The 61,312-nt window shown below is 40.0% G+C and overlaps 3 protein-coding genes across 3 annotated transcripts; all 3 read right to left on the reverse strand.

The window, feature by feature from the left end:
• Positions 1–6,518: 6,518 nt before the first annotated feature.
• LOC143172984 (teratocarcinoma-derived growth factor-like) lies at positions 6,519–14,186 on the reverse strand. The gene is given in 4 exon segments (XM_076362917.1): positions 6,519–6,651; positions 7,508–7,681; positions 7,799–7,913; positions 14,156–14,186. Coding segments are annotated over 4 exon segments (453 nt in total).
• A 14,335-nt stretch (positions 14,187–28,521) lies between these two features.
• Positions 28,522–37,125, reverse strand: LOC143172886 (protein FAM240B-like). Its single transcript, XM_076362736.1, has 3 exons — positions 37,044–37,125; positions 30,141–30,285; positions 28,522–28,829 (listed from the first exon to the last, which is right to left on the reverse strand). Exons 2-3 carry the CDS (start codon positions 30,278–30,280, stop codon positions 28,751–28,753), a joined length of 219 nt encoding a protein of 72 aa, XP_076218851.1. The 5' UTR covers positions 30,281–30,285; positions 37,044–37,125; the 3' UTR covers positions 28,522–28,750.
• Positions 37,126–56,432: 19,307 nt separating this feature from the next.
• Positions 56,433–60,720, reverse strand: LOC143172983 (cryptic protein-like). The gene is made up of 6 exons (XM_076362916.1): positions 60,608–60,720; positions 60,061–60,110; positions 59,770–59,943; positions 58,757–58,871; positions 58,539–58,648; positions 56,433–56,557 (listed from the first exon to the last, which is right to left on the reverse strand). The coding sequence occupies exons 1-6, from the start codon at positions 60,718–60,720 to the stop codon at positions 56,433–56,435; spliced, it is 687 nt and encodes a 228-aa protein (XP_076219031.1).
• Positions 60,721–61,312: the final 592 nt, after the last annotated feature.

Genomic DNA, 61,312 nt, shown 5'->3' on the forward strand with positions numbered 1-61,312 from the left:
TTTGGAAACAAGGATAGAAAGCTGTACATGCTGGAAGGTATCTGAGCAGTGGGGATGGAAGAGAATGGGAAGAAGGAGATGGAGAAAAACAAAACCATGAAAGTGGAAAAAGTGAAGTGAGTGTTTTATTTATATACCCTTAGTAGCCCATGTGTAGCTTGGAAAGTCTACGTTCCCTGCTCCTCTGTTTCGAGCTGGTTTTCAGACTTACTATAAATGACCGAACAGGCAGTTTTAATTATAGTAAAACATGACAACAGAAATGAATCCTCATGGTTAGCAGGTCATAAGACTGCATCGCAGTCCTCAGGGACTGAGACGGCGAGGACTCAAATGCTTGTAAATAGTGCAGGTGTTGAAAACCAATATGAGGTTATATAATGTCTTGACCAGAGAAATGCCAACACATGTCTTGCAGCATTGTGGTGTGTGACAGTAGATTTCTGGTGGCAATCTATGGGCAGGGAAAAAGGCCTTTGATCTCACTACAGTTGGCAAAACTTTACATTTTGTATTCACTCATCACCATCTCAGGATGTGCTAGTTTTCAGACAGATGTGATAAGACTGAGAAAAAGTGGCCAACTGTGCTGCTAGTTTTTTAAGAAGAGATCCACACAGTTTATGTGAATAAATTTTAGCCCATTATATGTGAAATATTACTGTTATTAGTTTCAATTTTTTAATTATTCTTGTGTGACTAGAGATCTAAGTCCCACCACTCTGTACCTACTGTTTAACTGTGTGACCAAAGCTTGACAGGAGAGCAGAAAAAATGATGAATGGCTAATGATAAAGACCATCAGTCAAAGATAATTGGTATAAATATAGTGGCATTTCTGTGATTGAGAAGTAATCCATTGTCATATGTCCATGAAGACAAAAGATGGGTGTCAAAAAACTGTGACATAGGTTAATACCATTTCTCTGAACAGATTTTTGTACTACATTTTGTAATTTCTGTTCACTGTTGACATCTATGTTTAAAGCTGGATTTGTTCTCTTGTCTAGTCAAACTTGCTGTATTATGTAAGGTGGTCCTCGGGACTCAATTTGGGCATAAGAAATAGCAGATTTTATGAGGTGTTTGAAAAGATATGCAACTCTTTCAGGGCAAGATTTTCAGGAACATTTTTCTGTTTTGTTTCTGGTTTACTTTTCTGAAAGAATTTGTGTTTCTGTAGTGCTACAGAAATATTACTTTTATAATTTCTCACTCAAGCCTCCAAAATGTTACAATAATGTAATTTCAAGTCAAATGATAAAACATTCCATTTAAACCGCACTGTTGCTGTGAGCTGTACTCAGGTTCCTCTGTAATCCAGATTTATTGCCCTCCTTATTCTCAGCAAGTGTGAGCAAACATGAAATAGTTTTCTGTAATTATATAAAAAAGAAATATAAGCAATGTTTCAAAACCTTCTATGAGATGGCAAGGTCAGCCATATGCCACTGAATAATTTCCTAAGCATCTGTTCATTCTGGCTATCGCAGTGTCCAACAGTGCAGATATGGTATAAATAACGACGACAGTACCATTTACTGGGGTCTAAACCTGCAACTGTACATTTTGCGAAAGTCCTGCTGAAGGACATGGAGTTTTGAACATGCAATTTTGTTGGCCTGGGCTGTGATTTTAGGCCGATCATAAAAATCAGTATCCTGCTTGACCTTCACTACAACAATGTGCAAGTACAGCCTGAAATCAGACATGTAGCTACACAAAGGGAAACACAAAGAGTTCGTATGTCCCGGCACAGGGAATTAGCTGTCCTCTTCATAGTTGGACTTTGCAGAAGACGGGGGTTTGAAATGTGATGGGCTGCAACACTTGACAGCTGTTAACTGGTGCACAATAAAAATCTGATAGGAGACCTCACTTCTAAGTGTGGCTTCTCAAATGACTTTCACAGGTTGCTTTTAATGTTAAGTTCATGAAGGACATCAAGAAACCAAAGACCTGTTAGTTCGCAACGCCTATTCACAGAAGAAAGCGTCACAGATTGTATCCCATGGTGACACTATTTTTTTTTTAAATTTCTGCTGTTTCGTGGTACGTCAGGTGGGAGACATTATCTTGATAGCTTTTTTGGTGACAGCGCCAATGTATGTTCTCATACAAATACACATTTTTATAACTTTGTGAGAAGGGCCTGAGTTGGCCAGAAAGACTTGGTCCCTATTCAGGTTGTTCGTGGCTTCCTTAGGCTTCCTAGCAGCTGTTCCTATGTCCCTCCAGGAGAGGGAAACTCTCTACATACAACAACAGCACACAGACCTTGTGTACAGCTGTCAACACTGCCTTCCTAACCAGAGACTGTGTCCCTGAAGCTGTCTCAGCAGATAAGACTCAGAGCAGGGCTAGTTAACGTCTCCCGAAGGCTGTAATTTTACCAAGGTCAATTTAGCGGTGTGTCTGTTCCAGATTCACTGAGCAAACCAGGTGCTTCGGGATACCTCTCTGGCCAAAAATTATGGTAATGTGCTGCAACAGCTCCTCTAGAGAACACAGGAGCCTGCACAGGTCTGGGTTGTTGGCAAGGCACACACAGATGTATTTGTGGTCCAAATCCAGATCTGAGCCTGTCGTTTTTCTAGTCCTGTGCTGGAGCATGACAAGCTGCACAGGCAAAATGGGCTCAGTGCTTCTCTGAGAGAGAAGGAGGATAGGGCCTATTGTTTCCAGCTGAGGAGACAAGCCTTTAATTATGTTGTGGTGAAATTTGCCTTTTCTCTCAGTTTCATAAAGAAGTGCAGAGAGAAAAAAATTAAGAATAAGAGAAATTGAAAAGTCCTCTGTATTTCAATATAACTAATACTTAAAGTAAGGTAATGAATAGAAAAAAGCTGTGTTTTGAAAGAATAAGAAAAGTCACCTGGGTAATTGAATTGTTAATAAGTACCAGTTGTAATGAATAGATTTCTTCAGAAAAGCAGAAGTACAGATATTTGCTGTCTTTTGACTGATACTTCCCAATCTTGTGCACTCCTGTCCCATCCCCTTCTGTTGCCTAATAAAAACTAACAATCACTTCCATGATGGGATAATGTGTACAGTAGGATAATGTGTTTAATTTAGTTTAATTGTGACTAAGGTAAGTAGCATTTTTTCTCTCTGGCAGCTCTGATTCTCCTTTTGTGATGAGAGAGATATCAGAATTAAACTGGACTCCACTGAACCGCTCTTCCCACATTTACATCTAATGAACACTGAGTAGAGAATTAGTGTTCTAGTTGCTTTCTCATTTTCATTTATTTGTACACGGATAAGAAAAAATGTACATGAAATATATACCCTTAAGTCCTTAAACCTTACTAGGAAAAAAAAAATTGGGTGTTAAAGAGGATTAACACAACTTTCTGTTATCTTAACTACACGTCAGTGTAGTTACCTATCCTACAACAAGGTAAGACACGGATGGCCAGCTAGAGTTTTACGGGATGCCTTATGGGTTGGTTTTTTTAGCCTGGCACAATGCCAATTAGGTCAATCAGATTGGGGATCTTGCTACATGTTTGTGTAGGTGGGGACAGGAAGTGTAGAGCCAGGTATTGTCAGCAGAGTTAATTGAGTGCAGCTCAATTGCTTCTGAAAAGTTTGCTGAAAACAGAACTTGTCCCACGTACACATAGAACTTATTTGTCCCAGATTAGGCTGGGTGGGAAAAAAATCCATTTCTGAACTCTTGATGACTTCTTTGTCTTTTCTTGAATGAATGAAAGTATTTTAATCAGGTTGCCCTAATGGAGGAAAAGACAAAAACTCTTAGGGACTATGAGAACCAGACAATCTTTGAAGAAAATGTTGGTTAAGATATTTTTAACCTCCTTCCATTACATAAGCTCCATCATGATCAGCTAACATGTTTTTAAGCAAAATTTCTGTAGTCCACATCAGGAGTAAAATGCCTACTGTTGTGCTAGATAGAACTGTACCTGAACCCATTTTCCCTGCTGTAGGCAATGGCTAAGTTACTGGTGGTCTGTACAAGAGCAGTTATGTGACTAGAATTCCCAACATAGGAAAGAGTTATGAAAGAGCAACTATTGCTTGTGCAACAGATCCCACCTGGGTATGAACATATGTTGTTTCTCATACACGGACCTCACTGATTGTATACAGGCTGGCAAACACGGAGCTCTTTTGTGTGTAGAAGTGTATTGTGAGATACGGTACCATGTAAGGTTACCTTGAACTTCCTGTGTTAGGATAGGCAAAGACCTCTTATTATTCCTTTGATTCCCCTCTGGGGAAAAAAAAAAAAACAAACAACAAACCAAAATCTGCTCTTGGGAATAAAGAAATCAGTTACTGAATATGATGAGAATTAATGAAACTAACCAGGACCCAAGGATGTTGTGTGTATTATATATAATAAATATTAATATTATGAATCCTACTGCAGTGATCTATGTATCGTAGGCAGTTTCCTAAGATTGACAGAAAGATCATTTTTTAATTCAATTGGTGCTAGTTTTAAAGACATCAGGCTTAATAAATAAATGACAATAAACCATCATTGAACATGTATTTTAGCATTTGGCTTCAATGATGTGCTAGCTCTGTCGTGATGGGCATAGGTATAAATCTGCTCAACAACAGTCCCAGACTCTTCCCTAGAGGAAGAAAACATGAAAAGTGGAAATGAGATTGAATTTTGTGATTCTTTCTGCCTCATTTTTAGTTTCAAACAATACTCTTTAAAGTAGAAAATAAACAATTTGCTCAGTTAGTTACTTATCAGAACTGAAAAGGCCCTGAGTGTGCACACTGAAAATAAAGACATCTTTATTTTAAGGTGTTAATACTTCTCGTGAATTTTCCAGCTCTGCTGAAATAAAAAAGTATAACTGAGAAGAGGCCCCAAGATAAAAATGTTAAAGGAAAGAAAATCAATAATGCTATTTTTGTTTTTGAAAGGAAGTTTTGATTTCTCAAAATTTCGCTACTCTCTATTACGTGGTTAAACAAGTTGTTTCCTACATAAATTACATGTTGGAAATTCAGTTTCAAAATTCTGACAAGCATTACTACCGTATGCTTATCGTTTTTAAGAAATGGAACAAGCTAAATGCTTGAATTAGTTCTGAAATAAGAATGTATTTACACATGGCAATAGTAACTAGAAAGGTGAAATGCACACCTAAAATCCCAATAAATATTTAAGACGCAAACTTTAAAAAACATGATTCAAAAGAAAACTTTCTCTTGAAAAAAACCTGAAACCAAAAAAGTCACAAAACCAACAAAAAACCACCACTCCCAAACAACTTTAGACATAACACTATGAAAATGGTTTTAAGTTTATCTTTTCAGTAGCTGAAATAGGCAATTAACAATAAGTTATAAAGATAACAAGTATATGAAGAAGTTTTTTTCTTCCACTGGAATAACTGATCTTTCAGTACTAAACAATATGTCAATTGTTAGATGTAATAAGCCTATTTCAAGATGCAGAAAAGTGGGTTTTTTTGCATCTTTCTTTCAGTTTCCAGGAAACGTGCCATCCCTCCAGTGCTGTAGCCCTTCCATTCATGCAGCTGTGGGGAAGGCGGACAGGGAGGTGCCCTGCAATCCTCCCACCACAGGCAGACAGTCAGGTCTGGAGCTGCCAGCTACCTGAAGCTCCATATTCGAACTGTTTTGTCAGTCAGGCTACCACTGTTTTCCTTAGAGAAGCTGCCAAAGCAGTGGGAACAGGGTCGGCACAGTAAGGAGGTAGGCTTTATGCTGAAGGCTCAGTCCTTCAGACCTGGGTCCAACCTGCATCCAGTCAGGCGGATTTTCTTTTGTAAGACCTGAACAAACAAAAACCTTCCGTTTAAATAGCTTTAAATTAAGCAGAAACAAGAATGATTTGCCTGGGTTGTTTCAAGTTCTTCATTGCTCTAAACTACTTCCTTTCAGCCTTCCCAGAAGCTACTTCAGCTGAACAGGCTGTGATGGAGGGTCCTTAAAGACAGTGTTCACAGTTTTGAAAGAGCAGCAAACAGCAGCACTCGGAACGTTTAAGAAATGACTGATGAGACTTTATGGTGCTTAGGAGAGAAAATATCTGAGTATTCATATGTAAATCTCAGATATTCACCAGAATGTTGCCTTTTAAGTGCTGCCATATTTTTCTTTGCAAGTGCATATAGAGTAAGTAGCTGGAGGTAATGTTCCCTCTAGAGACTCAGAAATTTGTTTTAATGTGAAACAAAAATGTCAGAGTACTAAAGCTCTCAGGCTTTTTCTTCCTTTGCAAGGAAAGTCCTCAAGGGAACACGGATAGAAAAATTCATTCTGAAGAGATTAACAAAATCCAATTAACCTGGTAAAACCATTAGCAAATTTGGTAATCAGAATGTTGTCCTTTTTTGTTTGCTTAATTCTAGCATTAATAGCTTAATGTGATAAATGTTTAACACAGAAAAGCCCTCTTTTTTTTGACACACACAAACATAGATAAGTTCATGCATTTAGAAGACTTTTGTTTAAATTGAAGACCCTCTGAAAGAAGTTCACCACATAGTTGCTCATGAATCAAATTTGATCAACATCACCTCGTTTGGATATAGAAAGCCAATGTTTTTGTATTTTAGTATGTTGTGTGTATATATACACACTATGTACAACGGTAAATATAAATATAACTGTGTATTCATATCTCTGCATGTGTACATATTTTTTTTCATATGTATATGTGTATGCATGCACACACACGTACTCATCAGATCTATTCTTAAGTTTCTGGTAGGTCAGATAAATTAGAATCACTCACCACTGAAAGTAGGAAAATTGAAGCGGTGTTCTCCATTTACTTTCCCACAAATGGTAAGTTTCACACTTGGACAAACCTACAAACTCCAGATATTATTTATCCAAACCTTTCAAGCTTCACATAGAATTTAAGGTGGAAAAAACCCCAAAACAATCCACTAACAAACCCCCAAACAGCTACTTCTTTCTGAAGCTAACACTGTAAATAGAAACTATAAAAGCAGTGTCCTGCCTGTGCCTCAAGTCTGGATCTAAAGGAGTCATTGTAGGGCAGAAAAGACTGCACTTGTTTTTCAAGACTCTCTCTACTACTGTGATGGGTCAAATGTCATTGTTCCTAATGTAGAAAAGATTTGGCAACTGGTAAAACCTAAGGTAACTAGTGACAGGCTGGTCTCTAATGGGACTGTTGCTGCCTAGCAGAGCCTGTCCTTGCATCCCCGAGAAGCTTTCTACCAGCCATACCCAACAACCCCCAACCCCATCTGTCCCCCTCTAAGTTGCCCCAAGCCACATCCACACTCTTTTCTGTGGAGAGAGGTAAGTGCCATTTTTGTAGCAATTATGATTTTCCATCACATTGGTGATCAAGGTCATGAGAACCTGGTTATGGTCAAGGGGGGGAAGTATCACTAGATGCCTAAGCACATTTAACACTTTGATGCAGCTGAAAGGGATCGCCACGAAGTTTGCCATTGTTTTAGGCAGCTGAATTGACTCAGCGATACTCAGAGGCATGAATTACAAGAATGGACAGCTGGGTGCTGGTTTAAGGACTCCCATCATACAGGGCATCCTGTGTCTCTTACCACAGCCATCTCTCAGGCCATGAGGAAAACAGTGAAGGACCCTATGGACACACTGGCAGAGCAGGCAGCCATCCTTGGTCTACTCCCCATGCCTCACCGTGCCACAGAATCTGTGATGTTAGGAAATAACAGCAATAATAAAAAAAGCCTAGGAAGTGGAATTACATGTCTTGAAAGTAAGCTTGTTACTATTTCTGGGAAAAAATTCCACTCCACATTTTGCTCACCCAATACGTTTATCACGTTCACAGTGTTTACCAGTAAAATACTTTGGACATATGCAGAAAGTCCCCAGGAAACAGATTCCTTCATTTTGGCAGCAGTTCCTGTTCAGCCCATGGGCTACAGTCAGAAATAAGAAGTTGTTGCAGGAAATTTGCTGAGCAATTAAGGCACCTACTTTAGCTGCAGACAGCCGGGCCACCAGTTTAAGCCTGATGCCTTTAAAATTTGCTTTGTTTGCCTATTGCAAAGACTCTGCACAGTTATCCTGACCTGTTAGGAGATTCAAAAGGTCAAAGACTAAATTAAGCAGCATCCTCATAAGTTCCAATTACTCTTTCAGTAATAGATACAATTGCCTTCAGGCTTTTGTTTTTGTTTCTGTGCTTAATCAGAGATTAAAGTTTGTGGAGGCACTCAGCTGAGGACATGACCTTTCATATGTTCTTTAAAAACATAGCGAGTTATTTTCTTTGATCCAGTTTTCTGGCTACGAAGTCTGGAAAAGACATGCAAACCCTGGTGTCCAAACAGGCGACTACAACTCTCAATTAGACTATTTCTGGGCTAGACGGGTCTGGATTCTTAATAAAAGGGAGTGGGTAGGAAGGTGGCACCAAGAAGAAAACTCTCTTTACTAGTGTGTATTTTCAGAGATGTTTTGGAAGACATTTCCGGATAACGAAGGGAGGGAAGTGTCATATGTATCTAGTGAACAGGCACTGCACATACAGCTGCAGCTGAAGCTGGTAACACACCTCTTACATCAAGTATAAAAGTGTCAGTTCTTTATACCCTCCATGGGAGCTGGGGGGAAATGTTAGGAAACATAAAAGGAAATAGCTCTCTCTGAATCAGGGCAATAGCTTTCAGCATGGATCTCTTCGTATTCCCATGGCAAATAAAGTGCTTCAACTTTGTTAATAGCACTGAGAGCAGGTGAAGGGAGGCAGCTCTATTACTGCCATTTTCTTTTTTCCTCTAGAAATTTAGAATTAAAAATTTGGAATTTTAAAAATTCTCTTCTCCCCAAGTGAGGGGAAGAAGATAATTTATAGGCGGTGATAACCAGTGCTGCTGATACATATCCCAAGGCACTGACCGGGGGGGTCTGAGATTGGCCTTCTGGGCCAATGAAACACAGGGAGTTGTTCTTTACGTGCTGGCTTCTTGAGCTTGAAACTGCCCTCACATCTCAAAATCGGGAGCATGAGGCGAAACTTGTTTTTCTGATCACATACTATCCAGTGTTTAACTGGCGTACAACCTGAAGTTGTTGCATCACCTCTGAAGGGGGGAGGATTTGGCACAAGCTTCTGAACTTACCTCTACATATGCTTCCTTTTTTCTAAAGGAAATCATCAGTCCTTTATAGCTTTCTGCACCAATTAACAAAAGTAATGAAATGATGATGCGTCACTTCCCATTTCTCCATAGGACCAACATATTTCAAGTATTTCGATGGATATTTTAGCAGGCATTTGTGATGTCTTCAGGAGCCCAGAAGAGTGCATTTGTGTTCATGAAAGGGCCTGCTAACTGTGTTGCCGATGGCTGCCTGCATACTTACCAGGCCTCACAGCTTCGAGGACTCCCTGCTATTTGCTAAAGAAACCGCACTGTGATGTAAAGGTCCTTTGCACGAAGTTTGCATGTTTTCATTAACATGTAGGGCTTTTGTTTGTCTGTTTGTTTTTAACTAATATAGATATCAGTATGTACCAACACCTTTTGTGCATTTGATTGTGCATTTAAAAGATGGTAACATAAAGTATCCTCTGAAAAGCAGACTATTATGTGACCTTCATGCCCTTTTTCCCCCTCTAGAAATATCTTCACAGCGGACATGAAAATCGATTATATCCTCGTGTGATGAACAACTTACCATGTGTTAACCCAATGAAAGTTAAGACATCAGAAGGGTTTCTTCTTTTCCTCTTGGAAATGAGATTATTAATTTCCTTAAAAGAGTTTAAAGACGTGCTCTGATTTTCCTGGTTTGGGAAGTTGTTACAGTTTTCCCCTTCGCACCCGTTAAACATATAAATTAAAAAAAGGACAGTGACTTTCTTGGGAACAACTAAAACACAGAATTAACATATGACACTACTTAGAAAAATTGACAGCATAAAATTATTTCTTATATAAGTAATGAGCATAAAAGCTGTAATTTTAGAAAGTGATAGAGAAGCTGATGTGTCTTTTATATCCTATATTAGCTATTTCTCTCTCTGCTTCACAGTTCAATCCAGTGTTATTAGATGGGTTCAGGAGGTGGTGGAATGGTAAAATAAAAAACACTGGAATGTTTGAAATGTTAATTTTGTTATTTACATGAAGAGTAACAAGGGATCAGGGCACATACTGTGCGTCCTGAACAGGCAACAGATAGACCCTATAACCAGATCCTGCTCACTCTGAAACTCCATGTGGATGTCCTGCATCCTTCATCATGCAACAGAGCTTGGCTCACTGAAGAAGCCAAAGAGAGCAACACTGCAGAAAATCCTAAACCTACAAACATAAGGGTAATGTCACTCATAAGAGCAACCCCATTCATGCATGAAGAGGTCTGAAAGCTGAGACTGTAAGACAGTAGTTATTTTAATGCTAGTTATTTACAGGAGGGGGAGGGAACAGTCTTTAGTATTTTCTTTGCTTGATAGAACCGCCATCTATTAAAAAACCCTCAAGAAATAAAGGTTGTGTCTTGCCAGTTTCAGACTGGAGCACTTGTAAAGGTAGTGACACACTTAAAAGAAATCTGCAATGCAAAGATAAAGATACGTGAATAATGCATGCACAAAAAACTTACTAAATTATAGCATGAAGTTAGTGAAATGTAATAATAACTATAATTTTGGAATGTATAAGGGGACGGGAAGTAAGCCATTGTCCAGGTACAACACAAGTATTATGGGAGAAGCGATGCCACCCAGTTTTAAGTAACTACTAGAAAAAGAAGTGTGAAAAGTACAAAATACAAGAATTTACTAAACAAAATTGATAGATTTTTTTTCTTCTGTAAGCAGTAGCAGCATTTTAAAGACTGCACTTTTATTATTAAAAAATATATATTTTCTTACCTAAAAAGCTTCACATTTTTTCTCTCTGGTCTGCCTGTATTTCACTCCTTTCTTTGCACATGAAATTCCTCTGCTATAACTTTACACTGCTAGGTACACAAAAGGAATTATTTTGACAGGGAAGTTTTGGTGAAATATAGAAATGAAAGTAAAGCCAATCCTGTGCTTATCATCCAAGAAAAAATTGGTGTACTTCACTCTCTGAGCTTTAAGTGTACTCCCTGCAGCAAGTCATTTACAGATGATCAACACCTTTCTATTCTCTCCTCCCATTTCCCTACTTGACCCCTCTTCATTAACCCAGCAATTTGCAATGGCATTGGGTAGTGGATTAATCACAGGACCTGCTCTAAAGTGCTCTCTGGGGGCAACAGAACTAAAGATAAATTCAACTTCCTACGTGAAGGCCTCTTTTTCTTTTTTCTCTTTTTTGTTTTCTCTTGTCTTAAAAAGTAATATTGCCATGACTCAGGTCTGATTAATGATATAAATATAGAGCTATATGGTCAACATACCATAATCCCTAGAATAAATCAGGAATTGATCTGAAAAGTAATATTTTAAACTTGATTCCATTTTAATAAATTATATTTTATATATAGCTTTTTGGTTTATAGTATATTTTTTATGTTACATACAGTATTTTAAAAATTGGTTTATTTTAGCTTTACAATATTAGGGTCTCAATGTTACTGTCCTGGGAGGTGAGAAAAGGAACTTTGAACGTAGGCTGTTGTGACCCAATCTAAACCAAAAATACATTATGTGCCAGAATTTGCCTTGCTTTAACTAAACAAAAGCCACTAAACTGGTGCAAGTCTGAGTGGAAACAGTTGCAATGAAACCTGTTACCCTCCCGGACATTTGCACGCCTCAAAGAGCATGTCTTTCATATATCAATTTGCAGTAATGTCAAATCTCTGCCTTTTTGAAATAACTGGTTGACCTCACCACCCAACTTTCTTCAAACACCCGAGTTAGGCCTGAGCCTTTCAGCTTCACTTGGTTTGCATTCTGTTTCTTGGTATTGCTTTTACTTTCTGGCTTCACTTTTCCAAAGCTTGCTCTGCACTCACAAACAGACCAGTCACTGAATTTCTACTAAATGAAGACCATGCGACTGTGTGGTACCAGGAGTTTAGATTAACAGTAGATTGACATGCCAGGAAGAAGGCACGTGGGCTTACGTACAGGAAATACTTTTCAGGTTTATTTGCTGACTCTTAAAATTTGATCAGAGATGGAGCCAGTGTAACAGTCCTGTTGCTTGTTTGGTTTTGCCCTTGGAGTTCAATCGGGGAAAAAGTGCCTATTTAAGAGGCATAATGAGCAAGGAGTAGCTTTGCTCTGTTGGACTAATCTCCCAGGGCAATTCACTGCTCCTCTAATGATTTACTCCCCAAAACTGATGCTATCTCTTCCCACCATACTGACCGCATACACACATACAAACGACTTTGAAACAATTACCATCCTCAGCATCCTGGGACTATTTAAGGAGAATGAGACTTGCAGATTGAAGTGGTGGTCATTTCTATCAACTTTGATTTAGGTTAATGATTGTAAATAATAATTAGTAGTTGATATTTGAACACCTTGTCGTTGAAAGCTCCCCAGTGATTACAGCACATCTAGGTCATTTAGATGAACAGTTCCACTCATTCCAAGGCAAATGACCAGGATTTGTGGCTGAAATCTAGGGCCTTAAGCATGGCTTAAACTTTTGCATGCCTTGAATAATCCCACTGGAAGTGATTCAGTGCACTCTATCACATTTGTCTTGTGTGAATTACTGTTTCACTATTTCACCTCTCGAGATGAAAATTCTGGCAGCACACGATAGGTGAATAATTTTAAAACCTAACATTTCCTTTATGATTCTTTACAACATCTATCTATTTTTAAAATTATATTTAAAATTAGGATAAATATGCAGTTGCTGTGGTGAGCCCTGAGGAGTCTAGGATTACCACAGCAATACTGAGTGCGAAATGAGCTTGCTTAGTTACCAACCATTACTAGGCAGTTCAAAGTCCTTGCTACACTATTTGAATCAAAGCCTACTTATTTTCTCTACTACTCTGTCATTTCTTTAAAGTCTGATTTTTGCTAAGGTTTATTAGTAGGAAATGTTATTTTGACTGAACATTTTCTTAGAAATCTTCATGTAAAATCAGCTTATTGAAGATTGTGTTGAAATACTAACCACTGTTTTAAACTTTTTTTTAATAAACAAAAAGTAGCAGTAAACTTCAGAGATAAACTCAGTTTTGATGCTTTCTTGTTAAAATAAAAATAACGATTTCCTGCTTTCTCTTTTGTTTTCTTTTTGTTTTTTTCTGCAAGTCAAAATTGAAAGTCAGTGCTTTTGGGTAAGTGCAATAAAATTTAGCAGCTTTTTAAAACCTAATGGCTCTTGGAGCAGGAGTGTGTCTATGTGCCAGGGTGGAAGGGAGTGAAATAGCAAGGCGGTTAACACAAAGACTGTTCAAGTTTGTCATTGTTGGATCTTATCATCATGTTGCCCTTTGCCTGACTCTGTGAAACCGGTGTTGTTTCTCAGAAGCACAGATTAAATCTTAAGAACATTATAACATAATAGTAAACTCATTAATTTTTTTTTTCAGTTCTATCAATATAAATTACAGATTTCCTTACTTGCTTACTTCTTGCATGATTTTTGCAGTTTCTCTCCTGTTGGTGTGTATTTATGCTGAGAGTATGATCAAATTCAGTATTCCTATAACACAGTAGTGATTGAAACCCCTTAGCTGCATTCTAACCATAACTTAGTATGAGTAAGGTGAGTAAAGCTGGTAAATTACACCTCTTCCAAAGGCATCATCCAGAAAGTGCTAACGTTCCCTTACCTGTGTGTTGTTTCATATCTCTGTGGTTCAGTTCCACATTTATAAAACACAGATGAAAATATTCCCTTCATCAGAAAAGCGTTATGAGCCTATATTCATTCATAAATGTGATGAGTTACATAAAGATGTTCATAAACATATTGCTGAGAAAGTAGTGTTATAAATGGCTTCACGATAATGGGCCTGCCTATCTAACGGTTAAAACCATTTTCAAAACAGTTACTAAGATTATGGTTTTCATCTTTTTGATACACATATTATACCAGGAAAATGCAGCTGTCTGAATCTTGTAAAGATGATGCATAACTCTCTTCTCCATGAGCTCATAGAAATTTTACCCTGGGTCACCGTTGTCAAATATCAGTTCCATATTCTACATTTGGCTAGAGATAATTTACAGACTCACCTGCACATTTTGTGCAGCCCAGTGGCACCATTATGTAGGCATTTCTGCATGTGTTTTTTGAAGGAAATGAAGGCTTCTAGGATGCTCGAGGCATTCAGGGTTAAAAAGCAGGAGAAGAGGGAATTTTAAGAAGTTGAAGTTGCCTAAATGCAGGTTCTTTGTGCAAGGTAAGTCCATGGTCAAGGTAAGCAAAACAAAACAAACAAACAAAAAATAGATGTTAAGTTTAAAATTGACAGGCAAAATTGTATATGAGAATTATGCTAATACTTTAAATATATCCTTACGATTCTTCCTGTTGTCAAAACTTGTAAGGGAACCGAAAAAGTCTCCCTTCAGTGGGGTTAATTAGGGAGAGATTCTCTGTGTGCATACTTAGGAATCTCACTTTTTTTTCAGGTTTGGTTCATACTGCAAATGTCTGTCGACGCTGCTCAGACATTGTGATTCTTTGAACCAACAGGATTTTCTTTGCAATGAGAACAAACAAGTCATCCAATGAAAAGAACTGGTATATTCAATCTGTACAAGGCCTCACTTTATAAAACTGAGCATGGGTGCTAACATGTTTTCTCCTTGGAGTATGTCTGTTTTAAATGCAGGTAAACCCTGCATGTTTTGTTACGGTGTATCACATTATCATAGTAGATGTGTCTTGATCTGTTATTGGCATTGTCCAGTAAGACAAATATAAATTGAAACTTACTAATTGGTGTTTAGAAAAATCCATTTCCCAGTCAAGTTCAAAATGAGAATATAATGCCCTGTTTTTCAAGAGCTGTCTATTTCAAGGAGAGGTCATGCATGGTACTGACACAAATAAAGTGAGAGTTAATTTCTTGTTAATGAGTTAAAGATGTCAAAAGGACAATAGCTTTAGGGCTCAATTATGTCTCTGCAGAAGCAGATGAGAGTAGAGAAGAGCACATCAGTTTAGTTTTTTTCCTACCCAGTCATGTTTTATCACAGAAATGTCAATGAGTTCCTCTTTTTAAAGTCCTTTGCGCTCACATGCGCTGTTTCTGAAATAAATCATTTGGTATTTGAAAGTGTAGATATAAGGACTTTTTTGAGTTGTTTTAACACAGATTATTTCTGTGATCTGTGTTACAGTTTGACCCACAAACGTTTGTATTGGTAATCTGAAGGTGCATAGAGCTTTGACACAGGGCTAAGAGCCAAGATATGGTGTTAACTTCATCCTGAAGTTGCACCGATCATCTTCAGGACAAGAATATTTCCCAAAGGAGTTTATTTGTTGAAAGATGCTGTTGAAGGATTCACAAAAGGTCCGGACACCACCCCACACTCTGCAGCTCCACACTTGGAGTGACCCCTCCCAGTACCTCTGTGCATAGCCTTTGTCACCCTAGAGCAGTGTCTTGTCTCACAAATCAACAGGGAGCCCAGGAGAAGGCAGAAGAGTATCCACATGTCTATTATAAGCCGCTGCCTTCACCTGTACATGTGAGGCTGACTGGGGGAAATGTGTAAATGCATCTCTCCAGGGTTGTAGGACGTGATATGCTGGCCATGCACAAAAATCTTCTACATAGTCTGAGTGAAAACAGTGTGGAGGAGAGCTTGCTAACAGCCAGCGTGAAAATGTTACAGAGGGAACTTTTTTCTCCAAGTGCTTTGTGCAATGTTACAGTACAACTATAATTGAGGTTTTCAGCTATTTCCTTCAGGGATTAATTATACACTGCTGTAAGAGAGATAGGTAAGAACATTCATCTGAATACTCACTGTTTAAACCTCAATGATGAACACGGTATCTCCACCATTGGCATAAAGGTTTATACCTATTTCCCTAGTATATCAGCTTCACCTTGTTTATACTTATGGCCTTCGCTTGCTCTCTCTTGTCTTGCCTGCTCTAGCGCCTCCAGCCCATGCACTGCATCCCTGCCCACATGTGTTCAGCAAATGGGTATTAATGGGTCTGACAATGAAATATATCTCTTGCCATTATGTTTAAAGAATAAGCAGACATAGAAAAAGATCTTAAAATAAATTAAAAAAAAAAATTAAAAGTACCTTGGCCCCAAATATCACTAATGCACAGAAACTTTACAGCAGCTGAGATGCCATGAAAAACATTTCTCCAGTCAGTATCTTTACAAAGATTTTCAACTTGGAACAATAATCAAGGAACTCTGCTTATTAGTGCTGAAATTACTGATAATGGCCTGTATTTCCAGAACTGTGCAAGGAAAAACATTTTCTTTGGGACTGGTCATGCAGCCACTCTTTCTTTTGCTCCTCTTACCCATACTGAGGGCACATGATCTTGTTCTAGGCCAGTCTTATCTGTCTTCAGGCTTTTTCAGTGATTGGACAAGATGCCTGTAGATTTGGCTCTTTCTACTTTAAAATTTTCCAACATTGTCCCCAAAGACTTTGTATCTCCAGATACTCCCACACTATTCTCATGCCTTACCCAGGGCATGCAAAGACACCACCTCTGCCAAGCGAAGAAAACTTCCCTCCAATTGGCTGCAAACCGGCTCTCACATTAACAGAGAAACCAGGAGCTTAATCCCTGCCTCCTGTCCCCACCTCACAAAAATTATTATGTCTTAAGGCCATCAGTACATGACAAGGGGCTAAGCCCTCTATAGTGCAGCTGCAGCCAGTCTGTACAACTTCGGCTCACAGGCAGAGAGTTGTCCTTGTCTCTGTTTCATTTAAGGAGAGATTTCATGAGTAGTGTTCTGCTGCAACATCTCCAGGCTGAGCCTGGTGTAAGTTTCCATTTGGCCTTTGTGACCTAGAAGTTCTTCTATTTCTGCAGGTCTTTCGGCTCTACATCACTACCCTTTCCTGTAAATCAGTTTTAGATGACAACATCCTGAAGCGGCATTTCCCAAGTCAGATTGGTCCAGATATATAGTTTGCCAAAATAAACATTAAATTTAAATCCCCTGCTCCTCCTCTTGTTCCATTAGTTGAGTCAGAGTAGCATCTGCATCCCTATGAAACAGCGGAGTCAAATCCAGCCACCTGCATCACTGCAAATACACGTGCCATCTGTTTCTTATTAAGAACTGTCAAATTCACATCATTCAGAATGGGGGTTTTGCTGCCAGAGAAGCTGTTCAGAAGTGGCACTGGAAAAATAATGAATGCCAAGAAGATAATCAGAGGAATGTGTTAGTTTTACTTCTCATATAATTTTTATAGTTTCTCGTAGATATGCTACAATCATGAGGAGAAAAATGGCAAGAGACAGCTTTCCCATCCTGAGACATCTGCCCATAGTACAAAGCAGTTAATATGAACAAAGGTAAAACTGCAAAGAGGCAAATGATTTACCAGGAAAACTGTATGGTAAGATAAGGTGTAGTGGATGCTGCTATGTTTAACCATTCTGTTCTTTCCTGTAAATGAGGAAAGTAAATTAATGTAATATTGCCATGGAGACATGGCCTTAGTGACACTGTCTTGGTATCAAACAGATTTGTAAATCATCATGCTGTCCCCACACAGTAGAAACATTCAGAAGCATAAAGGAGGAAGGACCCTCATAACCAGCAAAAGACTGAGGCAGGGTGAACTTGACCTTGATAAGGAGTTCAGCTAAGTTACCGGTGCCTGACTTTCCTCCCAAATTCAGAAGGTCGTAGTTCAGAGACCTGCTGCAAAGTGGGAGTGTGTCAGTGACCCCTGATGAAGATCAGAAGAGAGGGACTGTAATTTGGTGAGGAGACCACAAGTAGTCGCCTGCTAAAACTGAACTAGGGAAATGGCTTGGAGTCCAGGAGGGAGACAACTGTACAGGGACTCGCAGAAAGAGCAACATTCATTGCCTTCCACAGAAATGGTGTAACAAGCTCAATGACTGAAACGCATGAATGAGCTACAATTACTCTTCTCTGTCTTGCTCTTGCACTAATCAGGATCATGTTCAGTTTAGCCAGTTCCTTTTCAATGTACATCAGAAAGTGGATGGAGGTGTAGCAGATCCTCTTTCAGAGACTGACAGCCGGGGGTGGTGAAATTTGGGTTGTAATACTAGGAAGCTTCTAGTTATTAATTGTGGTGTGCTTTACTAATTGCCTCCTAGAGTAAGTTCTGAGTCATGTTTAACATGGCAATTAATGAGGATTAGAGTCTTCTAAGGAGACAGATTATGTCAGAACATTATACTGTGTCACCATCCTTATTACTAAACTATCATGGGGAGTAGTACATTCATTATTTGATTAAAAGTTGCTGTTTACCCATTAATGAAAATCAACTGTTATAGGTGAACTGACAGCTTTTATGAAGAGGGGATAAAATGAAAGTGAGGAAAACAGCCACTGAAACCTGAAACACTACAGTCATAAATTGTTAATACTCATACTTTGTGATCTCAGCCTGGATCTCTCGAACAGCTTGAGCCTCTGTTTGGGCTTTTATCACATCACAATCAGCAGGGTTGTTCTTGGAAGGGAAGATGAGTAGGGTGGCTTCTTGCCTGTAAGGGATGTAAAGCTGCTGTGCCCCATTTCAAAATGAAGCTGTGAGACTTGTGGGAGATCCTGGAAGTCCCCTTCCATCAGCTTCCTAGGATATATATTATACTGATGCGAAGATTTTGTATGCAACTTGTAGGTTCAGGAAAGCTGGTTTCCTTTCACATATTGCTTATATATACAAATGCTTAGCTTCATGCCAGTGAATTTGTTTTTTCACAACTGAGTTCAAATACCAGAAAACAGTTGAGTTTTTTTCACAGAGATGCAGTCAGGAATTTGCTGGGGCTGTGGAGAGTCTGTATCTCCTCCTTGCTGGGAACATGCCCTAACTGCTAGGCAGAGTACCTCAGCTAATGAAATGGAAACAATATTTTTTATCCATTTGTTCTGTGTCCCTTCTGTACAAGCTAGTATCCTGTCTCTGCTATGTTCTCCAGGAGAGATGCTCTTCTTGGCACATGTGAGAAATATGCCAACTACACTGTCCCTGTCAGAGGCCTTGTTTGCTGCCTTGCCTATTTTCATGCATGAATGGGGTGTGAGTGAAGTGCCTACTGGTTCAGGCTGGGACAGCTCTGGGCAGTCCAGCAGCAGAGCTGTGGGCATGCGGGGGAACATTTAGGCTAAAATAGCAGAGGTTTTGGAAATAGCTCCTTTAGAGCTATGCAGATGCTGTGTTTTGATCTCACATGTCTTAACCTGGTGTTTTTGGTTCAGCATGCTAAGTCTCCTGAGTCTTTGGAAGAAAAAGATCAAATTAAATAAGAAACTGGTCCAAGATGAGTTTTAACATTTGATGTTCTGAAAGAAAAACTAGTAGCACCTTAGCTAAATCATTTTTCAAGCTCAGCTATGTGTTTTCTCATTCTTTCCGGGGTATGAAAGTAGAGAAACTTACATCAATATTACACTAGGAGGCAGTCTTTTGCTCCTGAAAGCCACTCTGTTCAGGTAAAGCAAAGTCTCTTTCAGGTCATTTGTACTGTGAAGTTGAGGAGCTTTATTTCCATTTTCTTGAAAAAATATTGCTCTTGAGCTGAAAGAAATTATAAAAGAAGAGATCAAGGTCATCATAATAATAAAAATAATTTGTGATGTTCATAACATGTGTAAAGAAGGATTATTTGGTTGAATATAATAGTCCCCGACCTGAGATGGCTACTTTCTTGAATAACCCATTTTAATGTGAGCATATCTTGGATGAATAAATGCTTTGTACAGAAGATGCCTGAAACTAAGAGCTTCTGTGCAAGCAGTTCCATAGACAGTCTTCAAAAAATTCAGCCTTGATCAATTTTTATAAAGGATTGTTGATCTCCATGTTGTATACATTCTGATTTTTTATTTTTAAGTTGCTTTGCCCAAAAATGCTGAAGGGGTTAGACTGCAAAACAACAACGGAGAAAGGGTGTTTCTCCCCCACCTAAGCATGGGAATGAAACATGGCTTTAAAGAGAACTGAAGAACTTGTCCAGGACAGGTTTGCTATTTGTGTGATTATGATAGAGAGTACTGTTTTCTGGAAAACAATGAATGGAGTAAATCATAGTACTGAGACATGTAGTTTATGAATGAGCCAAAGCCATACACACAAAAAGTTTGCAATATTTTGGCCAGTTTGGATGCATTTTGATTGTTTGGCAAACAGGCAGTGTTTCCTGGCAGATAGGGGGCTGGACTGGTGGACAGAGCTGGGATGATAACCAAGCTCCAGCACTGGCCAGTTATGTGCCCTAAAACACAACAGTTCCCCGCCTTATTTTCCCTATCAGTGAAGGAATGAGGTAATAAGTCTCATTTTTAAATGCTCTGAGACCTATTAATAAAAATCACTATCTAAATTTTAGGTGTATGTTACTGTTTAGTGGCTTAGATTTTTTTTTTTTTTTTTTTTTTTTTACCATTTAGAACAGTTATTAATGAAATGCTTTTGCATTCAAACAGACTGGGGAGGTAGCATGTTAAATAGCTTGGACATGGGCAGAATGGAGTCTGTCTTAGGATGACAGCCAGGATGAGTGGTGTGCTGCACAGCTCTGCTCTCCATCAGCCATGCTGCTGGCACCCCTCTATCTCCTGTACAATTACGTGATCAGGGAAAGAATAAGCTCAGGGAGCAGATCTAGCCGAAAACCACCCAAGCAAAAATATGTGTATATCTGTTTATTTCGGCTGGATGGGTTCTCTGACTTGCTTCACTGTGCAGCCTCCCCAGCAGCTCTGTGAGCACAAGGAGGGAGGTGGGGAGGCTAGCGGGGAGGGCACAGCTCATGGCCAGGAGTGGGGCTATGAACTGCTAGTGTTTGTCTGCTCACTTATTTGTTAAATTGCAGGCCGTGGATCACCCTGTGAGCTTGTGTTGAGGAATCTTCAGGAAAGGCTGGTCTCCTGGCCCTTCAAGATTTCTATTCAGTGGGGTGAAACCTTAAGGATCAGAGCAAAACTCTCCTTGAGAATCCTGCAATATACAAAAGATGGGGAGGCTGAGAGATGGGCACGGAGCAAGCAGGCTCTCTTGTGTGTTGAGGGCCTGGGCTGTGCTGCAGAGCTCCTCTCTTGAGCTCAGCTGCTCCTGTGCATCATCTGGGCTAAAGGGTCTCTGTATTCCCACAGGTCAGTAGGTCCCCAAGGGCTGTAAAAAAAGCCTTGGTATTTCTGACTTTCTGGTTCTTGTTAATGTGACTGCTTTTGGGCTGTTGTGTTATATGATGAGGGCCGAATAAGGATGCCTAGGGTTTTTGGTACCATTTCAGTATGCAAATCTATGCATGTGTAGCTCTAGTAACCACTGAGGAACCATTTGCAGAGCTCCTTTTGGGGTGGCAGCTGATACCATTCATGGGACCATTCAGCAACCCACAGAATCCCACTGCTCTTGCTTTTGGTACAACTGATCCTCAGCTTTGAAGCTGCTCTCTGCGGGTAAAAAGGCTATCCCAGGATTTGGCTTGCAGTGTAACATTGCCTATTAATAACCTGCAAACAATACAAGGATTATATGAGCTGATTTCTGTTTGCTTTTCTTTTTCAGTAGACTACCTGATAATTTCCCATACCTTCCCTTAAAAGCACAACCTAAATCATGAAATACTGCTTAGATATTCTGACAGCATTTATTATAGGTAAATCAAGTCAAACAGAGAAAATTTTTTTTTTCCAGTTGGTTTCTGCTCTAACTTTTCTAATTACAATAATCTTAAATGCCACATGAAGTTTCATTCACATTGCTTGGACATTAAATGAACTATTAGGTAGTGTAGGATTAGAGCAACATCAAAGCCCTCATAGATTTTCAGCATTATGCAAAGCCTCTCATTTTCCTTTTGACTTAGAGCACCATGAAGATTATAGGTTGTATTCAATAATTATACTGGCACTGTTCTTTCCTGTCCATGAGTAAGGCTGTGTCAGCATTTCTATTATAATCCCCTAGTTTCAAAGGACTTTATTACTTGTCCATAAAAATTTGTTCTGGGATAGAATTTGGTATTAAACTCTCATCCTGGGATAAGGAGAAGAAAAACTATTTAAACACTTGGTGACTGCTCCCTGGTTTTAGAGATAGTATGTGCATTTTTAAGCAGTTGGAGTCAGTGCCTGAAAATTCTCTACCAGTTTTACAATTCAAAACTAGCTCTATTTTCTACAGTGAATGTTGGCAGGTTGCTATTAGACTGCTTGGTGGATTTGTTCTTTCTCCTTCCTGAAGCAGAGAAAGGGCAAAGGGTCACAAATACAAAGCACTCAAATCTCAGAGTAAACTTCACCAGTGACCTCTGACACCAGGGCTACTGCACTGAATCCTCTGGGGCAGAAGAGTGGTGCGATTATAAAAAGGAATATGTGCAAGGAGTGAGGTGGGAATAAAAACAAGCCTCGGCGAAAGGCTCAGTGCTTTTATAGCAGCTGCAACCAAGATCTTGCACACTGTGCTCACTAATAAGAAGATGGTTGCAAAGGAGGTTGAAGAGCTGAGGGAGTTTTTCCTTTGTGAGGAACGCTCTGGGGGTGCTTGCATTTGTAATATGTATCCTAAAAGTAGGATGAATTGTAGAAGTGTAGGATAGGTTGAGGATGTCATATTTACTCATTAGCAAAAAGCAGGTTGTGTTGGTAGATGAGTGAGTTAAGAGATGTAAGTAGGGTATTATCCTGTGACAGCACTTTATAAACTGTCCCTGTACTGGGCTGACTCTCCAAATGGCTACCAGTAGCTACAGACAGCAGGTTACCATCAGAGAAGTGCCCTGCAAATGTAAGGCATCAACCTAAAGATCTGTGAGCTAGGTGTATCACAGCTGTCTTCTCTGGAGACTCTCAGACAGAACATGTCTTTGGGCACTCTGGTTTGACTTCCCCTTCTTACTGCAGGCACTGTGCTGTCCTTGCTCTAATTATAGAATCAGAAAATCAAAGAATCATAGAATTACAGAACGGTTTGGATTGGACAAGACCTTTAAAGATCATCTAGTCCAACCCCCCTGCTGTGGGCAGGGACATCTTTCACTAGATCAGGTTGCTCAAAGCCCCATCCAAACTGACCTTGAACACTTCCAATGATGGGGCATCCACAACTTCTCTGTGAAACCTGTTCCAGTATCTCACCACACTCGTCGTAAAACATTTAATCTTCATGTCCAATCTAAATCTACCCTCTTTCCGTTTAAAACAATTACCTCTTGTCCTGTCACTTGCAGGCCCTGGTAGAAAGTCTCCCTCCATCTTCCCTAAAAGCTCCCTTTATATATTGAAAAGCTGCAATAAGGTCTCCCCGGAGCCTTCTCTTCTCCAGGCTGAACAACCCCAACTCTCTCAGCCTTTCCTCATAGGAGAGGTGTTCCAGCCCTCTGACTGTTTTTGTGGCCCTCCTCTGGACCCGCTCTAACAGGTCCATGTCTTTCTTGTGCTGGGAACCCCAGATTTGGATGCAGGACTCCAGGTGGGATCTCATGAGAGTGGAGTAGAGAGGGAGAATCACCGTCCTTGACCTGCTGGCCCTGCTCCTTTTTATGGAACCCAGGATACAATTGACTTTATGGACTGCAAGTGCACATTGCCAGCTCATGTCCAATTTTTCTTCCCCTACTACCCCCAAGTCCTTCTCCACAGGGTTACTCTCAATCCATTCATCCCCCAGTCTGAACTGATACTGGGGATTGCCCCAACCCACAGGGCCACTCTCAGAACGGAATTCTCATCCTAAGGGGGATAAATTCAGACCTGTAAGTTCAGAGGCCATTCAAAAAGCTATCTGCATTTTGACATACTTTGTAATGGATATGAGCATTCCTCGTCAACCTTGAAACTTCAGGACTCTCTTGCCAGTCCTGCTTGTAGGATGTAAGTGAGTTTTACCCAAACTGAGTCCTCTTTATGCAAGAAGAGGTTGGCTGCAGCTTTTAGCGTGGGGAAATGTCTTATCTGAGTATAGAAAGGCTCACACACCACCATGACTTAGGGTCCAGATCTATCTCTAATGTAACTTCCACTCAGCAGTTCCTGCAGATCATGTGTGGTTAACGTGCATGTGGCTGAGCTAACACCAGTAGCGATGTCTGAGAGGGGCTCCATGTGTAACACGGAAAGGTGAGAGGATGAGTTCAAAACAGTAGAACCTACAATCAACATTAAGCCTTCAGCTGAATCTCTTCAAAACTCTTTCAGTTTAAGACATTACATCTTCTTCATCTTCTTTAGCTTCCCTCCCCAAAGATATCTGTCCTGCTTCTGCAGACTCAATGATCTCCCAGTTCTCTTAATGAATCTGGCATCCCAACAGCATTGGACTATTCATTTTCCTCAAACTTTTATGGTGAGAATCCAGTTACACGAGTAGCGATTCCCTTGACATGCAGTGTATTTTTGCCACAGCTATGGCACCTTTCATGGATTTGTTCAGGATATTTTTAGTTTTCAGACCTGTTTATTAGAAGAAACTATTTATGGATTTCAGTTCCAGCTGGAGCACTGGCTACTGGGTACATGGATCACATTATCCATGTGGAGCAATTGGACCTTGACTTCGTACCCGACCCAGGTACCATGGCTCTTCCCTGACCTCTGGCTCTGGCCCATCTTTCCACTCCCCCTCCACTGTTTCTGTCCTGTTTACACAGTGAGCTCTGTGTGGCTGGGATTATCTCTCACATTGCTTGTGTATCATGGGATCGAAATCTCAGAGGTAGGCTGTAGGCCTTTCTATAGTGCAAAATAACTCATCTGTACCTAATGCTACACTAAACACACAATATGGTAGGTGAACTTGATATTGTATGGTGGGTGTATTTCAGTGCTGACAACTTCAGGCACCTCAGAATTGGCCAATAGATCAGTCTCCTCTTCAGTGAATGTGGTCAGAACCCCAAAAAGGCATAGCTGCACGGACATGAAGTGGTTGTGCAGTAGGGAACACATGATCTTTGGGTGTTACGCTAAAGAAAGTCTGCTGGGTGATCCCACGCTGGGCTGCAGGACAGGCTTCATTGCCGAAACTCTGCTGTGGCAGGGCTGGGGAGCCTCAGTTGGGCATAGCTCAACCATCTCCCTGATTTGTCTCTACCATCTTACCAGAAAGACATCTTGCCTTTTGCCTGACTTGCATCAGTTGTTCAAATTCAGAATCTGGCTGCAGTGGCTGAGTTATGCTTATTTGCTCCTTAATTAGAGAGCTCCACAGAGGAGCTCTTTGATTAGGGAAGGACATTGGTCAGGAAGTAGTACTGAGCAAAGAACTGTATTTAAGCTGTCTCAGTTTGGGCTAAACTGCTAAGAATTCTGTTAAGTTACTGACAGAATCATTCTTCACAGCTGTCAGCCCTTATCCATACACTAGGAGGATCATTAATACAGCTAAAATGGAGTGTCAGTCATTCTTTTGCTAACACGGAGCATACTTCCCATAAATACTATTTAAAAGGACTTAGGTCCACATTGTTTAGTGTTTGCCTCAGAGGACGGTAAAACTTTACTACATTTGATTTTTGTCACCGTTACAAGCTTTTTCAAAAAGTTCTGTACCATGCATTCATAATGAGAAAGTGACGTGTTTTCTTGCTACTCAGTGCCAGGATGAAGCAAAGGAATGGTAAAATAATGAAATCTAGGAAAATAAGCAAGTATCTACCACTAATAAAGCTAATAAAATTAGACTGGCATAACTCAAAATCTCTTGCTGTTACACTCAAAAGCAATGTGAAAATATGGATAGAAAAAAATCAAGAGAAATGAAGTGTTTCTTCAAGGAGCTATTTTATAAACATTTGAGTTATTAAGTTTAACCTGTTTAACTGAATACTGCACTCCTCTGAAACTGCATATTGGTGAAAAATAGTCTGAAGAGCATTTAAGCATCCTCTTTAACCATAATGATTTTATAAAACCCAGCTGATTTTATCAGTTTTTAGCTGACGACTTTTCCAGTCCTACAGTCAGGTTTCTCTACTCCTTTTTATAACATTATGGCTCATTTCTGAGTCTCACAGAAATTGCAGCTTGCTTTTTTTTTGCCTCCTTTTAATTTCTCTTATGACCTTCAAGGTAAATTAAAGATTTATATTTTTCTGTTTTCAAATTGCCGGAACCATTTTCATCTTGGAGTCTGCTCCAGCTTCTGATTAAGATTGTTTCTTGACATTTAGATTTGAATTTTAATGCTATCACACTTCTTTATTTTTGCTGATTGACTGTAGATTATATTTATTTCTCTGGATATGTATTCTTTTTTTGGTGGTAATTTACAAAACTCCTAGGTAGATTACCCCTGCAAAAGTGGTGACCTTTATATCAAAACATGTTGCTAGCACTTAGATAAATAAAGATGACATGGCCCAAAGTCCTGAATCTAATGCCATGGAACCTGAGCCTGAAAGAATTCATTTAGACACTAAAGGTGAAATTGCAAAGCTCAGAAGAAAAGTGGCTTAATTCTGGAAATACGTTTTCAGAACTCCTCTTGGCCTTGGGCTGGAATAGATGCAGTCTGTAAAAAATAAGTTCCTGTTTATCATTTTAAAGAGATGATTTTGGGGTATCCTAGCTTGACAGGGACATATTCCAAAGCATTCTTAAGTGCCATAACCATATGAGATGTGCAATGAGGCACTCAGATGGGAGTCACTTCCTGGCATGTCTTTTCCTGGCTCTCCATGGATTTTCCTCATTCTGACTTACTTTATGAGAAGAGGAGAAGAAGGACCTCAACTATGTGAGATGCAAAGAAAAGCTTATTCCAAGGGTACCTCTTTCTTTTTTAAAATATGCCAACTCTGATTCCCTCTGTTTTGCACCTTGTGCAGTCACTTACACAATGAATGAGGGGATGCAAAATGTTTCCCTTAGCTCAGTTCAAGCTCTAATTTCAGCCAAAATGGTATAAAAATCACTGCTGTTTCACAATGGAGTGCAGGTAGAGCTTCTGTAAGCACAAGGCACAGACAGATGATGTGAGAATTAAAGTGTGTGAACTGGCATTTTCAAAGAAATCTGATTTTTACTAAACCCCAATATTAAGTTGTATGTCTACCTAGTGATTGTTTATTAAAGCACAGCTATATTGTAATTATACTGTTATCCTGCATATTCCCAGTTGATGTTACTTTAAAAATTGCTTAAGAAAAAGACTCAACTGAAGAACATGAGTTTAGCAACTTTTTTCAGCTGGCAGGCAAACTCTGCTCTCAAGTTTGGTGACATACCTGCTGATATCTTGATTTCTGTTTACGTGTTCCAAGGTCATCTTTTTTTCATGCTTTCATGGATTTCTCAGGCTTCTCAAACATTATTTACGTGTTTAAATTCCCATAATAGATTTGGTTTGACCTTGGGACACATAAGAGTGAGTTTAAAAGGTGATGGATAAAGAGAGAAAAAATAGCATTTCAAATTTTTGTTTTGCTTTAAAAGAACAGATGTTGTAAATATTTTTAAACCCCAAACTCTTTGCTGTTCTCTTCTTGCCCCACTGGCAATTCAAATCTTCTGTACTCTGAAACAATATGAATTAACAGAGAAGTAGTGAAACAGTCTTATAAAAGGGGACTAAAAGTTTAAGCAATTGAGGGAGGAGATTTTTAGCATGCTCAAAACAACTCATTTTGCAGTACATTGTCCCAAGCATTCTGGTGGCAACAAAGCAGTCACCCTAAAAAGGAAGCATTTTTATTACACCAGCCTATTGAAATGTTTTGATACTGTTGGAGGAAATGCCACATTTCCTGATGAAGCATTAAGAAGGGAACTAGAACATTTTTGACTCATGACGAATGTGGGAGAGGAAACCTGCCATGTTTCTGAAGGTACTGGTTGTTAAGGAATATATACTAGGTCTTAGAGGGAAAAAGTGTTAGAGGAAAAACTGTACTCATCACTCATGATGACAGACAGCTGTGAAAATGCATCAAGCTGCTTTGTGAAACAGAGATATCAGTCCAGCTCTAGACAAGCCAGGTCAGGTACCAGAAGCAGCCTTAAATTCCAAGTTGTTTTGTCTTTGCTGATATAGTGTCTCAAGTTAGCTAATGTGCGTTAACTAATTAACCAACTCTTGCTGGTGTCTCACAGAGCCTATTTCTCAGGATACATATTAATAGCTTCACAGACTTTTAGTATGGCACCTAGGATCTGTAACTCCCACCAAGTTTCGCTCCACTGGTGATCTGGGATGTGGTGGCATGTTTTGTGCATGTTCCCTCTTCCTTAGTCTGAGTTGGGCTCTGCTGTGTTAAAAAAACAATGCCTCAACTATTCATTAAAAAATCTTGAAAGAAAATAACTTCATTAGATTACAATCGGTCTATACAGAAACGTAAAATGTCGAGGAAACGCTTTTGTTGAGCACTAACTGTATAACTAAACTCTTTTTCCAGGCATTTACAGCTCAGTGAACCATGATTTATTAGTCTTGAAGACTTCACAGTACTTCAATCTCCGTTTATCAAATGAAGGGATGGATGCATAATCTTAAAAGCAGCAATAGACATTCCACATATGAAGCTTCTAACAATGACAGCTAATTAATTATAACTCATTTAAGCCACAAAGTAAAATTGACTTGAGCTTTTGCATCACACCATCATGCTTTCCTACAAAACAATTTTCTTTTTCCCCCAAACATGTAATGAGTGTGGGTTCTTCAGCTAGATGGGTCTTCAGGTTGGGTCCTCAACATCTTTATCCGTTTTTCCAGCCTCTCCATCCATTCATTTCTGAGCCTAAGGACAGAAACATGGATCAGCTTGTCCCCATATTTTTACAGGGAACACAGTTACACCTTTCATGTTTCCCACCAGTGCTATCCTTTGGTGATTTTTCCCAGTTGTCATGCAAACTATCCTGCCCCTTTAGAGTGCTTTGCTGGATGGCACTTCAGGACTAGCTCTTAAATCCCGATGAGGGCTCACCTGAGCTTTGTGGTTCATCTTCATCTCCATTGTGCCCTCTCTCAAGTGCCTCTGTGTGCCGGAGTGACTTGTCATCTCCACTGGAGATTGCCTGCTGCCACCTGCTGGGTAGCATCACCCAACATTTCCCCAGTCCCCCTCCTCCTCAGAAGTGCATTTTAAAAAGTACTGCACAGGGGCTCCTGAGCACTATTTGGCTTGGAAACACTGTGTATGTTGAAACTTCTGTTAGACCCATAGCAGACAGCTTTAGGTGATAGGTGGCACTTTATTTTCTTTTTGGTAGTATCTAGGAACCACAGAAAGACTGCCTCAAATAGAAAAGACAGGAATTTCACAGCTGAGGAGTTGAGACATTGAAATGAGGTTAGTTACAATGGATAAAACATGCTAGAGACTAATTCCAGTGTTCCTTCATCCAGGGTTATTAATGCAAGGCCATCCTTGCTTTTATTTTTTCAAGCATCAATCCAAAGAGAGGTATGAGGGAGAATTTGAAAAAATGCTTACTCATTGAATGGTCTCAAGCAAAAATAGCCACCTTTGCATGTGCCTTCAATTTATGGAGACTTCACGTGAAGCAAAACTGTACTGATGTTGCCGCAGTCTGGTCTTTCTCATTGTGGTTAAGGTAAATATGACTGATGGAGGTAAGTATGGCTATGGATGATGGTTGCCTTGGTCAGTTAGTACACTTGGACCGTCTGCTTTATTATGGATTTACCTTATGCAGATTAAGCCATCTTAATTAATTCAAACTATATTCTTGTGAAAACAAGGCCACAGAGAAAGGGTAGGCCAGGTACATATCTGTGCTAGCTCTGCTGTGAACATAAGCTTTGATGTTCAAGACAAGCCTGCACTTCTAGATGTTGTCCTGATAACTTCAGAAAGTTCCACACTTTGGACCCATTTATGGAACAAGAGTGAATTATTCTCTTATCCTGTGAAGCCATAGCTTAGACACATTAGCATTTGCATGCCAATTTGGGAAGATTTATTATTCTCTAAAAATCTAAGAAAAATACTTTCAGCTTTCATTGCATGACTTAAATATCACTTTTCTTTAAAAAAGAATTACAATGCAAACTCAAATAATCCTTCCAGATGCAAACTACCCACTTTGTCAGAGCACTTCTTCGCTGACGTTCTTTTTCAATTTGCAGATACCGAGTTTGTTGTTCAATAGTCTTTTCCCAGAAGTTCCTCAGGTCACTAGTTTCACATCCCCGCACTTCATGACGTATGTATTGACTATTCATTTTCTCTAAAGGAGAAATGTGAAACAAATATATGACAAGTTATTGGTTCCTCATCTGTTTTCATGGCTAAAGCACACTCTTGCTGTTTTGGATTTTCACAGCATTAGGGTCACAGAGTCTTTTTTTGTAGGATCAGGATAACAGTGGGCATGACTCACTATTTAAGCTTTTCATTCCTAGCTCTGGCACTTGAGGATATGCTGTCTGCAGTGATTTGAATTCTTTGTTGTTCACCTCAAATATCTCTTACCTCCATCTGCCTGTGACCTTTAAGTTCACAATGCAGGACAGTTCTGTTGTATTCTCTAGCTTAATGATTAAGATACCTTTTACTGTACTTATAAATGAAAGGAAATATAAAAATTGCCAGATCTAGTGGGCTTTTTTCTCACTGTTTTCATATCTATAAAATGATAAAGTGACCATTGTTGACTAAGATTAAAACAATGAAGAAAAAGAGCTCTGGTGCTTTGCTGTTAATCATTATAACACCTATGTTAGCTTTATTTGGGAATGGAGAGAATTTATATGTATAAAAGTATGTACATAATTTTATAAGGTACTGACTTGCAAAAGCCACCTTGCTTATTAAATATTTCTTCCTCTTCTGCAATTTTCAAAACAGAGCAAATTCATTGAATATATTTATATATCTATGCCCATTCTGTACTTCCCCCTTCATTTAATATCATCTTACAAATAAATTTTGGAGTGAATCCTATCCTAGTAAAAGAATATCTGTCTCAGGATGACTCTTCATGGGCTAACAGTCAAGACTCTGTATCCCACATTACAGCCAGAAAATCATATCATTACTTTCAAAACGTCATTAAATATGGAATGAGTATATCCATGCTGCCTTCCAGATTGCTGTGTGGTTTTGCATGAACATGCCATTATAATATTTTCCAGAACATTTAATTTTTTTAACAAGTATTTAGGGCTCTCTCATGTGTTGTTTGAATTCATGGCAATTATTTGCAATTTATTTTAATCAGAGCCATAGAGAGCTAGTAAACAAGTCCCTCAAGGCTAGCTTGGAAAAGCTTGAAGAAACTGCTGCCATTCCCCTGCCAGGCAGCATAAGAAAAGCAAAATTGGGAACTGGTAATCTTTACATAATTTCATTTGGAGATTTGGCTGTTTTGTGAAAAACTGTGAGACACATTATAAAGACTCTATGAGCGGAGAACAAAAGCAGCCCTTTTGAAGAGGTGCCTTTCTTGCTGGGATTTCCCTGTGACTCCCCTGTTGTTCCCTGTAAAACCTCCATATATCAACTCACGGCCTCCACAAATGATAGAAGCACAGTATTTGAGCCTGACTTTTGCAGAAGAAATTTACTGAGCATTTTTTCAGGTTCTGGGCAAATTATAGCTGGATATATAAGTGTTGGCATCAGTCTGTAACATGAATTGCAAGTACGGCTGAACACCTCCAGCTGTGCTAGAGAATAACTAATTCCAGGTCAAAAGTTGTCTTAATACGAGTACGTGTTTTCATAAAATATATGTATTCTATAAATATCCACATATATATCAATGCCAACCCAGGTAGCAACTACTACCCTTTTTAACTTTTGTGTACCAGGAGTAATCTAGAAATATATGAAAAAGATACGGTAACAGCCATCTGGGTCAGATTAATGGACTTTCCACTCCAGGAGTTAGTCTCTGAGAATAACAACATTTCTGAAAAGCAGCAAGCAAAATTCTCAGATATCCCTGAGGCTCCAAAATAAACTCTGAGGAAATAATGTCTCCTTGTTTCTTTAATCAGAAGTGATCCCAAAGCATAATAGCATCACCCTTCCAAATGATTATGAATTCCTGTTTAATATACTGTGGATGTGTCTTTTCTATATATATGAAGGTGAATATCTCTCCTGAATAAGGCAAAGTTGTGGAACTTGTTGCCACGAGGTATAACTGAGCCCAAGTGTATGCTTTCAGAATACACATATCCTTTACTGGTTTTAAATGCTCTGCCTCCTGGTTTGATTGCATATATTCTTGGTGCTGGCTTGAATGTATTTTATAGATGTGTCTCTCCCTCCCAACAACAAAAAATCCCAAGGAAAAAGTTTTAAACCCAGTAAAAGAGAAATTCAGAATTAGTTTTCATTGGTTTTCACCTTACATCTGGTGCTGGCAGTATTTAGAATAATGTTAGAAATCTGTTGAGACTACGAAGTCTGTATAGTACTACACATTACAGGTTTGGGTGGGTTTTTTTTGGGGGGGAGGTGGGAATTAGTGTTTTTCTCTGTCTTATCTGTGGAATTTTCTTTGTGTGTGCTTGCTCAGGCACACTAAGAGCATTGTCCAAGCCTGTCCTTCTTTCCTAACCTTTTATTTTGTATTAACATAGGGACAACTTGGTGTTGAATTTTCTCTTACTCAGCCCTTAATCTTCCTCTTTATTTTCTTTCCTCCTAATACTGGAGAACACTCAAATATGTATCAAAGCAACTGAACTTAGAATTTCAGTTCATTATTTTACTGATCCTCATGCATCCTTGACAAACACCAGTGTGTCAATGCACCAGCATTTGCTCCTCTGAATTGTAGAATCATCCTACCCTAAACCACCTTTTATTTCAAACCCTCTGTTTGAGCCCGTTCACGTGGTGATTGTAGGAACTGCATAATAACTGTTAAAATAACCCACCTGGTTTCCTTTGCCCTTATGCATCGTGTGCATAGGTGTTTGAATTCGCTTCTGTCCTGCCATCCATTTCAAAACTGTTGCCATAAACCTTCAGGGTTGTGTGGGCAATCGGGAATATCAAACCTAGTCTACCAGTATTTCACTTGCCCTAAGATAAAGTTTCTCTGCTAAAATCTTCTCAGTGACAGAAACTGTTTTCCCCTCCTACTTCAGCTTTTTTCAGAGGAGAGTAACAGGACTTAAGTCTGTATTGTGGCTTTGCACCAGCAGTTATCACCTGGGTACAGTTTATTTTCATGCCTTGGAACCTCATTCGAAGTAGTTAGCAAAAGGGACCTCGTTTAATAGGGAAAGAGAAGAATGAAAAAGACTTCAGGGAAGTAACGTCCAAAGTAGCCTGAACAAATAATCTCTATGCATGATACAACAGGTGGGCAGAAATATACTGTTAAAGCATATAGGCAGCTGTAATAGTGCTTTTAGAGATCTTGCAGTTAGGTCTGACTTAAACTACCCTGCAACAGCTAGGACTAAACGTAGCTTTATTTAAGCCTCTAGTGACAATCCTTCAAGAGGACAACAACGAGAGCCTCTTTCTGGTAATCATCTTTGACAGAGCCCTGGTTACAAGCTGGTGAACAAATGTAGTTGCTCTCAAATGAAAGGAATATTTGGATAAACTCTAGCAAGGCTTTATCCTACACAAGATGAAGATGATTGTTTATTTTTAGATTTAATAATTTTAGAGCAGGTTGATACTATTTAGACTCAATTTGCTAAAGGAGGTCTTACAAAGGTAGGGAAGCTGTGCCACTAGCACTGTTGTCTGGAACTCAAAAATTTTGTTGGTAGAACAAAAGAGGAATGTGAGATCAATTCAATGTGACATCTTGACTTTTTTGTAAGTATAAAAATCAATAGTTTGAGGCTGGAACTCACTGGTTCTATGAGAAACCATTGCCACAAGAAACACCATTTCATAGAATGAATTGTAAGTCACAAGTTTCTTAGCTAGAAAATGATATGTAAAGAAAAGTGTGGGTGTTTTTCCTGTAGTAGAACATAAATTGTTATTTAAAAGGTTTTTAAAATTTACAAAGCATCTACACGAGTCATGAAAGCTATTTCCCCCCCTCCCCCCCTTTTTGTGCTTCTTGCATAGCATAATTGGTCAGAGTTTTCAGGGTGTTATACATCTTCCTAGAAATAATACAATATTTTACTCATCTACCTTTTCATGGACCTTGCTTGGTGACTGTTCTTATCATATAAATGCACTGGATTAATAAAAAATTGCACAATGTATAGGAGAGTAGACTATCTATGTTAATGCTGATGTTTGACTTTAAAACAATAAGAAATCTGCTTTGATTTTAGAAAATGGGACTAGCAATCGCAGCCATGATTTCCCTCTTTTTCCTTGGATCTTGCATATGTCATTTACCTTCTGCTTTTGCAGCTGGCAGCAATTCACATCTCAAAGGGCTGACTGAGGTTTGCTTTGAGATCCTGCTTGGGGAATCATAGTAGTTTCAAGTCTAATTTAGGTCTTCAGACCCTGGGTAAACTCTTTGGGGGCAGAAGAAAGCACTTTAGTGTAATCCCCTGTACCCTTCTGTTTGTGTGGCAGGTCGCACAGTGCAGTCTATCTCATGAACGGCCTGAGCCTCGGTGCCGCTGGTGAGCGACTTGGGGAGAAGTTTCTCACAGCTTTTTCTGACTGCCTCGCTGGTGCGCAATTACAGAGCTGCACCTCTTGGAGCTGACCTGGAGCACCAGCCTGGGGATGGGATGGGGGGAGAAGGCTGGTACCGTCTTCTGGTGCACACAGGTCCCTAACACTGTGCTGATCTCTTTCAAAAATTCATTAGTGTATCTCATCAGCAAAGATGCATGGCTTTGCATGTATACCATACTGTTCTTTTTTCATTTGCACTTCAGCATTACAGACTATCAATCTATGCTTTTCTTTTGTAAACAGTATTGTCTGGAGTTTGCAATGAAGTAAGGGAATTCTAGACAAGTGATTTATTCTGCCAGCAGTATTTCCTAGTTTGGCAGAATTTGAAGTACATGCTCTTACCGGGATATGTGTTCAGTCAGGAGGTTGTTCTCTCCAATCAAATTAATTGGACTTTTCCATGCAATGGGAATTTTTCTGTGCATGAAAATGACAACCATACTGACATGTGACTGAGCAATACTAGTAGGAGTTATTTGTGTGCATGAGTACAAGTATATATCTAGCAAATCAATTTTAACATGCAAGTTAAAATGTTTGCACTCAGGCACTATGCAGCAGTCTCTGTTCAACCATTCTCCGTGTTCCTAATTCCCACAGTTCATTATTGCTTTTCTGTGAAAAGCTGATGGGTCTGAGTCTATTTTTCTGATCTGGAGAATAGCTATTCTTGAAATGCTTTGAACTGTTACAAAATTGGGACCTTTTCTCATATGATACCTTTATGAAAAAGAAACGTATTAAAGAAAGGTTCGTAGCAGCTATGTGTTTTTTTCATCTCATAGTGCTACAGTGGCAGTATCAACGCCTTTGAATGCCATGCAGTGTGTTTTCTTCTGTCCTCTTCATCTGTTGGACCTCAGTTCTCTTTATCTGCTTTCACTCTTCCCTGGATACCAGACACCTGAACGACAATTATCGAACCGGAGGGAACTGATTCTCTGCCTTGTTTTTCTGTACCAGAGGGCTCAGCAGTCCTCTGGCTGAGGGTTAAAATTTTTAAAACCTTTTCAGCAAAACACTTGAGGAATCAACAGTTTCATTTCCCTCCAGGTCATCCATTCAATTGTTACTATCCTAGTTCTGCTCCCATGCCTATTTATTTATTTAGCTACTTGCTCTCTTCCACTCTACAGTTCTCACTGACTCTTCTCCTTCAGACCACAGCCAAGGGCTTCCACAAGAGGTCCCTTCACTTTTCCCTTCTCTGTCTTTGTGTCTGTTGAGCTTGCCCTCCTGCCCGCTTCACCTCCCATGGCCACCCTCCAGCCTAACCTGGCTGACTCACACCTCTGCTTTCAAACATCTTTCCAGCTGATTTCCCCAGCTCTGTTGTTCCCTCTGGAAAATCTCTCTCCACTTCTTGCTGGAGCTGTATTTCTCCCTGACTGCTCATGCTGATCTCACCAAACTTTCCCTGGAGCACCTTTTCAGCACTCCTCTGCTCCCAAGCTTCTCCCACTCCCTGTGCCTGGCTCTCCGTGGTGGCCGCCTGTGTTCCCACACATCCTTCCACCGGCACACACAAACAGGACTGTGGTGGCAGTTGCACAGAGGCGAGCATCAAGCGAACAGGCATTCATAAGCATCGTGCAATATAGAATGTCCAAATGCCTTTCCTGAGCTTTCCATAGATTTGTCCAACTCTTACTGGCTTTTACTTTTCAACACTGAAGGCATATTTAAAGTGGCTGTACTTTGCTTGCGTGATCAAATATTGTTTCTGATCACTAGATTTTCTCCACTGCCAGATAGATTTGAAGCCTGATCCTATGAACTGCTGAATTCATAAGATCAAGTATATAGCATAAATTAATATTTATTAGTCAAGGATCTTGAACTTGTTTTGTTTTGTTGTTTGATTTTTGAGTACAGGAGGACTCGATGGTCTAGGATCAAAGAAGAGAAATCTTGCCCAGGGCTCATGTTCTTTGTTAGAACATCCAGTTCTGACAAAACATGCAAGAGAAACTGATCCTGATTCAAGTGAAGGTGTCTACCATTAAATTAAAAAGCCTCTCAGCAGCAGATCGCTGTTAAAAAACCTTTGCGAGAGGAGTGTGTGTGTAACCTTGGCTACCATTTAACCCATCAGTTGAGAATGTACAGCCACACGTCCCGGTGTTTTATCCAGGGTTGTGGCATGGAAATTGCCCATAAATATTTTTTCTGTATCAATGCTACTCAGCTTCCTTAGAATGCTGCTAAACTGGGCACTCGTCCCTGGCATTTTCCTCACACTCTCAACTTTCCTAGAATATACTTTTGTGAGAATTAAAGTTAGAGAACAAATGCATTTCTTGCTGACATTATTATGAAAAACTTGCTACAAAAAACCAAATACTTACTTACCTTTGGAGTTGGACTCTTCCTGCAAATAAATCCTCTGTGTGACACAAGCAAATGAGGAATATTACCACTGCAGCCCTGGCTTCTCCAGTGTCACAGGGTAGTAATGAAATGCATCCCTCGGTACTTTTTATTTGAAGTGGGGGTAACATAAATCCTTCATCATATCAAGGCTATTTTGAACAGAACCAGCAGCGAGATAAGATCATTTAATGAACTTTGCAGCCCCCTGCCTGAGATGACCATGAAACACAGGCCCCCTTGAGAGCATGCATCCCTCCCACACTGGCAGATACCTCAGAGAGCATGACTTGGCAAGTGCTGAGAATTTTCTTTAAAATGTGTGCTAGTATTATCCATTTTAATATTCCTCCTGTGAAGCCTGAAAAATTCCACAATACTATCTTAGCTGTAATGGAGGCTGAAGTGGTGTGACAAATCACACTTGGTTTTGCATTACAGGGTGACTTACAGAAGTATGCAGTCCTTTGGAGCTGTTAATCTAAGGATGTGTGCTTGATTATGACCTATCACACAATCTGTTCACTTCAAGGCAATCGTCATAGGAATTGTCTGTTTGGTTAACATTAGCTGACAAAATGCATTAAACTGGCACTAGTTTTACCATTTGGAGTTGTTATAACTCTATTACAGATGAGCACTTATATCATTACATTTCATTTTCTGCGGAAAATATTTTGTAGGTTTGGTTGATAACAGATGTATGCACTGATCTCAGTTTAAATTAAATCCATCTACATTGCTAATATACCATATGTGACTGCTGGCTTAAGTAGTATTTATACCATTGCTGATTATTTTAACCTTCCTTTGTTGTAATTTTTCAGACTCCAAGTAGCAAAAGCAGCCATTAGATGGGTGCTTTCTGTAGTTCATATTTACTTATTTATTTTTTCTGCAGTCAGCTTTACAGCAGAAAACCCTGAGTAAAACCTAACAGCTGCAGCCTTTCTCCGTAAAGGAAAATTTCAACTCTTTCCAAATACTGGTCAGTTTGTTTAACTCCTTAAAAACATTAAGATATTAACTTTCGTCAATGTGTTGTCCCACCTTATATCATATGAAACCACAGAAGTCAGCTCTTCCCTCTACACATATGATAATAACAAAGGTAATGTGGTCTCAGAGCTTTTGATGCTAGATACATGCATAGCATTGAAAAAATACATATCACAGGTAAAGTTGATTGCTCTGTTATTGGAAAACCAGATCAAACTCTGGCTGGCTTTGGAAATCACAAGCAAATACAATCTGCTGGGTGAATATTAAAATAATACAGTATTATAAAGACAGATTGGTGCCCAGGCTTGATACAACAATGGTGCTAACCACCATGGTGCTGCAGAGCAGCATAATTGCTTCCTTGCCATTTGACTCAGAGCTTGAGTAACTTCCCCTTCTCTCTAAACACATCTAGCTAAATTTACAATAAATCAGAGTTTTGTTTTTTCATGTTATAATGTAGGCAATACCTTCCCTAAACATTTGCAAACATCTAATTTCAGGAGGGGACTTCAGTGTCCAGGTTTCATCAGACCAGAACAGGTATTTCTGGTCTGATATGCTCTAGATGCATATCTAGACATTTCTGCATTTGTGCAGGTTAGACGCCCGTTGTAAAGCACAGCCAAAATGTGATAGACATTGCACACGCTCTGATTATCTACAGTAGATTAGATACATCTTGCATGATACACACTGACTGTATTTACAATGAACAATTCATCTGTGCATTCACAGTAGCCTCTTATGCAAAATAAATGGATACCCAACATCCAGAAATCCTGGACAGAACTAGTACTCTGCTGGGCTACCCATATCTGAAGAAACAGTCAGGTGACAGGTGACTGGAAAGGCATAGTTCACCCTCAAAAGCTGGGCAGCTGCCAAGTAAGCTTTTATGTAGTGAAAAAGGCTCTTTGTGCACCTCAGCCTTTGTTTACTTCATAAGCAAATCTCAGAGCTGCTTACCATAACCTCCTTGTATGACAGCACTCATCTCTAGTTAGTAAAAGTTCTTGTAAACACCTGCTTAATGTCATTAGCAGGGACCACAGAAGAATCTGTAAAATGACTGACAAAGTGCAAACCTTTGGGGGGCTTGAGGTGTTACTTATCTGCAGCAATCAAATTCTGAATGTGTGCTGTTGCTCTTGTGTGGGAGAGTTGGAAATAAAAGTAGCCATCAGCTCTTACTCTTACGCAAGTAATCCAGGTATGTTTTGCCCGTATTTTGTCAGTCTGGTCCCTTCACTCTGTGTGTGTTCTTAGACCTGATGCTGAAGAGAAGGAGGTGAAAGGAGAAGACATTATCCAAAATCTACAAGAACTTGCTAATTAAGTAAACATCTCATGCCTCTCTCCTCTTCGATGCTAGAGAAAATAAAATCCAGAGAGGTAAGTTTTTAAAGCAGATATTGTACCATGTTGTTGGGGTGGCTTTCTTCTTTTTTCACTGTGCATCTGGTATTCACATCCTTCTCATTCTTGATTGATGCAATGGCAGTCAGAAAGTTGTGAGGAGGGATTTCTGTCACTACTGAACCTTGTCCTCACTGGTCCAGGAGCAGCACAGGTCACAACAGTTTTAGCAGCCCTCTCCAAGCTTCACAAATTCCAGAATGAAGCAGATGACTTAGATGGTAGGGAAGAGCCTGATCAGTTTAGGTGTCTATCTTCCCATGGAAGTTGGTTGTTAACTGGCTTTGATGCTTCTGTAAATATTTACAGTGTGAAGTTTTTAAAATCTGTCTTTGAAAACCATCAGACTGGGTCCTTTAATGGGTCTAGTACTCCAGAGTGAGACAGCAGGCAGGAGGTTCCTCAGTGGACTGTCCTGCAGCTGATGCCGTGCATCTGTGCAGAGGGCCAGCGTTTCCCTGTTTCCCTGCTGCACATGCATTGGTTTGAACCCTGCTAGGCTGTGCTGGCACCTCTGAAAGGGCATCTGGGGAAAACAAGTGTGCTTAGAAGTTTCTAGCCCTGCCTGCTGGATATGACACTGAGTGTTGGATTAAAATATATGGGAAAAATTATCACGACAGGACAACTGAACGAGTCAATTAATTTCACTGAGGCTTTCAAAACCATTTTTCCACTCTTGGGCTGAGCCTTGGATTGGGCAATAAGAAAGCAGCAGGGACTTGTTTAAATAAAAGAAAAAAATCAAGATTAAGTAGGAACTGGAATTCCACTTTACACACAAGAATACCTTTTAGCTATACTGGATTTTTCCTCTGAGTGCATTCTGGATGGTGCATACATCACATCACCCATGCCTATGACACGCAATTGTTTTCTTTATAATACCTCTTATAGGACAATCTCAAGGTCAGTAAAGCAGCAGATTGAAGAGCTGACATGTTTTATTAGCTGAATGAAGCTTCTTATTGACACCACTTACATGACATCTGAAACATTTATAGAGGTTGCTGAGTGTTTACTGCAATTGTGATATTGCCTTTGTGACATAGACCAGAAAATTTAGATATGTAAGATCCACTAGTATCTGTTAGTAATTCTCTTGTTAGTTGCCTGCCTGCAGCTTTTTCGTGATTCTGTTTTTCCAGGAATATAAAGTTTTCAAGCAGTTTAAATTGCATAAGGTTGAAATTTACCCACTGGTGTTGCTAGATACACAGATGCTTTCCCATGGAAGTGTAACTAGTCTGGCTCCTTGCACTGCAGGGGGGAATTCTGCTACAAAGGAAAGAAAAGTCTGCTGGTGTCACCTGCTCTCTCTCAGCATTTCCATGTGTTTGAAACTACCTTAAAGTCCACATCAAATTAACTTCTATAGGGACCTGTCCAGAAAGGCTTCTATGATGATGTGTTGAATTTGCCTGCAAATTTGGCCTGGATGTTTTTCCATCTTACTATGGCACTGGAGCTAGGAATTCAATTGCTCTAGACACCCTCAGGCATCAATTTAATGAGTGCAGGAAAGAGGTTTTTGATCCTCTGCTAAAATTAGCCAATGCAGAATGAGCTCCGGTGCACATGCTGTTTGAGCTGGGGTTGGGGCTGTTCTACTCCCATACAAACCACGGAGAGAGAACAGTATCTCAGTGGGGTAATGCAGTCTTCTGTGTCTTTTTATAGCATTATACCTCCTATATAGCCAAACTTTAGGTGCTTCAGTTAGATAAAGTTAAATGGGATGAACTGGAGCTGTTGGAGACTTCAAACTTACTGCTAGAAAATTAATGAAGGTCGACAGAGACTTTACTATTGGTATTAATTTCCATGGGATGATGTCAGATACTTTGGTGGTAAGGAACTAGAGAGTTAAGGCAGCATATTAATTGCATGGCTTTTTTTCTTCTTTTAATATTTACCAGAACTCAAGTGTCCAACCCTTCTGTACCTGTGACAGAGGCAAATACTACTTCACTGTTTTCTTTATGGAAGCTCAAGTCTTCCCCAAGATCATCTTTGGATGAGTTTGAACAATTTTTCTTGGGAAGAAGGTAAGGTAAGAAGAAGGATGATTAAGGTTCCTATACATCCCTATTTGTTTTTAAAAGTAAAATTCATGGTCATGAATAAATCTGTGGTTGGAGTCCCTGTGTAAATACCTCAGGGACGGTGTAGCTGTACCCTTGCTGTACCCCAGCTGAACCCCAGTTTTAACTCAACTAAAACTCGACTTAGTACCGAGAATAGATGTACTTAGATGTATTCACTTCCCTTCTACCAGTGTATCAGAGGGAAGGGTTGTGTTTGCATTACATCTCAGGGCACCTCTGTGCTGCCCTATAGTGCTTTACTATGGCCAATTAACCAAACCGAGAAGCAGACTGTGTTTTGCTGCTTCTTGGCTCCTGTTAAGACTGTATCAGTTATTCTGGCTGGGCTGAGACTTAGGAGAACATGAATGTGAGATCTGAGGGCCCATTCTGCCTCTTATGTGTGCTTCCTGGGAAGAAATCTGATTTTAACTCTTGCACTCAATCCAGTAATGAAAAGTAATGATGTCGGATGTGAAAGCTTGTCACAAGCATGTTTCTTGTAAACACTGAGACCCAAACTGACCATTAACTCTCAGAAGCTGCCATTATAAAAGTCTCTGACTAAAACAATCCTCAGTGAGCAAAGATTGCTAGCAAGATTACAAAGGTACCAGGTATGTGTTAAGTAAAATTTAAGTCATGGCAGATTAAGATCACATATTTACAAGAGAGCAGGGAGTGGCCCGGGCCATTACATAGCAGCAGACATAGGCATCCCAAGCACTGCAAAAGCTCTGCTAGTTTAGTTGCAAGAACTGCAATGTGAATAGTTTGGAGACACAGATCTGTCAGCTGTGAAACAGCCAAACTTGAAGGAGGGATGAAAGCAAATAGAAATGTTTTTCTGTTTCTTTTCCTTTGCATTAGTGCATATAGCTAATGCAAACTAGTATAGATGATAAATAGTTTTAAGTGTGAGTGCTCTGGCCAGTTAGACCTCTTAGACCACTTCCTAAGTATGGGTTTAAATACCCATACATTATTTGGTACATAAATATTATGTACCAAAAGTTGAAACTTTTATCCATAGTTATTGAAAGAGGACCACAGTGACTTTAAATGGAATAAAAAAGGAAACGGTATATTGCATTGGCTAAGAACATTTTTCTGAACAGGAGTAGAAGAAATTCTTTCCTTACCTGTTGTGTACACATGGATTGCTGATGAAATTTTAAAATGTTTAATGTGTGAAACATATAAATCAAATTCATGTAAGGAGCCATTATATCCCTAGCAAGTACCAGAAGAACCTTCACAAAATGTATTATCCAATGTCTTTAACTTGAAGGCAAAAGTTCTTCAGTATAAGTTTGACCTATGATAAAGTTCCTCTAGAGTTGAATTATCCAGAAAATAATCTTAGCTGAGCAGGCATTTAAAATCTCTCTTTGCAGGAAATTAAATACAAGATTGAATAGGCTCAGAAAATTCTTCAAAACCATGTCAGTGTGTAGGGGTGTTCTAAAAGCACATCCCTGCACTCGTTTGAGCTCTGCTCCCTGGACTATCATCTTGTCTCCCTTCCTGTTCTTGGTGTATGCAGAAGTGTTAGTGGAGAGACATGGGTGGTGGTCACTAAATGCCCTGCTCCTGGCCTGTATTTATTTCCCTCTTGTGATGCTACTCTGCAGCTGGGCACCTTGCTGTCTGCATAGTGGAGATTAAGTCTCGATGGATGAAGCACACAGTTCAGATATGGGGAGAAGCTGCCAGGAGGTGGGCCAAGAATACCTTTGATAGAAGAGACCAGTCTGCCATTTATTACTCTAGCTGCAAATCTAGATAGACCCCATCCCTGATGAACACAACTGGCAAACTGGTAACAATGGACAAGGAGAAGGCTGAGGTACTCAACAACTTTTTTGCCTCATTCTTCACTGGCAACCTCTCTTCCCATACCTCTCGAGTGGATGGACCTCAAGGCAGGGACTGGGGGAGCAAAGCCCCTCCCACTGTAAGAGAACATCAGGTTCATGACCACCTGAGGAATCTGAACAGACATAAATCTATGGGATCTGACGAGATGCGTCCCAGAGTCCTGAGGGAATTGGCTGATGTAGGTGCCAAGCCACTTTCCATTATATTTGAAAAGCCATGGCAGTCAGGTGAAGTCTCCGGTGACTAGAAAAAGAGAAAAGTTGCACCCATTTTTAAAAATGGCAGAAAGGAGGACCCTGGGAACTACCGACCTGTCAGCTTCACCTCTGTGCCTGGTAAGTTCATGGAGCAGATCCTCCTAGAAGCTATGCTAAGGCACATGGAGGACAGGGAGGTGATTCAAGACAGCCAGCATGGCTTCACTAAGGGCAAATCTCGCCTGACCAACCTAGAGGCCTTCTATGATGGAATGACTACATCAGTGGACAAGGGAAGAGCTACGGATGTCATCTATCTGGACTTCTGTAAGGCCTTTGACATGGTCCCCCACAACATTCTTCTCTCTAAATTGAAGAGAGATGGATTTGATGGATGGACAGTTTGGTGGATAAGGAATTGGCTGGATAGTCGCATCCAGAGAATACTGGTCCACGGCTCAATGTCTGCATGGAGATCAGTGACAAGTGGTGTCCCTCAGGGGACCATATTGGGACCAGTACTGTTTAATATCTTCATCAATGACATAGTGGAATTGAGTGCACCCTCAGCAAATTTGCAGATGACACCAAGCTGAGTGGTTGACATGCCTGAGGGACGTGATACCATCCAGAGGGACCTGGACAAGCTCAAGAGGTGGGCCTGTGTGAACCTCATGAGATTCAACAAGGCCAAGTGCAAGGTTCTGCACCTGGGTTGGGGCAACCCCCAGCATCAATCCAGGCTGGGGGATGAAGGGATTGAGAGCAGCCCTGCAGAGAAGGACTTGGGGGTACTGGTGGATGAAAAGCTGGGCATGAGCCAGCAATGTGTGCTCGCAGCCCAGAAGGCCAATCGTATCCTGGGCTGCATCAAAAGAAGCGTGGGCAGCAGGTTGAGGGAGGTGATTCTGCCCCTCTACTCCATTCTGTTGAGACCCCACCTGGAGTACTGCATCCAGGTCTGGAGCCCTCAGCACAGGAAAGACATGGACCTGTTGGAGCGGGTCCAGAGGAGGACCATGAAAATGATCAGCGGGCTGGAATACCTCTCCTATGAGGAAAGGCTGAGAGAGTTGGGGTTGTTCAGCCTGGAGAAGAGAAGGCTTCAGGGAGACCTTATTGTGGCCTTTCAATACTCAAAGTAGGCTTATAAGAAAGATGGGGATAGACTTTTTAGTAGGTCCTGTTGCAATAGGTCAAGGGGTAATTGTTTTAAACTAAAAGAGGTTAGATTCAGACTAGATATAAGGAAGAAATTTTTTATGATGAAGGTGGTGAAACACTGGAACAGGCTGCCCAGAGAGGTGGTGGATGCCCCATCCCTGGAAACATTCAAGGTCAGGTTGGACGGGGCTCTGAGCAACCTGATCAAGTTGAAGATGCCTCTGCTCATTTCAGGGTGGTTGGACTAGATGACCTTTAGAGGTCCCTTCCAACCCAAACTATTCTATGATTATATGTTGTCAGATTCCATCTGACAACAGAGGATAAGGACAACCTTCTTCTGCTAGGTTTGCAGAAGAATTAATAACTTCATTAAATGAACCAGCAAAATTGGTAACTTCCAAGTACAGAAAGATTGTTTATGTCTGAAACAAGATACATAAGCAGCAGGAGACAATACACTTTTCGCTTTCTACCTGTGTTTAGAAATTGTCTGTCTTGAAGGGAAGACTATTCTTTTCTGTGTTCATGTTATTGTCACTTCTGATCAGGACAACACAGTAGCCACTGGGCTTCACCACTCAGCAAAGAAGATGTTTCCTGCTCTGCTTCGTGTTCAAAACAAGTCTTTTCTATTTCCCCTCTCTCCAGTCCTCTCTGTAGCCTAATTGCTCAAAGTTTCTAGCCATTATTTTGTACATATACATACAAATCTACCATATCAATCTCTTCTGGGAAGCTACCTATTGTAATGTGACAAAAGAACCTGGCCCTAGTGGACCGTATTATGTATGGATTGCCTTCTGGCTTTGAATACAATTAATGCTATATATTTTGACTTTCAAGAAGGGAAATCAGGGATCAATCAGTCTGACTTTCTTGTCAGGGACGTGCCTCATGGATGAGGGCATTGGATGACTGTGGAAGTTCCTAGTGGAAATGCATTAATTTGAATGCTTCAGACTAGTAGGGTGAAGACCTGAAAGTGTGGAAATCTCTGAGAAGTCCTTAATTGGGTTGTCCTGTTATCTTGGTCTGAGCATCTGCTCTTTTTTCAGACTGTGCCACAAGTCATGTAGATATTCTTGGGGCCTTGGGGTTGGCAGCCAGAACACACTTTGATGAGTCACGAGTGCTTAGCACTCTGAAAATGAAAAGCCACATGGACAAAGGAGACTGTTGATGCGGAGAGTGCAAAAACTCCCTTTTACGTGCCAGTGTTAAGGTAACTATGTAAAGCAGTGGCCCTATAAAAGAAATAGGCCTGAAATAGTAACCTCCTTCAACATAATGTAAGCCCCATGAAATCAGTACCAATGGCTCCTCTGATCCTGGCAAGAAGGCTGCCAGCGTTGAGAATGCAGCTTGAATCCCTTGTAACTCCCCCATTTGACTTCATATTCACAGTCTTGTGTAGGCAGTTGAGAGACATATGTGATCCTGATCACAAAAATAGATCTTATTGATGTTCACCCTTTGCAGGTGCCTTTCAGTGGTCCTGACAGTATTTCTAAATTGATTTTTTGAAGACTTTAAGGGAGTTGACCATTTATTTTCAAGGACATTGGGCCTTTTTGGGGAATTTGATTTGAGGTACCTTCTCTTTACATTGGTGAGCTCCTATTATGTTCCTGGAAAGTGACTGCTCTTATGTGACCACTTCCTCCTTTTCTGCCATGGTTTCCCCCCTACCTGGTGCTGAAGTTGTCTACTAACAGCTGTGTGAGACTAGCTCCTTGAGCTGTTCCTCTAACTAGCTGCATTAGGTGACTGCGTGGACCAGGGCAAACCATGTAAGGTTATGTGAAATGTGCAAATCTAACACGTTATTTACTCCTTCTTCAAGTCACACATGCCCTATACTCTGTGACTTCACATCTGTCCCCACGATATATTCCCATGTGTTCTGTACATGTCTCAGTGCTCTTGAACCTCACTAACCAACAGGAAGGGACACACCAGGAGTTAGTTCATCATGTACTATGGGGAAACTGGCCTTTCCTTTCGAGACCCATCTTCTGGAATGGATTTCCAGGCTTGTGGTCACTGTACAACCAGTTATGCTGGAGAAATTTGGGGTTATTTTTCAACCAGGTAACTGTAAAAATGGTTAAAAAACATTACTAGTCATAGATTCTGGGTTGTTATTCCTGCCTGAATCACAAGTGCTGGTGGAGAATAAAAAGGGGACCAAAGAAATGTGCTGTAAGCCAGTCTAGGGAGAAGCATAGACCCTTCAACCAAAATGAAATTCTATCTGCTATCTATAAAATCATCTGTTGCAATAATCAGCCATAGCTGAAAAATCCCTTCCTGTTATGTTATGTTTCTTTTGGTGAGATTAAGGATGGGGAGTAGCATTTACCAGGCTTTGAAGTATGTTACTGCTCCTGCATTTCTTCTCTCCTAGATTAGTCCTTAGACCTGCCCTTAGAAGAAAAGTTACTCAAATTTCTTGTTTGATCAGCTGGCTATCAGAGCTGATCTTTGCCTACCTTATCTTCAGGCTGTTCCTGAAACTCAGCTCCCCTGGCTCTTCTTGGTGCCTTTTCTTTACAGAAGGGGTAGAAATCAGATCTCAGATCTTTTGAGTTTAAACTGAAGTTGTAGAAGAGGGTGGGCTCTGTGGGAGATGGTCCTCCATAGATCCATGACCGCTTGTCTGCTCCATGTGCCAGCTAGAAGTGTTTTCGGCAAAAAACACTTTTATATTTTGAAAGTGAGGATGAGTTGACTATGCTATTTGGAAATGAAGGGATAGCACTTGCAGAATGTATATGGGTTTGCAGGTAGATTTTGGCAGGGAATGAATAGGTAGTGAGGCAGTATTATATCAATACATGGAAGACTCCTGGCAGAAGAGATACATACCTGTGTTTTTTTACTGCTTTTTTTTTAATGGTGACACAGGTGTGGTGTTAGCCTAGCTGTACCTGTAAGGACTTTGCATGAAGCTGGAAAATGCAGCATAGACTTTTCCTCAAGTCATTAAAAGAAGGCAGTTCATTGCCCAGAGCATCATATAATTTTTCCTGACCTTAATGTTTCTGTGATTTGGGGTACACTGGCATAACTGAAGTACGAGTCTCTTTTTACTCTTAAGTCCTGAGAACATTATCACAGGCAGAGCTATTTACCCATAGCATTTTCTAAGGCTAGAGCAACACTTCAGTTTGCCTAGCAGCAGTTCTCATCAGTATTCAGGACCAGAACGATACAGTAAAGGAGACCAGGCAGCATATACCACAGTACCTGTTTCAATATATTTTGAATTATTAAAGAAATATTTTTATTCTAACTAAGATAATCACATATGCAGAATAGCAAGGTCAGTGCATGAGAGTGTTAAGGAAAAACAATAAATGCAGCAGATAACTAATTTATCTCTTGGGAATGTTATTTCATGCACTGACACATTTTCCTCTTTAACATCAATCTAGAAGGCTGAGTTCTGTGATGTGCTTTAATTAACCTATCATCATGTACTTATTTATGGTGTCCCCAAATGATATTATCAAAATACAATAGCCTATTCTCTACCTCCACTCTATAAAATGTTCCAAGATCTGAATATTTATACGAAATAGTGATTTTTGAAAACAAATATTTTCAAGCCTATTTTATATGTGTATCTTGGCATGCTGTCAAACTTTAATTGCTAGCAACCAGGCAAGGCATATACTCTTGAAAAGTAACAAGTCCCCGTTACTTCTTTTCATCTGGTTATCTGATAAAACTCCTTTAAAATTAGTATTCAGCACCTCAGAATCCATGCACACAGGGCTGGTATAATTTGTCTTTCTGACACGCTTAACCCGGCAAGTGGGTTCCTTGGTCTCTTTGATAGAACAGTAAGATTAAAGGTAATTATTTCACTTTCTGTAAGTCTTCGCACGGTGATACAAGAATCACTCCTCATCCCTGCAGTAGGTCGGATCATGCTTATTTGCTTGCTGTAAGTTTGATTTTAACATGAGTGGAATGGTGATATGAAAACCACTTGGAAAAATAAAATGTATTATTGCCCATAACTTTAGTTTTGTGATAACCTTTATATAATTGTATGCTCCTTTTACCAGCCTAAGATTTTCTTTCTTTTAATTGTCTAGGAAAAACTGTCTCTCATTGATTCTACAGTAAATGTAAGAACAGCCTTTGCTAAGTGCTTCCAGTATGCTCAGCCTTAGTACATACAGGGAGATGTATGTTTTGTAGCCAAAGTAGCAGATAATAGCAGCTTCATCTTTTGAAAATTACATTTAAAAAACTGACACCTTGCATTCAAATACTTGCTGTGGTTTTCTCTGGGTATGTTAGGTTTTATCAGTAGTGTGAGGCTCAGGAAGTCATTCATTAGTGCTATATTCAGTCTCACACTTGTACCTGACTGCAAAGTTAAGAGTCAGTGTTATTAACTTCTAATGATGCCATCTCCTGGTGAGTGGCGCCTGTGCTGGTGTTGTGATCTAGGAGCAGTACAGAGGAGATAGAAAATAAACAGCAAAACCAACAGGGCTGATAAAAACGTGACTGAAGTAGGAGCATGCGCACACTAAGGGTTTTGCCTTGGAGTATGGAGGCAGGCTCTGTGGTGTCAGATACTTTATTAACTGTCAGAAAATAATCCATCAGTTTTTGTCAGTTGCTGAGGGCAGTTCATTCTTCCTATGCACTTGTACAGTGCCTAGCACAGCAAAATCTCAATCTTGGTCAGGGTTTGTAGGCACTCTACTAATAGTATAGCCATGTTTTGACTCAATGATGTTGCTTGCAACTCATGTTCATGGCTTTTAATGTTATTGTTTGCAATGACCCAGTGTACAGATTGCTAATAATGTCTCATCTTCTTCACTCCATTTCTTTGGGCTTTCTGTTTCTTCACCTGCAGCACCTTCAGTGATTGTGGCATCAAAGCCTGCTCCAGGATTGCCTTCATTCACTGGGCATGTACATGCATGCACCAATGTGCATGCAACAGTGCCAGTTCATTGGCTTGATAGACTTTCAATAAGCAGCCTTTCTGCAAATACTGGATGAATCTAAATTTTTAACAGTGGTAACGAATGACATCTTTGTCTCCTGGTGGAAGGTACACTGGTTGCATTGGGGCACCCTCTGTAAAACCGTGAAAATGGCTCTGTCAGTCCAACAAAGTAATGGGACTGAGTATCTTCCCATGTGATCCTGTGGGCGATCAAGTTACTGGTTATTCTTGCCTTCATAATGCACTAGGCTTGCTACACTTTTCATTGTGGTATATTTTCATATCTTAAATGATGCCTATATCTTTTTTTCCTGGAACTTCTACAAATTTCAATATTCTTTACAAAGTGAAGATGACAAAATGGCATGTAACATTCCATTAGCGGTGTCACTACTGCCAAATACATAATTATATTTTTCTCTTGTCCTCATGGGATGTTGTACTGCTTACACACTGTAATGGGAATTCATGAGCAGATTTTCTGCCCACTGACATTTAGTTCTTTCCATTGTCTCTGCATTCCAGGTTGCTGTCTTCTTTTGAAAATAGGACCTACAATTTTTCTAACTAAGCTGTTAGCATTAAAGCAGTGATTATGTAATGAGTTTTGGCTTGTCTAACTGTGGGCTCCCCTTCACCTTTGCTGCATGTCTCTGCCACATCCCTGTGTCAGTAAAGATGTTCTAGCTGGAAACTAGGCCAATAAAATCAGAAAAGAAAATTTTGGATGGATAAGTGAGTGGACCTGGTTGACAGCATGGCTGTGCCTGACACCAGTACAAAGGGCATAGTAGACATGTCTTTGTGGCCTCATTATCTCCTCAAACTACTTAATGAAATTGCAGCATTGGGTATATACCTTGCACCTGGAATTTGCGTTTGCTACCTAGTTTTACCTGCATAGATGATTCCCTGTTGGAGCTGTTGGACTGGAGTTTGGCCTACATACATTTTAGCACTGATGTCTTACTGTTGAACTTTTGCAGTTGTTTTTGGTTAGCGTCACTCATGACAGGCATATCACTAGGAGGATGTGCTCAGATAAAAGGAGAACACAGCATAGGAATGTACTGAATTGGCTTTTGTTGCATGTTATCGCACTGCTGGAGATGATGTACTGCACAGCATTTCTGCACAAGTCTTTTTTTCCACTGAGTTGCTACTCACATGTCCACACAGACAGAACTGGGATATAGCCTCTGTGAAGAACAGTGGAAGGGAGGGAACACACTCCTATATTTCTTGTTTCCTCTGAAGACCGATGTTAAAAGCAATAGGAAATTTCCAGCTCTGTTACCAATATGCGTCATAAATGTTATTGACTAAATTTAGCAAACAAACACCAGCAGAGCAGACAGGAAAACAGAGCTCAATTCATTTTCAGCATCACATGGCCTTCATAATCTACCTTCAAAGCTAAAGACAATGTTTACTGACACTTTGTTTTCGAGCTGGGATTTTGTCCTTGTACAAGAAGCAGCTTCATTACTGGTGCTGCATTATACAGGTTTGAGGTGAGGGAACATAACGTTGTGACTGAAAGAACAAGGTTGATGTGTAAAGCTTGGGACTTGACAAGTCTGTTAATCTTCCTTCTTTTTTTAAACTTTTTGGTCCAAGAAACAGTCTTCAGAATAGTTCATATACAAAGTCAGGTGGGAAGGATCTTTGACACCTATTCTTTTTGATCCTGACTCTCTGCTTGTTCTGTTTAAAGATACTCTTGCAAAGATTGTCTTTCCAGCATTGTACTACTTCTTCATCTTTAATTAAGTTTTTCATGATACTCCTTTCCACACTTTTTGGAAAGACATCATCTTGGTGATATGAAAACAGAAAGCACAACTTTCTCCACAAAACTTTCTAGAATTTTACTAGACAGTTTCTGTCAGTACAGGAGACTGAACTGTCTGCTTCATTGGTCTATATATCAAATTTCCTCTTAATTAAAACCTTTTGAAATGCTTTATGAATAGGACGAGTCACATAAAGCTTTCTGTTTAGTGGACAGATACAAGCATCATATTGAAGAGAAGGGGCAAAAGACACGCTGCCGGTAAGAGATGCAGGATATTAAGTAAGTGCCATACCTATAAAGGAAGTTAATGTTCAGCACTGTTGTGCTATGTCATGACAGAAAACTCTGTATGGATGGATTGAAAATGTCTCCCATAGTCCTGCCAGACCCAGCCTTGTGACTTGGGGCCTCTTGGGTTGTATGTTTATTTCTGCTCAAAGGTCTCTGTGCCTAGTGAAAGGTGACCAGGTATGCCCCAGGCAACGCGTGAAGCTCAGAGAAGTATCTCAGCTGGCAGAAAAAGAGATCTTCTAAACCAGCTGCCAGGAGGCTCAGTAAGGACAATGTGCCTTCTCTAACTAGTGGGACTATGATGCTGATGCCTTTCTGGCTGTTTGCTTTTGAGCCTTTACCAGTGCTTCTGTCTTGGTGGTACATTCCCAACATTTCATCCAGACGTTACCATATCTGAACTGAAGCCTCACAGGCTGATTTATAAATTGTAGTTTTGTAAAGACGTGGTTGGGCTGCAGCAGATGAAGACAGCTGCTAATGAAAGCTATTGCTGTGCCGGCATGTACCTGAAGACAAATGCTAGGCCCAACACGCATAAGGCATCTGGTTTTATTCCAGTGGCATACGGCAGCTTCACACCCTTAACAAGAAGTCACCCTCACAGCAGCATCAGCCAAGGGCAAGGTCAATCAGCAAAATGTGGAGGGAATTACATGTTTTAATGTCTTCTTTGACCAAGAATGTGCCTTGCAATCACAAGGAGTACTCATGACGCTTGGATAATTTTGCAGAGTGCAAGTATACAGCTGCTCGGTTGTCATTAAGTCTCCCACGCTCATACATGACTGTGCTGTAAAAAGGTGAGACAGGCGGTGAATTACAGGCGATGATTGCAGGGTGACTAGATAGGCGTCCACAAGACATATGCCTATAACTTGCAATTCACAGGGCTGCTCAGTACATGAGCCAGCCTGCTATACTATATCACCCTTCCAATAAACGGAAGCCAAAATATAAAGTTGCTATATACTTGCTCAGGCACATGAAACTGGTGGGTGTAATGATCCAGACACATAGCCTGCTGACGCACTGTTAGAGTCAACAAACGATGAATAATGAAATGTGTGGGGGTGTACCTTAGCAATCTTAAATATGCCAATTAAAAAAACTAACTCTGGATAAACAAGTGTGGGAAATTACTTCTGTAATTTCTGTTTTGGCTGGCTGGAAAAAAAAGGCCTTTTTCACAGTTATAGGTGAAGGAAGGCTCTTGGCACCTATGGGCACCATTAACACTTCTCAGGGACAACAGAAATTCATCTCCCCTTGCTAGGAATAAAGTCACCTTGAGAGATAACCATCAGATACTCAAAGAACTGAATGAGTGACACTTTCTCAGCACCTGGTGCCTGCAAGTTAGTTTTTCAGGTTTGTATGGGGAAACCTTGGTGCACTGGATGGCCTTTATGCAAAAAGAATCGCTTTCTTTAAATGGGCAGCGCATTAAGGGCAGATGGCAGCATCCCCCTGTGGACCTGTGCTGGGCTGTGGAGCTCCAGCTCTGGGGGCTCTTGGCTGCAGAGGAGGCAGCCCCCACTGCCATGCTGCTCACCCGGTCTGGGGTCCTTATCAGCGACGTGTCCTGAGGAGTGGTGGAGGCTGGAGCGATTGCAGGGGTGAAGCTGCGGAGGCCAGTTGCGGGCTGCACCATTTGTTTTAGTTTTGGAGTCAACTGTGAGGAGCGAAAGGTCTAATGGCTCTGGGGCCTGTGAAGCATTTGATAAATATTTCTCTTTGAGGGTCTTCCCCCTGCTCAAACGTGGTTGCATATAGAGAAGGCACATGCATGAACTTGTGGCAACAGATGTCTATTTTGCTGGGACGTGCCATGTTTGACAGGGTGGCCTATAAAGAGTTAGCATGAGGCTGGAGAGCAAGCATCACTGTTTGCTATAAACAAACCTTACCAAAGTGCCTGTAATTGCAGTGTTAGAAGGTTGGCCAGGCCTACATGGTAGCAGGGGAGGAAAATAATACTTTCTTTTATCTGTTCTTGCAAACAGCTGGAGACAGATAAAAGCGGAGACAGTTTTAACCTAAGCAAAGGTTGTGACTGTGTCCTTTCCTTTGTTCCTCAGTGCTTTCTGTTTTCTTCCTTCTTAGTTATATTTTTATTTGCGAACGAGACTATGCATGGGACGGCTTCTGAATGCTTTTTCTTTTTTCCCCTCTTCTTTTTTTCTTTAACTTAAGGAGATACCTGTTTCTCCTCAAACTCAACTCCTGTGTCTGCCTCTGCTTCAGAGGTATGCAAGGACAACAGGCTCTGTGCTCCGTTCCGCCTACTCATGGCAACTTCCAGAGCCCTGACACAAAGACCAGACAAATATCTTCCACAACTAACCGTCACTGAGGATATGTTTTGGCATAGTATGGTAGATGTAAAACAGGCCTGAAGTAATCGTCTTCAGATTTTCCAGTAACACAGAACGCAATGGTATAAGAGAGAGAGAGAAAAGGAACTGTTATCTTAGAAACAAAAACCTTCTGTCACTTCTTCCAGGTACATAGGAGAAAATTTTCAAATCCTAGCATGCAGAGTGAGTAGTGATTTACACTGACATTAATTAGAATCACTTACCAAGCTAAGCTCCCCATGCAGTGCTTTGAAACTGTACCTTGCTGTTTCTAATTAGATGCCTTGGACTGATGTTTTGGTACAGCAGGAAAATGTTGTTTTGCTAGACTTTTCAATTGCACTAATACTTCAAGTCATACCAACCCAATAATGTATAGCTCCATCAGGGTGACTCTTGCAGGCACATAGGCTCATCTACGTAAGGAGTTATTCCAGATCAGCTTTTCCTGATTAAATCTGCTGTGGATGTTACTGCAACAGAAATAGCTCTTCTGTTTTAAAACCTGTATTAGACCACTCTTTCCTTTTAATTAATTAATTAATTTGTTAATTGCAATCTTTTATGGCTCTGTATGTTTTCTGTAGGGATAAAAAATAAGTATTACTTCAGATATATTTTTAATATACTATGTACTTTCCACATATCTTGCTGCTTTCCTTCAAAAAGTAAAGCCTATTTGAAGCACATTACAAGCTGTATTGCCTACAGGCTTCTCAGGTATGCTTTATGGCAAGCCAAGATGTTTTCACAATGGCATTCCTGCAATTTCAACATCTGATAAATATAGGTATGACTATTTTCCTCCAGCTGTTCTCTTTGATATTTAATTGTCCTAAGCTGGTACCTCCTTTTCAAAGTCTGTGGAAACACAGGCATATGGGCACAGACAAGTTTGTGAGAAATAATGAGAAAAGGGCTGTTTCTGGTCTAGTGTATCTTATGTGAAGAGTGAGAAACCTTACTCTTTCCACTCAAGTCTAGGGTGTGGAAAGGAGCAGTCTGAATCCTTTGCAGTATTTAACATGAATATGTTTTTACACAATGACTCCCTATAAATGTCTGTTACTGAATAGTCATAGATTCAAAGGCAGCCACAATATTATGTAATTTGTTGGTGATGCATCCTTCTCTGCGTAGTAACTGGATTGTTGTTTTGGGTTTGTGGCACCAAAGAAATTAATAAAGAAATTTTAAGAATAAATATATGGAACTTTTAAAAGCCATTAAGGATTTTACACATCAATGATGTCTTTTAAACCAACAAAATTATAAATCTGATTGTTTCTATGTGGTAGCTCTACATTCAAAGAATGAAGGTACAGTTTAGGCTTCTCTGTAATTTTTTTTTCTTTTTTAAAACAAACATGTTTCTGGTGTTTTATAAACTTGCATTGCAAATGCAGTTACACGTTCCAAACATCTTTTATTTTACAGCCTAGAAATACTCATGTCTAAATGGTATATAAATCAAGACAGGTTTCCTATAGAAAAAGCTTCAAGAGGTTGCTCTTTGCTGTCCTTTTAAAAAGAAAAGAGGAGCTCATATTTCTAGGATATGAAATAAAATAAATCCCCAAAAGACAAATAAGTATCAGCTATGTGTTCTTAAGAAACTTGCTTCTTACCCAAGATTATGCATACGTACAATTTAGCTATAATAAATAATAATAAAAACTGAAAGACTATATGACCCAGAGTTCTTCTGTATATCGGGGTTTGAAATATACTTACACTTAAAACCCTCCTTATCTTTTCAAATGACAAATGATCATAAGAATTTTCAAGTTTAAATAAAGCCAAACATAAAAGCTCTTCAGAAATGAAATCAGCTTTATTTGTTAAAATAGTTGTACTGTGTACAAAGGAAATTACTATAATTTACAATACTTAAGGCATAGAACATTGGGGTTTTTTTTGCTTCCACTGGAAGAACAGTATTTTAGAACTAAAGAATCGTTGGGATCAGACATTGATAGAAGTAATAAAATAATAAAATAATAATAAATACTTCACATTCATATAATCTGAATTTATAATAATCCAAGCATTTCAGCATTAACTAATACATCTTAACCTGCCTCCAGCATGTAGGTAGAAGTGTCTTCTGTAGCTCACAGAAGAAAAAAATTTATATGACTCATGGTGAAGGTTACATCAACCCTAAGATATTTCCCTTTGTCCAGTTTCACAACTGCCAACAGCAGAGCTCCAGGAGGATGGTGAGCAGGCAAGTGAGAGCAAACACTGTTTGCTGTAATCTTAGCCCATTAGAATATAGTCTTGTAATTTCCTCCTTTTCCGATTTCAGTTCTTAAAAAAAAAAAAAAAAAAAATCAAGAAAATAAAAGGGTTAGTGAGTGAAATATGTAAACTTTAAAACATAGGGATTTTCAACATACTTTGAAAGTCCTCCGACATCTCACAGGTACTTAAGTTAAAGGTATCAGCTGTTAAAGCCAATCAAAGAGGCTATTCTCAGGGGAGAGATGTGAATAGATGTCCCATCAATGATCGTTTGAGGAGCAACTGATAGCACTTATCAGCTCTTGCAGGCATTAATCTCAGAATAATCAAAAGTAAATACCAAGCAAAAGCAAGAGCAAGATCTTCACGAGAGGTATGCACTCAAGTCTGCATGTAGCCTTTTAACCCTTCCTTTAACAAGAAGGGGCTTCATTTATTAGCACAACAGAAAGCCATACCCTCATGCATGTGAAAGCCACTGAATCCCTGCTCAGATGATTCTCCACTGGCACCTTTATTGCATTTGTTAAGCTGAGCTTGAGCAGGAAGCAGTAGACTGCTTCTACTGAGCATAGTGAGGTCTGATAGGTCTTTTGCTCCTGTAATGGGAAACAATAAGGCTGATTCCAAGGTGAACACCCAAGGGAACTTGAGCATTTAACTCTTCTGAAGAGTTTAACAAGTAAGTTGGGTGCCACACATAATTAGTCAATACAGAAGACTTCAAGGCAAAAGTGGTTTTGGTGGGGTTTGTGGTGGTTTTTTTTCTTGTTTGTTTGTTTTGGGTTTCTTTTTGTCTGTGCTTACAAAGATAGGAATGTCACCTTTCTTTTGTATTTCACTTCTTTGGACTTTTGGACTTGTGGGCTTACCGCACAGTAGGGCATATCCTGGGGTCCTAAGAGGCTCAAGTTTTGGAATTTGTATGTACTTTTGAGTTGGTGGTATAACTCAGGAGCCACAGCTTCAGTGCACTGCTACTCAGATAGAAATCTGGTCAGGAGAGAAGAGGCTGGTAGTTCCTTGGGGTGCAAATGAATCTTGAAGCTATTTAGGTCTGTTGTTTTCTTACCCTGCTAACTAGTGATGTTGGCACAACTGAAGGAAAGTATATTACAGCACAGGGTGGGATTGAGACATCATGGATGGAGAAGGGCAAGAATATTTTGCACTAACTTTGCCACTGGACATAAAATAATATTAAACTCTTATTAGTCATCTCAGAGAAAGTAGTCTGGATATCAGTAGCCAGTTCTCCATGGAAAATAAGTACCTGTAAAGCAATCCTTAAAATTTTTATGCTAGCTGATACACTGTTTTCAAAAATACTCAAACCTTTACACAGGGATTTTCACAGGCTGATGTATAAAGACTTGACTTAAAGTAATATAGTGCTTTTGAGGAGACTGGATGCTACTACTTTACACTGATCAGCACTATGGCTACCCATTTTTTGTGGAGTGTGCTCAGCCTTAGAACTCTGTAGTAAGAGTAACAAGACTAACAAGAATATTTTGAAGATTAAGATACAGGTCTTAAAATAAGGTTCAGACCAGTTTTCTGCCATTTGTGTGTTAAGTAGTTTATGCAAGAACATGCAAGTTTTCAGTACTTGTTTCTCTAGTGTAAAACTGGTTTCTACTTCTACCACAACAGCTTATGCTACTAGTTTTTCTCTTTCCTCATCTAAGAAACGTTTTTGTATGCTTGCATGTAGTTTAGTTGTACAAATTGTCTAAGTGGGAAGTCATAGACATGTGCAGGTTTTGCAGAACAGAGAAATATTTAATCCCTGTAGTTTTCAATTAAAATGGGGGAAAGTTTCCTACTGCACAGGATTATAAAGATCTCAAAGTATTTTATGTGATGTACTATACAGGCAACAGCAGTATTATTTACTGTCTCACTAGTGCATTCTCTGAAGCAAAGCAGGCCACTGCAGAAGTCTAAATAGAGCTTATACAGCACCCTCTGAGTACCCCACCTTTGCAGAAGGTAATTCTGTTACCCACAAGATAAAAATGGTTGATTTAATGCCATTCCTTACCACAGTTATCGTGCATTATTTCTGAGAGACAGTTCAGAGTACCATAGCCACACCGACACAGCCAACAGCCCTTCAGCACCCAGGCGCCATGGGCAATGCTGCCGCAGTTGCTGTCAAGGATAAGGGAGACATTTGGTATGTCCCTGATCCCACCACAGAAAATAGCCATCCAGAGCAGCTTGCTTACTTACTCTTTCTGGTTTTGGTCTGGTTTTTACCTTTGCCGCTCATCGTGTTCACAGTATCTGCCAGTGAAATGCTTTAGGCAGGCACAGAAAGCCCCTAGGATACAGGTCCCTCCGTTTTGGCAGCAGTGTCTGTTCAGTTTTTTACCTGCAAGACAATATTACAGAGGTTACCAAGCGACCTGGGGGCTCCGAACCTCCCCTTTTCCTCACTTGTTCTCTCATGTCTCTCCAGTTGCCAAAGGATCTTAAGGATATCTAGTTTTATTGTCTTTAGAGACAATAAAATTATCTGCCTGTTAGGAGTGTTTGTTCAGTTAAGCCCGGTTTGTTTAGTTAAGGCTTAGAAGCAACCTACTAGGGATTACAGGACGGTCCAGAAGCAACGCCTGGCAAGTGCCGTAGCAGCAGCAGCAGCATATATTCAAGTGAAATATTTCACTTCGACGGAGGCAGGTTTCAGTCACGCTAAGAAATGAGGCATTGTTACCGGGAAATGGTGCTTATTTTTGAGGAAAGGCGGCTTTGCTACTGGGAAGAGTTGCTCAGTTTTGAGAGGGGAGGGGAACACTCCCTTCAAAGTCTTTCTCAGAGTCCTGGGATTGAGTACCAATCTAAGATTTTATACATGTACAAGGAAATGTAAGTCTGCCCTTGTTTTTTTCTGTTAGTACTGTTGCTTTCAAAGAGCTCGATTTTTTTTTTTTTATTAAATAATTTTTGGTCATGAAATATGGTTAAGTTTAAAAAATGAACAGAATTTTACAAAATTTTACAAACACTTTTGCAAAACCAAGGGACAAATCCCTTCTTAATTTCTAGTATCCTTCCCTGATTTCCATTACCACCTTTTGCAGATAAGAGATCGCTGGTTCTACCTTAAATTTTTATCACCATTTCTTAAGTGGCCATGGGTATAATTTAAATGAACTGCCACAGAAAACCAACCAACTGGAATCTTACAGGACAACAGTCAAAGCATTACTGTGATATAATATTTTAAAAAACAATTTTATGGCATTGTTTAAATAAATAACGTTACCTACTCTCTGTAATCCCAGTGAAAGGTACCAATGCCCTGGAATTTTGTTGCTTTCTGCTTTCGTAACTCTGATTCATGTCACTGAGGGCATTTATAATAGTCCCTTCGTTCTTGGGCTGTTGCTTTTGTGCTGTGGCATTGAGACTTTTCACATCTTCACGTTCTTCTTTTTCACGGCCTTAACAAGAAGTGCAAATATAGAAGAGAAGGGTGGCTTGTAATGAAGTAATGCATACTGTAAATGTACAAAAGAAACACGGGGGGGGGGCGGTGGGAAACACGAAATTTTCCTTACCTTTTCCTAAATGAACAGCCTGCCAGACCAAAGTCACAGTGAAAAGAATTCTACAAAAAACAAAGAGCTGAAATAAATTTGTGCTAATAAGACACAAACACCAAAACGAGGATGGGGGTGGGGGAGGAGCTTTTTCAAAGCTTTATCAACCATTGGTAATATAAACTGTTTCATGCCAGCAGTAATTCGAATTAAAACATTAAAAATCTCAAATTAAGCTTGAAAATTGGTGGTGGGGTGAGACGAGCAGAGAACAGGGCCATACAGATTAGCCTTGCTTCCAGAAAGCTATGGATTCCATACATTTGCTGGTTGACAACCAGTCAAAAATATCTCTTTCTGTACATTTCTTTACCACAACTAGATTGTTGCCAGTAGTTACAAAAGCAGCAAAGGCAAGAGGAAAACACTAGCCTTCACTTCACCCGCAGTTCCAGGTACATTTGTTCCTTTCAGCTTCCTGGCCTGATTATCAACCAAAAAAAGCACTGCCAAAAGGAAAAGCATCCTTGGTAGAGAAGGTCCCTGGCAGCTCAGGCAGCCTTACCTAACATGATTTCCCCAGTACATTTTCCTGCAGCCTGAAATACCCGTGAGATCCTCCAGGAAAGCTTGAGCAGAAGGAAGAGATCCAAAGCCCCTCACTGAAGGCTGTTGCATGCAGCAGTCCTCACACCATACACGGCAACAGGAGAAGGAGAAAGGAGGATGGATGAAATTTTTCTCTTTCTGTCCAGCTTATAAAAACGTCGAAAAGACATAGTTCCCAGTTGTACCGCTAGCTGAGCCCTCACTGAGGTCCTGGCAGGCAGGGACCATCTCTCCGAGCTGGGACTCCCTGGACTGCTCCCGATTTACATGCGCTGCTGAAGGGTGGAGCAAAGTGGGGGCACCTAGTGCTGGGGGGAGACTTAAGGGCCCATGACCACAAAAAAGCCCAAGCCAGGAAGAGCTCAGCTCCAGTTTGCTTCTTAACATAAAAAACCTTGTACCACCACATACTGCATGGGGAAGAAAAAACTGTTCTGCAGAACTGCAATAGGTATATAACAAACAGCAGCAGGTATATAATGAAGGTTAAAAAGCCTCTACCTACATGCCTTGTCTCTACCAGGATTTTCCACAGGGGGCTCTACTTTATGAAATTGTACCACTTTGCAGCACAGATAATCCTTAGAGCCTGCATTGGAGATTTCTACCAAAAGTACTACAGAAAGCAGCATAAGGTTCTTGACAGTAGTTTGTTGTCTCA

Source organism: Aptenodytes patagonicus, chromosome Z, assembly GCF_965638725.1.
Source record: "Aptenodytes patagonicus chromosome Z, bAptPat1.pri.cur, whole genome shotgun sequence".
Taxonomy (NCBI): Eukaryota; Metazoa; Chordata; class Aves; order Sphenisciformes; family Spheniscidae; genus Aptenodytes; species Aptenodytes patagonicus.

Bases quoted from the DNA above. Each gene is read 5' to 3' on its own strand.
- LOC143172983 (XM_076362916.1), bottom strand. From the start codon at position 60,720: ATGCAACAGCCTTCAGTGAGGGGCTTTGGATCTCTTCCTTCTGCTCAA. The intron at 60,111-60,607 runs GTAAGGCTGCCT...TGTTTTTTGTAG, and splicing joins TACTGGGGAAATCATGTTAG to AATTCTTTTCACTGTGACTT. The intron at 56,558-58,538 runs GTAAGGAATGGC...TTTTTTTTTAAG, and splicing joins AATAATGCACGATAACTGTG to AACTGAAATCGGAAAAGGAG.
- LOC143172886 (XM_076362736.1), bottom strand. From the start codon at position 30,280: ATGAATAGTCAATACATACGTCATGAAGTGCGGGGATGTGAAACTAGT. The intron at 28,830-30,140 runs GTGGGTAGTTTG...TTCTGTCCTTAG, and splicing joins CGAAGAAGTGCTCTGACAAA to GCTCAGAAATGAATGGATGG.